Source organism: Panthera uncia, assembly GCF_023721935.1.
Source record: "Panthera uncia isolate 11264 chromosome B2 unlocalized genomic scaffold, Puncia_PCG_1.0 HiC_scaffold_24, whole genome shotgun sequence".
Classification (NCBI taxonomy): domain Eukaryota; kingdom Metazoa; phylum Chordata; class Mammalia; order Carnivora; family Felidae; genus Panthera; species Panthera uncia.
The window spans coordinates 10042191-10112358 of record NW_026057580.1 but is presented as its reverse complement, the minus strand read 5'-3'; the positions used below and the strand labels follow the sequence as shown (position 1 = coordinate 10112358).

The window sequence follows — 70168 nt, the reverse complement described above, 5'->3', positions numbered from 1 at the left end:
TACTGGGTCGAGGGGCCAGGCTGGGGCACTGAAGGGGCTATGGCAGTAGCCATTTACTAAGGGGTTTGAAAACACTTCAACGTTTTGACCATTGGTACAGCCATGCTGGTGAATGTGTCTCGGGTCAATGGTCAGCAAGAGGGCTTGTTGATTCTCACAGCCTCTGTCCTCAAAGGGGCTGGTTGTTTTGCAGACTCCAGTTCCATCTTTCCCACCCCACTTCCCAGTCCAGTGTTCCTGCTTGTCCTCTCCTCCCCACCACTGCAGTGCTCACCTGTCCATCCAGGCAGACAGGAACATCGTGGGCGGCCTGAGGCCTGGATATGGCAGCGGCCCATTTTGGAACAGAAGGAAGAACAGGGGTCCTTGAGTTGGGCCTGGCACCTCTGGCCAGTGAAGCCAGAGGGGCAGGTGCAGGAGAAGCTGGGGGCCAAGGGAGAGGGAAGGCTGGGGGAGCCTGGGAGGGCGGGAAGCAGAGCTTGGCAGCTGCCCCCATTCTGGCAGAGCTGGCCATCCTGGCAGGGGTCAGGAAACTGGCATGTCTCACCCAGGAAGCCAGGGGCACACCTGAGCAGGGGAGGAGAGTGGAAAACTGAAGTCACTGGGTCCTCTTTGCCTTCTCTCCCACCTCCCTTCCTTTGCCTTCATTTGTTTCCCTTTAGTGCCTTTACCTCCTCCCTTTCTCCTTCCTTCCCAGTCCCTCCTCCTCCCCAGCTCTCCCTCCCCATTTCTGGTCTCCCACTCCCAGGAGACACTCACTGGCAGCTCCCTTGTCCCTGAGATAGGCTCAGGCAGGTGCCTCCGTTGGCACAGGGTTCTGGGAAGTCCCCACACCGAAGCACTAGGGATGGAGATGAGGAAGGCATAGGAGTGGGGAGCGCTGTGCTCCCAGATTTCTCTGGGTGCTTTGCTGCCTGCAGCAGCCCCACACGTGCTCTCAGTCACCACCACTTCTGCACTTGCCTGATCCCTACCCGAGTGGTGCTCTTGCCCTAGCATCGCCCCGCCCCCATCCCAGGCCTGGGGATCCTCTCAGCTCCTAATCCCCACCCCCTTTCCTGTTTATTATCCAGCCTTCCAAGTCCAGCCTCAGGCTCCATCCCTTGGAATGGAGACAACAGGGCTCAGGAGGGGGGCCCAGGGGACTCCTGGAAGGTGAATGGCTGAGACATTGAAGGGATTTCCTCCCGGAAGGGCCCAGCATTGAGCCATCCGGGGGGGTGGGGACAGCTGGACCGGGAAAGGGACTTGGTCAGCCCTTGACCTTCCCATGTCTCCATCTCCTGCTTTTTTCTCATCGCCTTCCCTAGCAGGTGGCCAGTCTTTTTCCCTCTTTACCTCCTAAATGTGATTGCAAGAGCCTGCTGTCCCCCAGCACTAAGGCCAACTGGATTCTCCCTGAGGCGGGCACCCTCCCACCCATTCCCCAGACAGTCACCGCCCCTGGCACAGGCCCCAAAGCCTTGGTTTGTGCAGCTGCGGCAGCAGAGTCTTCTCTTCCTGCATTTGGGGGGTGATGGTGGTGAGATTCTCTTCCACCCGGTGTCCTCTCAAAGCATGGGGCTTGGCCCTCCGCCCCCAACCCATCAACACCCTCTTAAGGAAGATGGGTCCCCTCACCTCTCCTACCCCATGCCTCACCTCTGGTCTTGACGACTGAGTGACACAGCAGCAGCAGCAGCAGTGAAGGGGGCTGCATTCCAGAGCACCGCCCCACACCCAGATCCTCTGCCTCCTCAGGCAAGGACCCTCAGAGCCCTCACCGAGGCAGGAGCCACCTCCTCTGCTCCCACGGCCCCTTCCTCCTCCTCTGCCCACTGCAAGCCTCACGTCTGAGCTGTTTCCTGAGTCACACAATGTCCTGGACACCCTAGTGATGGGAGGGGGAGGAGTGGAACAACATTGAGGGGGATGAGGGAGGGGCCTTCTGTCCCTGACAACCCCTGGGGAGAGGGGGAGTGGGATGGTGTGGCAGGTGAACAGGATGGGAACACCGGGCTGGGGGGGGGGGTTCTGGGTTCAGTCCCAGCCCTTCTGTTGTTGTGTGGTCTCCCCTTTCTAGAGATGAGAATGACAAGGTGGCTTACCCTTGCCCTGGGAGGGTCAGGGCCTGGAACAGAGGTGTGGGGTGCTGAGGCATCTTCTATTCCAGGTTAGTATCCGTGCTTCTTGGACACTCTGCAACTTTCTATAAGTCGAAACCACTAACCTTGGCAGTGGGAATGCAGGGCACTCCTAGCCATTACTTTGGCCCTTGCTGGGGACTTAGTTTTCTCCTTTGGGGGAATGGGCAAGTTACTGGGCTGGTTCTGGGGGAAATCTTGGCCTTCCTTTGTTAGGAAACGTATAAAACCAATATCAATGATAAATGAATGTTGTCGGTACTGAAATGTGCAGTCTGGATTATCCAGCGCAAACTGTATATTTAGGTAGGTTCCCTTCCCTGTCTCTACCACAGAGATCTCTGAGATGTACGGAATGTCAGTTTCTGAGTTCAGAATTGGAGTAAATAAAACGACAAAAGAGAATTCATTTCCCTGACTCATCCTACCTTTTTTGAGTCAACCCAGGACAGCTCCAGGGTCAGTCACACACTGAGTTTCCTTAGTAGCACAGAGAGCTGAGAGTCTGGGGTGGCTGGAGGTGTTATCAATAGCCATGCACAGCCCCAGCACTGTGGTATCCAAAGCTGCAGCCTGGTGTGCCCGGAGTACCTTCCCTTTTTAAAACTCTTTTTTATTAGCATAAGAGACTCTTAAAAACTGAGAACAAACTGAGGGTTGATGGAAGGGTGGGAGGGAGGGAAGGGTAGGTGATGGGCATTGAAGAGGACATCTTTTGGGATGAGCACTGGGTGTTGTATGGAAACCAACTTGACAAGAAATTTCATATATTAAAAAAAATAAAACTCCTTTTTATTTGGAAATAATTTAAAGCTCACAGCAAAGGGGCAAGAATATAATTCCAGTATACTCTTCACTCAGATTCACCAACTGGCATCATGACCACATCTGCTTTATCACTATTTCTCTAAATACACAGTATTTTTTTCTGAACCACTTGAGAGTAAGTTGTACACAAGATATTCCTTTACTTATGAAAACACGGGTATGAATGTCTTAAGAACAAGAACATGTTTTATGTAACTACAGTACAACTATCAAAATTGGGAAACTTAAGTTGATACAATAGTATTACCTAATCTACTGTCCATGTTCCAAATCTGCCAATTGCCCCATGATGTCCTTCATACTGAATTTTTTTTCTTGGTCCCAGATCATGCCTTGCACTTAATCATCATGTCTTTTCAGTATCCTTTAATATGGATACAATTCCTTAGACGAACTTTGCCCTTTATTAACAGGTTTGAAGAATACAGGTCAGCTATTTTGTAGGTTGTTTCTAAATTTAGGTATGTCTGATGTTTCTTCAGTTTACTCATTTTGGGCCAGGAATACCACCAACGTGAGGCTATAGCCTTCTCAACGCAGCACACCAGAAGACACATGGGCTAACATCATTCTTAATGGTTGGCAAGTATCCCACTGCTTGATGAACCCTCGTTCATTGAAACCAGTTTCCCATTGTGGGGGCATTTAGTTGGATCTCAATCCTTAAAATTACGGTAAGGCATGCTGCAGTAAATATTTTTGAACATACATATTTGCATGGTTGCCTAAGTGATTCCATAGGCTGAGTTCCTAGAAGGGAAACCACTGAGTCAAAGAGTCAAAGGATAGGCTTATTTTGAAAGCTTTTGGTATCTAAGTGTTGCCGAGTCATTCTCCAGAAAGCAGCACAGGACGCACCTGTGCCGTAGTGTCTGTGCATGCCCTTATTCTCGCCGACCCTGCTGATCAGAATCGGAATACCTACCACTTTGACAGGTGAAATGGTGTTTCATTGTTTTCAGTTGTGCTTGCTGGAGAGCTGACATTATTTTCATCTATTTAGTGGCTATTCTTGTTTCTTCTTCGTGAGTTTCCTGTGTGTGTTTCTGTCCCATTGTCCTGTTTATGTCATTGCCACTTTCCCATCATCTTTGTTAGTTGGTGGCAGCTCTGAGGATGGAGTCTTGGGCAGAAGAAACCTAGTGTGAAAAGTCTCTCCTTTTGCTACCTTCTGGTTTGTTGACTGGTGGACAGGGTGAGATTTGATGTTTGTGAGAAGGGAAAGGAAAATAAGAAGGGACACTATGCTTCTCACGGAACTGTGAAGACCTGAGTAGAAAAAATGAAACTCTCCATTTCTTCCATATTCTTGACCCCACATTTTGTGTGTGACTGTGTGTGTGTGTGTGTGTGTGTGTGGAAAAGGAGACTAGTGCACTAGGCCGCAGCTTGAGAGAATGAAAGGATAACAGAGACAGAAAGGTAGTGGTTGGGTAGAAGGGGTCCTGGGGTGTGATAGGGCAGAAGCTGAGTTTAAAGACAGTGTCAGTGGGGTGTATGGGTGGCTCAGTTAGTTAAGTGTCCAAATCTTGATTTCAGCTCAGGTCATGATCTCGTTGTTCATGAGCCCAAGTACTGTGTCGGGCTCTGCACTGGTGGCTCGAAGCCTGCTTGGGATTCTCTGTCTCCTTCTCTCTCTGCCCCTCCCCTGCTCTCTCTCTCTCTCACAAAAATAAACAAACATAAAAAATAGACGGGGCACCTTGGTGGCTCAGTCAGTTGAGCACCCCACTTCGGCTTAGGTCGTGATCTTGTGGTTCCTGAGTTTGAGCCCTGAGTCGGGCTCTGTGCTTACAGCTCGGAGCCTGGAGCCTGCTTCGGGTGCTGTGTCTCCCGCTCTCTCTGCCTCTCCCCCACTTGCACTCTGTCTGTCTTTCTCTCTCAAAAATAAATAAACATTAAAAAAGAAGACATTGTCAAGAAAGTGCACAGCCCACTTCTTGCCTTATCCCTACCTAAGGAAGACAGCATGCACCTGTTCAGGTGTTATGAGCTGTGCTTGGGTCACAGATACTCTCCCTGGCCTCTAGGATCTTACTGTCCAAAAGAGTATTGATGCTTTCCTAAGAGCTTGTTTCTCTGTCCCAGGAGACACAGAAAGTTCTTTCTGGTGTAAAGTGACCTCATTCCTTACAACATCCCATCAAATAGAGGTTTGTTGTACTCAACTGACTCTTCTTATATTGTATATCCCCTGAGGAGAATAAACTTGTCAATCATTCACACTTTAGTCCTGGGGACTTTTGACTTTAAGATAGGATCCATCTCTGAGCTGGGCCTTGATAATGTGACCAAACACAGAGAAGATGCTCACGGTAGATGTAGAAATGCACAACAGTTGGCCCACCCTGAGAGATTACTTGTGATTATATATTTCGGGAGACTTGGAGCCTCTCGTGTTCCCTCAGACCTCCCTTCCCTGCTGGTGACTTCTGGTCTCCTCAACTTTGTACCACTGTGGTGTCCATGGTGCAATCTCTGGGCCTCTTCTATTTTTCGTCTGTCCCTGGGTGATCCCATCCAGTCTCATGTCTTTGCCAGATTTTTTAAAAAATTTTTTTCTTTTTTTTTTTTAATATATGAAATTTATTGTCAAATTGGTTTCCATACAACACCCAGTGCTCATCCCAAAAGGTGCCCTCCTCAATACCCATCACCCACCCTCCCCTCCCTCCCACCCCCCATCAACCCTCAGTTTGTTCTCAGTTTTTAACAGTCTCTTATGCTTTGGCTCTCTCCGACTCTAACCTTTTTTTTTTTTTCCTTCCCCTCCCCCATGGGTTTCTGTTAAGTTTCTCAGGATCCACATAAGAGTGAAACCATATCGTATCTGTCTTTCTCTGTATGGCTTATTTCACTTAGCATCACACTCTCCAGTTCCATCCACGTTGCTACAAAAGGCCATATTTCATTCTTTCTCATTGCCACGTAGTATTCCATTGTGTATATAAACCACAATTTCTTTATCCATTCATCAGTTGATGGACATTTAGGCTCTTTCCATAATTTGGCTATTGTTGAGAGTGCTGCTATAAACATTGGGGTACAAGTGCCCCTATGCATCAGTCCTCCTGTATCCCTTGGATAAATTCCTAGCAGTGCTATTGCTGGGTCATAGGGTAGGTCTATTTTTAATTTTCTGAGGAACCTCCACACTGCTTTCTAGAGCGGCTGCACCAATTTGCATTCCCACCAACAGTGCAAGAGGGTTCCCGTTCTCCACATCCTCTCCAGCATCTATAGTCTCCTGATTTGTTCATTTTGGCCACTCTGACTGGCATGAGGTGATATCTGAGTGTGGTTTTGATTTGTATTTCCCTGATAAGGAGCGACGTTGAACATCTTTTCATGTGCCTGTTGGCCATCTGGATGTCTTCTTTAGAGAAGTGTCTATTCATGTTTTCTGCCCATTTCTTCACTGGGTTATTTGTTTTTCGGGTGTGGAGTTTGGTGAGCTCTTTATAGATTTTGGATACTAGCCCTTTGTCCGATATGTCATTTGCAAATATCTTTTCCCATTCCGTTGGTTGCCTTTTAGTTTTGTTGGTTGTTTCCTTTGCCGTGCAGAAGCTTTTTATCTTCATAAGGTCCCAGTAATTCACTTTTGCTTTTAATTCCCTTGCCTTTGGGGATGTGTCGAGTAAGAGATTGCTACGGCTGAGCTCAGAGAGGTCTTTTCCTGCTTTCTCCTCTAGGGTTTTGATGGTTTCCTGTCTCACATTCAGGTCCTTTATCCATTTTGAGTTTATTTTTGTGAATGGTGTGAGAAAGTGGTCTAGTTTCAACCTTCTGCATGTTGCTGTCCAGTTCTCCCAGCACCATTTGTTAAAGAGACTCTTTTTTCCATTGGGTGTTCTTTCCTGCTTTGTCAAAGATGAGTTGGGCCTACGTTTGTGGGTCTAGTTCTGGGGTTTCTATTCTATTCCATTGGTCTATGTGTCTGTTTTTTGTGCCAATACCATGCTGTCTTGATGATGACAGCTTTGTAGTAGAGGCTAAAGTCTGAGATTGTGATGCCTCCTGCTTTGGTCTTCTTCTTCAAAATTACTTTGGCTATTCGGGGCCTTTTGTGGTTCCATATGAATTTTAGGATTGCTTGTTCTAGCTTCGAGAAGAATGCTGGTGCAATTTTGATTGGGATTGCATTGAATGTGTAGATAGCTTTGGGTAGTATTGACATTTTGACAATATTTATTCTTCCATTCCATGAGCAGGGAATGTCTTTCCATTTCTTTATATCTTCTTCAATTACCTTCATAAGCTTTCTATAGTTTTCAGCATACAGATCTTGTACATCTTTGGTTAGATTTATTCCTAGGTATTTTATGCTTCTTGGTGCAATTATGAATGGGATCAGTTTCTTTATTTGTCTTTCTGTTGCTTCATTGTTAGTGTATAAGAATGCAACTGATTTCTGTACATTGATTTTGTATCCTGCAACTTTGCTGAATTCATGTATCAGTTCTAGCAGACTTTTGGTGGAGTCTATCGGATTTTCCGTGTATAATATCATGTCATCTGCAAAAAGCGAAAGCTTGACTTCATCTTTGCCAATTTGGATGCCTTTGATTTCCTTTTGTTGTCTGATTGCTGATGCTAGTACTTCCAGCACTATGTTAAATAACAGCGGTGAGAGTGGGCATCCCTGTCGTGTTCCTGATCTCAGGGAAAAAGCTCTCAGTTTTTCCCCGTTGAGGATGATGTTAGCTGTGGGCTTTTCATAAATGGCTTTTATGATGTTTAAGTATGTTCCTTCTATCCAGACTTTCTCAAGGGTTTTTATTAAGAAAGGTGCTGGATTTTGTCAAAGGCCTTTTCTGCATCAATTGACAGGATCATATGGTTCTTCTCTTTTTTTTTTGTTAATGTGATGTATCACCTTGATTGATTTGCAAATGTTGAACCAGCCCTGCATCCCAGGGATGAATCCCACTTGATCATGGTGAATAATTCTTTTTATATGCTGTTGAATTCGATTTGCTAGTATCTTATTGAGAATTTTTGCATCCATATTCATCAGAGATATTGGCCTGTAGTTCTCTTTTTTTACTGGGTCTCTGTCTGGTTTAGGAATCAAAGTAATACTGGCTTCATAGAATGAGTCTGGAAGTTTTCCTTCCCTTTCTATTTCTTGGAATAGCTTGAGGAGGATAGGTATTATCTCTGCTTTAAACGTCTGGTAGAACTCCCCTGGGAAGCCATCTGGTCCTGGACTCTTATTTGTTGGGAGATTTTTGATAACCGATTCAATTTCTTCGCTGGTTATGGGTCTGTTCAAGCTTTCTATTTCCTCCTGATTGAGTTTTGGAAGAGTGTGGGTGTTTAGGAATTTGTCCATTTCTTCCAGGTTGTCCAATTTGTTGGCATATAATTTTTCATAGTATTCCCTGATAATTGTTTGTATCTCTGAGGGATTGGTTGTAATAATTCCATTTTCATTCATGATTTTATCTATTTGGGTCATCTCCCTTTTCTTTTTGAGAAGCCTGGCTAGAGGTTTGTCAATTTTGTTTATTTTTTCAAAAAACCAACTCTTGGTTTCGTTGATCTGCTCTACAGTTTTTTTAGATTCTATATTGTTTATTTCTGCTCTGATCTTTATTATTTCTCTTCTTCTACTGGGTTTAGGCTGCCTTTGCTGTTCTGCTTCTAGTTCCTTTAGGTGTGCTGTTAGATTTGGTATTTGGGATTTTTCTTGTTTCTTGAGATAGGCCTGGATTGCAACATATTCACTGTGGGGTGGCGTAGCCCGTCTGGGCTACTTGCACACTGCCAGGCTTGTGGTGCTGGGGATCTGGTGTATTAGCTGGGGTGGGTAGGCAAGGTGCACGGGGGGGCAGGAGGGGCAGGCTTAGCTCGCTTCTCCTTAGGTGATCCACTTCAGGAGGGGCCCTGTGGCAGCGGGAGGGAGTCAGATCCACTGCCGGAGGTTTGGCTCCGCAGAAGCACAGAGTTGGGTGTTTGCGTGGAGCAAGCAAGTTCCCTGGCAGGAACTGGTTCCCTTTGGGATTTTGGCTGGGGGATGGGCGGGGGAGATGGCGCTGGCGAGCGCCTTTGTTCCCCACCAAACTGAGCTCTGTCGTCTGGGGGCTCAGCAGCTCTCCCTCCCTTTGTCCTCCAGGCTTCCCGCTTTCCGAGCAGAGCTGTTAACTTATGACCTCCCAGACGCTAAGTCGCGCTTGCTGTGGGAACACAGTCCGTCAGGCCCCTCCGCTTTTGCCAGCCAGACTCGGGGCTCTGCTTGGCCGGTGAGCCGCCCCTCCACCCCGGCTCCCTCCTGCCAGTCCGTGGAGCGCGCACCGCCTCGCCGCCCTTCCTACCCTCTTCCATGGGCCTCTCGTCTGCGCTTGGCTCCGGATACTCCATTCTGCTAATCCTCTGGCGGTTTTCTGGGTTATTTAGGCAGGTGTAGGTGGAATCTAAGTGATCAGCCGGACGCGCAGTGAGCCCAGCATCCTCCTACGCCGCCATCTTCCCTCCGAGTGTCTTTGGCAGATTTAAATATCACCTAGGAAGACTACCTTTGTGTTGATGTGCTCCGATTTTTTATTTTTTAAAATTTACATCCAAATTAGTTGGCATATAGTGCCACAATGAATTCAGGAGTAGATTCCTTAGTGCCCCTTACCCATTTAGTCCATCTCCCCTCCCACCGCCCCTCCTGTAACCCTCAGTTGGTTCTCCATAGAGTCTCTTCTGTTTTGTCCCCCTCCCTGTTTTTATATTATTTTGTTTCCCTTCCCTTATGTTCATCTGTTTTGTCTCTTAAAGTCCTCATATGAGTGAAGTCATATGGTTTTGTCTTTCTCTGACTGACTAATTTCACTTAGCGTAATACCCTCCAGTTCCATCCACGTAGTTGCACATGGCAAGATTTCATTGTTTTTGATTGCCGAGTAATACTCCATTGTGTGTGTATATATATACACATATATACATATATATATATACACACACATATATATACATACACATATATACATATATATATACACACACATATATATATACACATATATACATATATATATACACACACATATATATATACACATATATACATATATATATATATATATATATATATATATATATATATATATATCACATCTTCTTTATCCATTCCTCCATTGATTGCTTCGGCTATTCAGGGTCTTTTCTGGTTCCATACAAATTTCAGGATTATTTGTTCTAGCTCTGTGAAGAATGCTGGTGTTACTTTGATTGCGTTGAATATGTAGATTGCTTTGGGTAGTACTGACATTTTAACAATATTTCTTCTTCCTATCCAGGAGTATGGAATCTTTTTCCATTTTTTTGTGTCTTCTTCAATTTCTTTCATCAGCTTTCTATAGTTTTCAGTGTATAGATTTTTCACCTCTGGCTCGATTTATTCATAGGTATTTTATGATTTTTTGTGCAACTGTAAATGGGATCAAGTCCTTGATTTCTCTTTCTGTCACTTCATTGTGGTTTAGAGGAATGCAACCGATTTCTGTGCATTGATTTTATATCCTGTAACTTTGCTGAATTCATGAATCAATTCTAGCAGTGTTTTGATGGGATCTTTTGGGTTTTCCATATAGAGTATCAAGTCATCTGCGAAGAGTGGAAGTTTGACCTCCTCCTGGCCAATTTGGATGCCTTTTACTTCTTTGTGTTTTCTGATTGCAGAGGCTAAGACTTCCAATACTGTGTTGAGTATCAGTGGTGAGAGTGGACATCTCTGTCTTGTTCCTGACCTTAGGGGGAAAGCTCTCAGTTTTTCCCCATTGAGGATGATATTAGCGTTGGGTTGTTCCTATATGGCCTGTATGATCTCAAGGTATGCTCCTTCTATCCCTACTTTCTTGAGGGTTTTTATCAAGAAAGGATGCTGTATCTTGTCAAATGCTTTCTCTGCATCTATTGAGAGCATCATATGATTCTTGTCCTTTCTTTTATTGATGTGATGAATCAATTGTTTGTGGTTATCGAACCAGCCCTGCATCCCAGGTATAAATCCCTCTTGGTCGTGGTGAATAATTTTTTTAATGTATTGTTGGATCTGGTTGGCTAATATCTTGTTGAGGATTTTTGCATCCATGTTCATCAGGGAAACTGGTCTATAGCTCTCCTTTTTAGTGGGGTCTCTTCTGGTTTTGGAATCAAGGTAATGCTGGCTTCATAGAAAGAGTTTGGAAGTTTTCATTCCATTTCTATTTTTTGGAACAGTTTTAAGAGAATAGGTGTTCACTCTGCCTTAAATGTTTGGTAGAAGTCCCCTGAAAAGCCATCTGGCCCTGGACTCTTGTTTTTTGACAGACTTTGATAACTAATTCGATTTCCTTACTGGTTATGGGTCTGTTCAAATTTTCTATTTCTTCCTGTTTCAGTTTTGGTAGTGTATATGTTTCTAGGAATATGTCCATTTCTTCCAGATTGCCCCTTTTATTGGCATATAATTTCTCATAATATTCTCTTATTATTGTTTTTATTTCTTCTGTGTTGGTTGTGATCTCTCCTCTTTCATTCTTGATTTTATTTATTTGGTTCCTTTCCTTTTTGTTTTTGATCAAACTGGCTAGTGGTTTATCGATTTTGTTAACTCTTTCAAAGAACCTGCTTCTGGTTTCATTGATCTGTTCTACTGGTTTTTTTGTTTTGATAGCATTAATTTCTGCTCTAATCTTTATTAGTTCCTGTCTTCTGCTGTTTTGGGGTTTTCTTTGCTGTTCTTTTTCCAGCTGTTTATGTTGTAAGGCTAGGTTGTGTATCTGAGATCTCTCTTCCTTCTTTAGGAAGGCTTGGATTGCTATATACTTTCCTCTTATAATTGCCTTTGCTGCATCCCAGAGGTTTTGGTTGTGGTGTTCTCATTTTCATTGGCTTCCATGTACTTTTTAATGTCCTCTTTAACTGTTTGGTTAGCCCATTCATTCTTTAGTAGGATGTTTTTCAGTCTCCAAGTATCTGTTACCTTTCCAAACGTTTTCTTGTGGTTGATTTTGAGTTTCATAGTGTTGTGGTCTGAAAATATGCACGGTATGATCTCGATCTTTTTGTACTTACTTAGGGCTGATTTGTGTTCCAGTATATGGTCTATTGTGGAGAACGTTCCATGTGCACTGGAGGAGAATGTATATTCTGCTGCTTTAGGATGAAATGTTCCGAAGTTATCTGTTAAGTCCATCTGGTCCAGTGTGTCCTTCAAAGCCATGGTTTCCTTGTTGATTTTCTGATTAGATGCTCTGCCCATTGCTGTAAGTAGGGTGTTGAAGTCCCCTACTATTATGGTATTGTTATTAATGAGTTTCTTTATGTTTGTGATTGGTTGATTTATATGTTTGGGTGCCGCCACATTTGGAGCATAATGGAGCATAAATGTTTATCATTGTTAGGTCTTCGTGGTGGATAGACCCCTTAATTATGATATAATGCCCTTCTTCATCTCTTGTTACAGTCTTTATTTTGAAGTCTAGATTGTCTGAGATAAGTATGGTTACTCCAGCTTTCTTCTGTCGACCATTAGCATGATAGATGGTTCTCCGTCCCCTCACTTTCAATCTGAAGGTGCCTTTTGGTCTAAAGTGGGTATCTTGTAAGCAGCATATAGATGGATCTTGTTTTCTTACCCATTCTGTTACCCAATGTCTTTTGATTGGAGCTTTGAGTCCATTGACGTTTAGAGTGAGTACAGAAAGATATGAAATTTATTGCCATTATGTTTCTTGTAGAGTGGAGTTTCTGGTGGTGTTCTCTGGTCTTTTCTAGTCTTTGTTGCTTTTTGTCTTTTTTTTTTTTTTTTGACTTTTCTCCCTTACCGAGTCCCCCTTAAAATTTCTTGCAGGACGGGTTTAGTGGCACGAACTCCTTTAATTTTTGTTTGTCTGAGGAACTTTTTATCTCTCCTTGTATTTTGAATGACAGCCTTGCTGGATAAAGAATTCTTGGCTGCATATTTTTCTGATTCAGCACACTGAATATATCCTGCCACTCCTTTCTGGCCTGCCAAGTTTCTGTGGATAGGTCTGCTGCACACCTGATCTGTCTTCCCTTGTAGGTTGAAGACTGTTTTTTCCCTTGCTGCTTTCATGATTCTCTCCTTGCCTGAGTATTTTGTGAGTTTGACTATGATATGCCTTGTTGATGGTTGGTTTCTGGTGAATCTAATGGGAGTCCTCTGTGCTTCCTGGATTTTGATGTCTGTGTCTCCCCCCAGGTTAGGAAAGTTTTCCGCTATGATTTGCTGACATAACCCTTCTACCCCTATTTCTCTCTCTTCCTCTTCTGGGACCCCTATGATTCTGATGTTGTTCCTTTTTAATGAGTCACTGATTTCTCTAGTTCTTAAATTGTGCTCTTTTGTCTCAGTCTCCCTCTTTTTTTCTGCTTCATTATTCTCTATAAGTTTGTCCTCTATATCACTGATTCTCTGCTCTGCCTCATCCATCCTTGCCGCTGAACATCCATTTGAGATTGCAGTTCAGTGATAGCATTTTTTATTTCATTCTGACTAGCTTTTACTTCTTTTATCTCTGCAGAAAAGGATTCTAATCTATTTTCGACCCTAGCTAGTATTCTTATTATCATGATTCTAAATTCTGGTTCTGACATCTTGTTTGTATCTGTGTTAGTTAAGTCCCTGGCTGTTTTTACTTCCTGTTCTTTCTTTTTGTGTGAATTCCTTCATTTCATCATCTTGAAGGGAGAAAAGGAATTAATGAGGGAAAAAATTTTTTTTAATTAAAATTAAAAAAACTTAAAATTAAGGAACTAAAAACAGCACGCACACACAAAAAGTCACATAAATGATGCTATATCTAAGCTGTGTTTTGGTCTGGGTGTTGAAAGGGGCATGATAGATTAGAGAAAAAAGGGAAAGAAAAAAAAAAAGAAATCATTTGAAAATTTGAAAACATGAATACACTGAAATAGAATAAAATGAAATGATGGAGGTAAAATAGAATTAGAAAAAATTTACACAAAGGAAAAAATATAGTAGAAAAAAATTAAAAATATTTTTAATAAAAATTGAAAATAAAAATAAATTTTTTCTCTTTGTGCATTGAAGAAAAAGAAAAGAAACGAAAAGAGTAAAAATAAAAAGGAAAAAGAAAGAAATTGAATAGATGGACCAGCGAACAGACTGAAATATGATTGAAATTAGTTCACTTTCCCCTCGAAGTCAAACTATGAAGTGCTTTATAGTCTGTAAACTAAGCAGGCAGAGAGACTTGTGTTCCTGAAGAGTGAAGTTGGCCCAGTTGGGTGGAGCTTAATGTAATGGCCTTGTTCTCCACTAGATGGCGCTGCTTCTCTTCCTGGGGTGGATTGTTGTGGCGCTTGTAGGGGTGTATGTGCATGCGCCACAGTGGTGAAAGTGGTGTCACCCAGCTACCCAGTCTCTAGTATCGGAACCCTGTTTTCCCCTATCAGCAATCACTCACCCATCCTTTGTCTTTGGCTTCTGTCCACTCCCCAGTTTTACACTGTCCATGATCAAGGCCCAGGCAGCACCTCCCTCCTGAGTTTCATCTCAGATGCAACTGTGTTTCCTGACCCCTTAATTCTGAGGGCCTGTTTCTTTGACCCATTCTGTCCCTCTGTGGGAGGGTCTCACAGAGCAAAGGACAGGTGCCGGCTGCACCCAGAAACGTTTGTGGGACTGTGCTGCTGCCAATGCCCAGAGACTATGGCTGGGTGCCAGCCTGCTCCAGAAAGAGTTCACACGATTGTGTAGTAGCACTGTGTCAGGGATTATGGCAACTCACAACATGCATCTGGCACCAGGCTTCACCCCCAACAACCTTGTTCCAGCACCAGTAAATATGATTGTTCTCCCTTATCCACTGGGGCCTTTGCCTTGGGGGGGGGGGCACACAGCTTCTACCAGATGTCCTCCTAGCAGGGGAACCTCCTCTCCCCATGTGGCCTGAAGATCCCTGGACTTCACTCTGCTCCTGGGGATTCACCCTGCCCACCAGAGCACCACCAGGTATCGGGCTGTGGAGTTTCAGACTCTGTGCTCCCCCTGTTTATAGAGTTTTAATGGAATTTAAACCCTCTCCTTTCTCCTTTCTCCCTTTTTAGTTTAATCCCTGTGACTGTTTCCACTTTTCCCCTTTCTCTCCACCTGGTTTGGGGGGGGGGTGCTTTTCCCATATTCTCCCCTGCCCCCCTGTCTCCATCCTTTCCCTGCACGCAAAAAGAGCTCCTTGCCCTCCATGGCTTCTGTCTCCCCCAGTTCACCTCTCCGTGCCATGTACCTGCTGAATTTTGTGGTTCAGGTTATGCAGATTGTTGTGTTAATCCTCAGATCAGTTTTCTAGGTATGCAGGATGGTTTAGTGTTGATCTGGATGTATTTCATGGACGCAAGACACAAAAAAACCTTCCATGCTGTTCTGCCATCTTGGCTCCCTGCCATTTGCTTTTTAAGATAGGAAGTATACCATGTTTGTTTTCTTGTGGGTGTGATTTTCAGAGGGAAAGGCAGCATTGCAGAAGAGGGAGTGTTGCAGGAGGAATGTCCTTGAATAGGTGGGAGGGGCTGGGGTTCAGTGACCAAGTGGAGGAGTTGGTTATCAGTTGAAAGTGGAGGGGAGGGAGGGTGTGTAATTAAGAAGAAAATGTGAAATAATTGCCTTGAAAGTTTGTGAGGGAGTAAACGGGAAAATTCTGTGTCCTTTTATCGACGAGCTTGAAGTTTGTGATTATAAATATTCCATAGGCATGTTTGAGTATTTTTATCCAATCACTTAGCTGCTTGGATTTAGACATGGAGTAGGTGGGAAGTTGGATTTAGGCGAAGCTGGATTTTTCCAGGGTGGTATGATGGAGAGAATGAGGAAAATGGGAGTTGAGTGTGCAAGGTAATTATAACAATGGGTCTGGAAATCTAAGTGGGATATTGTTAAAATCGGGCAGAAGCGGTTGGAAGTCTGGGAAGAGGACAAATTATGGGAGTGGGGGAGAAGAGTGACTTGCAAAAACAGGAGGTGTTGAGCACAGTGTGGGATACTTAAAATTTTTCAGTATTTCCTAAATGACCTCCTTCCAGCTTCAGAGAAGCTTTTCCATTTCCTGGATCCTGGGATCTTGTGAATCAGGCTAATTGCCTTTCTTATAGGGACTGCTCTCCCCACATGCATCTCTCAGCTGCCCTGGCCCTCTCCCCACGGATGACCATTATGCGGTTCTTGGTTCTTGGATATTCTGGAGAATTTATTACATCGAGAGACTGCTCTGTGCTCATGGAAGGTATAGATAGGGCCCTTGGGGCTTCTGGACAGTGGCTCTGAAGGTGACCCTGAAGGTGCTGACATCCTTTCATGATGTGAGAGCCCAGAGTAGTACCTTCTGGAAAGTCTGACCTGGGAGGAGGTGTGGGCTGGGGAAATGGTTGCCTCTCTAGGTCTGGGATCCAGAAGGGGCTGAAAGCGGCTCCTGACATAGCACAAAGTGTGTTCTTCCTAAGTCAGTGAACTGTGCCTGTCCCTTTTCCTCAGCACACTACTGGCCCTGGGCACTCAGACCTTGGCCGGGGAGGTTGGGGCTAGTGTGGGTCAGTCAGTAGGTGCTGGATTAGGAGCATGGGAGGTGCACAGGGAGGTACATGGGTACTTGACCAACTGGAGCTGCTGGGTGGTGCAACATTACGGGTTATCCCTTTGCCAGAAAGATTGGCAATTAAACCCGTAAAATAGACTAACATTTTTACTGGACACACATGATCATAGACTGATTCAGAAAATTCTCCATTTTAAAATTACAAACTATTGCATAAGCAGACAAAAGTTAAAGATAGCACAACGACTTATTTATTCTTTTCCTGAAGAGAAGCAGTCTTGTACTGGGGCCTAGTATGAGGAGCAAATTTATTTAAATATTAAGGAAATTTAAGTCCACAAGTTGGTAAGTATTAAAACAATTGGCAGGATAAGTAAGAGAAGCAAAACTACTACTTGACCTCTAGTAAATGTCTCTACGTCCTAAGCCCCAGGGACCCAAAGGGTTTGTGAATCTGTGTGTTTTCTCCTTTTTTTTCTACCTCTTTTGCCAAAATTTACTGAATTCTTGAAGAGAGAGGACTGTTGGATGTGTTTTCAGTGGAAGGGTAGTGCTTTCTCAGTGGTAGGAGGAAGAAGCCCTTAGGCAGTGGCTGGGAGTGGGGTGGTGGAGGGTCTGGAGTGGGCAGGGGACGTGGCTGGGGTGGGGAGGGTGGGAGAGTTGAGGTTAGGATGGGGAGAGGTGGAGTTGGGGAGATAATGGGGGTGGAGTGTGACTGGGGTGGGGGCAGCAGGCTGGGGCTTTAGGACTTGTCCTGTGGGGAACTGTTTAGAGGGCAGACTCAGTGAGGATGCAGAGGGTCCCAAGATGCGTGATGTGGGGGCAGAGAGGTCATCGTGCAGCGAAGGCAGCCAGAGGTGTTGAGATTGGCAGCTAGCTACCTGCGTGGGCTGCTCTGGTCTACTCACAACCCACCCTCCCTGGGTGTTTGGGACAAGAGGTAAAGTCTCTGGTCCATGGCCTATCTTGATGGAAAGGCTGGGAATGGCTCTCCTGGGTCCTGGGCGCCAGCCTGGCACAGTCACGGGGCAAGAGCTGCCCAGCATGGTACCTTCCTCATGGGTTCTCTGGGCCTGACCCAGCTTTAGGTGTTGGGAGGATCTGTCTGCACTAAAGGATCTTTGACCTTCCACTGCCCTCCAGAGGTTCCCAAACTGTGTGGGAGACCCGGACAGCTATAATAAGTAAAACTGTGGATGTGAAGGGAGGTGGTATGAACATCCCCTGTGGAAGCTCAGAGAGAAGCCAGCTGTTCTCCATCCCCACAGCTCTGACCACCATCAAATGGTCCTGTAGCCACACAAAGGATGTTTCCAGCCCAGAACTTTTCTTTTTTTAATAATGCTTATTTATTTTTTGAGAGAGAGAGAGAGAGAGAGAGAGAGAGAGAGAGAGAATGAGCAGGGGATAGGCAGAGAGAGAGAGGGAGACACAGAATCAAAACAGGCTCCAGGCTCTGAGCTGTCAGCACAGAGCCTGATGCAGGCTTTGAACTCACAAACTGCAAGACCATGACCTCAGTCCAAGTCGGATGCTCAACTGACTGAGCCACCCAGGCGCTCCAGAACTTTTCTTGGGCTTAAGACCTACATGTTCAACTGTGTCTTCCACTCCCCACCAAGATGTCTAACAAAAAGTCAACAGAAACACATCTAACCCCAAACTCTTGATTCCCTTTCCTGAAAGGGAGAGCTCTGGGCTGGATGTGGGCAGAGGCACTGTTGACTCTGCCCCTCTGGGCACAAGAGCTCCTTGGGTGCAGTTGAGGCCTGAAGACTCTCCCCTTCTGTGACCTCTGGGACTTGGGAAAAGGGGAGGCCCTTAGGAAGGTTCTGGAAGAGTTTTCACCCCCACACCCCCAAGCATATCCTTTGGTGAATGTGACCTGTCGCCTGCTCCCTGGGGGGAAAGCCTCCTTGAAGTGTGGGTGCTGGGCTTCTGCCCACTGAGGGTGTCCAACTCTTGGCTGTGGAAAGGGGGAGGCCAGGCTGATCTCTTGTCTCCCAGCAGGTGCAGGTGTGGCCTGTGCCCTGCAGACCTCTTCAGAAGCCAGTGGCCAGGCTTGGCACTCTGGAAGACGGGCAGTGTACATGTGCTGGGTGCAGGTCTAGGGCATGACAGGACTCTTATCCTGCAATGGGGGAAGGCCCATGGCCAGGGAAGGCCAGGTTGCCTCAGGGAGAGGCAGCCAGCTACAATCATTGGGAGGCACTCCCTCTGCCCATCTGCATTTTTAGCCAAGGAGAGGGTATCGCTTTAAAGGTAGAGAAGATAGAGTGGGAAATGGTGAGCAAGGTCAGTGGATAACTTGAACCCAAGGGTTTGAACTAGAAGTTTCCAGGGCTCCTTTGGGTCTCCTATCTGACACCTGATGGCAGTGAGTAATTTGAGGAGGGACTGAGAAGAACTGAGTGGCAGGGAAGACGTGGAGGGGCCGGTCAAAGGAAATTGAGGATGGTTGTTGCCCACAGAAGCTAGTCTGTGTGGGTGAGGGTGGTGCACGAGAATAGGGCTGGTGAGTGCAGGAAGGCAAGGTGGGAGAGGGGGAGCTGGGATCATGGGGTTAAGGCACTGGGCTTCCCAGAGCAGACAGGTGTGACAGGAGAGTCCTGAGGGGATGGAGAGACATCTGCAGAGTAAATCTGGGGCATGGGGAACAGCCTCAGAGCTCAATGGGGTGAGAGATTTGGGGAGAGGAGGTGGTTCTGGAATAGCCTGAGGCTGGTCCCACTCAGCTACCGTGCTTGGCCCCCTGGCCAGCTGTCATTGTATAGGCCTGTGAGAGCCTTGTATGTTGACAATCCTTCTTTTCTGGGTCCTTATGTTTCCTTTTGCATTTCCTATGCAAAGTTCTCTAAAAATGAATCTCTACCTTTTGAGTGTGAACTAAAAGGATGCAGGGGGTGATTCTTCCTGGCCTCTGTGGTGGTGATGGTGGCAGAAGTGGATGGGGGCTGTCCCTGGGGAAGGCTCCTGGGGGTAAACCTACATAGAACCTAGTCCTCAGGTCTTCTCAAACACCTGCTGGGAGGCTCCCCACCGTTCCTAGTCTGGGCTATGACTTTGGGCCTGGAGACATCAAAAATTGTGTTTTGTCCACTCCAGAGCTGCCTGGCAGGCCTCCCTACCTCTCCCACCTCTATATGCACCCAGATTCCCCACTCACTGGGCTTGTCACTGGTGTCCTTATCTTTGTTGGGGGGAGGGTTGTCATCTGGCAGAAGCAGTAGTTGGATCACTTGGGAAGGTGCTTGTGGCAGAGATGGATCAGGTGGGGGTTCTCATGTTAGCCTCTTCCCCTGGGTCCCTTTGTCCTTTGTTGTGTTACTCCCTGTCTGCCCCCTCTTCCTTGTCTTTTCTCACCTTTCCCTGCCTCACTCTGTAACTGGGGACACTGACTCCCTGGATTGATCACAGGGAGCAAGGGCTTAGGGACTTGCTGGTGGCTTCTCACCGGGTACAGCCAATGGGAGGCACTAGAGGGAGGCTCTGGTGAAGGGAGAGTAGGTGGGGTATTCTCCCTCCCTCCCTGCCAGTATCTGGGCTCCTCTTCCCTGTCCCTTTAAGGCTGGGAGGGGGAATAAAGGCTCTCAGGTGCCTCAGAAGCCCCTGCTGTTCCCTTGTCCCACCCATCCCCAGATAAATTACTTCTTTACAACTTTGTAATTGAACCATCTTAATGGAATTCTGCTTCCTTCTGGAGCCCTCCACCTCTCTTCTCTCACACTCTGGCCTCAGGTGGGCTGGCTAAGAACTGAGTTTCCATGTGGGGGGAGACACGCTCTCCTCACTCAGTGCTGTGCTTTTCTCACCACAAACTGTAAGGCAGAATCTTCAGCTTCCTTTCCATCGCTCACCCTCTTGGGATTCAGTCTTTAACTCCCTCCCTCTACCTTGAATCTCTGGTTCCAACTCTGAGTCAGTGTCTCCTCAGCAAGGAAGCTGTCTTCTCAGAGGTGTCACACTTGGACTAGCCACTTCCAGCTTTGTTCCAGGGAATTTGGAGTTTCTCAAGGGGAGTCAACATTGCAAACCTAGGGCACTTCTCCAGCAAGTCTGCCCAGGGCCTCCCTTAGGTGTATCGTATCTTTAGCCTATCTGAGGGTCCACGCTTCTTGCTCACATTGCCTTGCGGTTTCTCTGCTTTGCCATGTGTCATGTTAAGTGGCCAGGTTGTGAGAATGTCTGGGGCAAGAGACTTTCTTTGTCTCCCCCAGATGCTTGAAGCCAGCTGTCAATAGATGCCCGCTGAACAAGTGAGTGTAGAGATTGTGTCCTATGACCTTTCACTAGGGGCACAGTGAGGGGTGAAAGGGGATGGGGCAGGTGGAGAAGATAGCTTCTGGTTTGGGGAAATGGCAGAACCAAGGCCTGGCAGTGTGGACCTTTTGCAAAGACAGGATGCAGTGATGTGTGTGTGTGTGTGTGTGTGTGTGTGTGTGTGTGTGTATGTATGGGGGTGTCTGTGAAGGGGGATCCTCACCCTACCAGGCTTTAGAGGAACAGTGAGAATGGGGAGCCAAACCAATGTGTGGAGACTTGGTTGGACAGAGGTGCTGACATCTGTCCCAGCACTTTCCTGTGGGAACTCAGTTTTGTTCTTTAAAAATGAATATTATTTAATTACAATAAATACATAAAATAAAAATAATAAATAAAATGAATAAGCTAACTTCACTAAATCGATAAGTATGAATTAAGCCCCACCACCCCAGGATAGCTATGTGGTGTCCTTTCCTGTCCTAACTACCCCTCAGTGCCATGGAACTCCTCATAGGTCTTCTGCCACCGCGGATCCGTTTTACCTTCCGTTTTGCCTGTTCTCTAATTTCATCTATCAGGAGTCCTGTAGCTTGCGGTCTTTTGTGCCTGGTTTCCAGTGCTCCCATCTACATTTATAAGATTGTATCTGTCCCTCTGTCCTCCCGCAGGGAAGCGCTCCTTCGGTGCTGTGCATGCTGGCCACAAGGGGGCAGCAGAGCCTGATGGAATCTGGGAGACTTGGTAGGGTCTCCAGGGTTGCTCTCCCCTCACAGCACCCTCTGTCTGGTTGCCTCCCAGGCAGCTGCTGCAGCATAGTCCTCCTGCTTCCGTCTCTGAGACCTGCTACTTTAGAGAGGATTTCTGGGCCCAGGGCCTCCAATCTGGTGCCCTCTGTTTAGGGCTCACCTGAGTTTTGGGGTGGACCTGCCTCAAGTAGGGTTTGGCCCTGGGCAGGTCCCCGTGTCCCCGTGTATTCTTCAGCTTCTGTCTCTCAGCTTTAAAGTGAGGAAAGACTCTCCTCTGAGGATTAGAGTAAGTCATTTATTGAAACAAAGTACATAATGACCAGAGTGAAATAGCACTAGATAAATGGTGGGCCTGAGTATTTGGTGAAAGTCAGTAGTGAGCTGGGGCCTGGCCTCAGGGCTTCAGCCTACAGCTCAGCCTGTGGAGGCAAGTCTCCCTGACATGGAGGAACAGGGTGTTGGGCATGCTGGGGACTGTTAGAACCAGCCTCTCAAGCTTGGCCAGGGCCCCTCCTGACTTTTCTGCCTCGGGCCTCTCTCCTCTGATTCTTTCAAGGTCAGAGGCTAAAGTAGCAGATCTCCAGGCCCTTTTCCCATAACTTGGCGCTCACCCTCCTACAAGGACTTAACTGTTTCAGCCTTGACTGTGGATGGGCCTGGCCTACATGGGATTGGGAGAGTGAGTAAATGCTTCCCAGGTTATGACTGGGTCACCTATATGTGGGCGGTACTTGTATTCACTCACTGCAAAACATTCACTGACATCTCAGTGACTAGTGAATGTACTTGAGACACTGTGGGCATACCTGTGTCCCATTCAGGTGTCTTGTCCCCAGATATATCAGGGCTGAATGCAAGGTGGGGCTTGCACCTTCTCTTTTCCCTTTCCTTTCCTCCCTGCTTGCCCTTCCCTCCCTCCGTCATTCTGTTCTCCCTTTTCCTCTCCCTCCTTCCTTCTTTCTTCTTGCTCTTTCCATTCTTTTTTTTCCCTGTTCTTTCCATTCTTACACCATTTTTCTCTTGGCTTTCTTTTAACTTCTTATTTATCTTTTGCTAATTGATGGCGTAATAAAATTTATTAAAATTTCTATAAGAATGTCTTTCTCCCTGGTCTCAGTCCTTTGCCTTTATATAGCTCAGACGGGTGGGAGTGATGCCTCTTCATGTCCCCAGGAATCTCAGACTTTGGAAGCAAAGGGACTTGCCCATTCAGAGGGTGCCGGGACAGGTGCCTTGGCCAGTTGGGCTTTGCCATCGACCTCTGAGAGGCCTGGGCAGGCCCCACTCCTGGGAATGAGTAAGGGTCTAAGGAATTTTCTGAGGCATCTTTGGTTGGATAGTTCAGATATGGGAAGACAGCCTCCATTAGGAAGGGCTGTGCTCATCAGAGGGGCAGGTGTGCAGACTCAGGGGATACTGATCATCCCCACTGAGCCCTTGGTCTTGTCCTCAGCAGACTCCCAGGGCAGAGCTCAGCCCACCAGCAGGGTCATGCTGGTTAGAAAAGGAAGGAACATTTTGAAGTCTACACGGAAACTATCGCCTTATGTGTGTGTACGCGCATGTGTGTATGTGGTGTTTCCTGTTATTTTTCAGTTTTTCCAGATACCAAACAAGCAGGAAACACTTGTATAAACTTTTTTCCTGCAGTGGAAGATAACCCAGTGAACCTTCACCTTCACAGCGTCAAAATAAATTCAGATTCACCAGATTGCAGATTTTTAAAGATGAGGTTTAATCCTTTCCACCAAATGTCACATTTTAAAATTACACTTCTTTTTTTTTTTAACGTTTATTTATTTTTGAGATAGAGAGAGACAGAGCATGAATGGGGGAGGGTCAGAGAGAGGGAAACACAGAATCCGAAACAGGCTCCAGGCTCTGAGCGGTCAGCACAGAGCCCAATGCGGGGCTCGAACTCACAGACCGCGAGATCATGACCTGAGCCGAAGTCGGCCACCCAAATGAGTGAGCCACCCAGGCGCCCCTACACTTCTTTTTATATTAGCCATTGATTTATGGCTTCAGTATTTATCTGAAAAGTGTTTCAAAAGTACTTGAAACAACTAAAGATAAGAGGCATTACATGGCTGTTAAAGGAGAAAGTATAATATTAACACACTAGCATCGGGATCACTTATATTGAGCAAGAAAAATCATTCATGGCCAGTGGACAGTATTTGTTGATGAACAGCTGGAACATGAGTCTGAGAGCTGGGGGAGGACGGTGAAGTTTGCTGTGTGGTGTCCTTCCTGCAGTGTCCCCAGGTGTCCTTCCAGTGTCCTTCAGGAACATCTTCCCTGTGCTTTGTCATTCCTTCCTCTCCCCTTCCTCCCATCCTGGGATTGAAGGACTGGCCTTCAAGGGAGATAAGCTTTCTGGCCATATCATACTGGTCCGTTGCTGAGTTCAAGGTCCTCTTCCTGCTCCTCTTTCACCTAGAGCTGTGTGGAGCTAGGGGCTGGGCTGGGCTCGTGGACTGGCTCATGTGGGGCAGTAAGGAGGGGTGCATCTTGCAGGTCCAGCCTTCCCTCCTCTAGGAAGTTCCTGGATTAAAGGTTAATAGAGGGCAGGGCTCATGTCTTCCTTCATCTCTGTGTGCATGTGTGAAAATGAAGTGTCATAAATACAACTTGTGTAGCCCAGTTCCTGGCACTTAGAAGGAACTCAGTCAAATTCTTCCCACAGTCTCTTCATCAAATTCCCCTAATGTCTCTTAGGCCTTGAGGAGTCTCCCTGTTGGGCAGGGATTGGTGGTGGCATGGGTGGGGGGTGGACCTGGAAGCTGATATTTGTCCTTATCTCATTTGTTATTTTTCTTTCTTTTTTTAAAAAAATATTGACTTTTTAAAAAGTTCATTTATTTTTGAGAGAGAGTGAGTGTGTGCACCCACGTGAGTGGGCGAAGGACAAAAAGAGAGGGAGAGAAAGAATCCCAAGCAGGCTCCTCTCTCAGCACAGAGCCGACAAGGGACTTGATCCCACAAACTGTGAGATCGTGACCTGAGCCAAAATCAAGAGTCAAATGCTTAATGGACTGAGTCACCCAGCCTCCCCTCAGTTGTTATTTTTCAGTTAAGATACATTTTCCCAACAGTCCCAAGTCTAAGTGGATATTGGCAGAATAGACCTTTGCGGATGACAACCTGGGATGTGTTCAGATATATCCAGAGGTCTTGGATTTGTGCAGAGTTTTAATATCTCAGACCAGACATCTAGGCAGAAAACTATCAAGCCCATGCACCATGAGCCAGTCAGGCCTTGTTTCATGAAAACAAATCCAGTGAATTATTCAGAACAATCAAGAGTGAATGCAGGCTGGGTGAGGCTTTGCTGGGTGTGTGGTTGCAAAACTCTGAGAGATTTGGTTTCCTCCCCTGTAGAATGAAGATAAATGACAACAACCTGGCAGAAATGTGACCAGGGAAGGTGTAGCCCAAGCTAGTGTCTTAACATCAGTCACTTAACTCATGAACACCTGAGCACTGGGCAGGCTTGAGGGAGTAAGCAAAGGTGGTTGAATCTGAGTTTCTAGCCTGGGGATGTTTCGGTGAAGCATATATACTTGGGGCAGGAAGAAACAAGGAGCAGGAAAGATGGTTGGGTCCTACCACCGAGGGGCTGGATTGACTTGTTTAGGTCAGAGTTAACCGTCTTTGTGTTTCTCAGTGGAATGAAATGTTTTCCAAATTTGGACAAGGCTGAGTAGCCAATGGGCTGCTGCAGTGAGTCCTCTGCAAATGAGCTCAAGCAAAGTTTATTGTTTACTGTGTCCTGGGCACGTGAGGAGGGCACACAGTGCCTCCCTTTGTGGATGCCACAGACATTCCACAGAGGAACCAATGTCAGAGCTGTGCTGGAGGACAGGGTGCCAGTAAAACTCCAACAAGTACGTATATGGGGCACGTATAGGGATGAGCAGGTGGGCGAGGGTTCCTCTGAGGAAGGTCACATTAGGCAAGACTGAGACGTTAAGGAGTTTGGGGGATGAGAGAGAGAGAGAGAGAGAGAGAGAGAGAGAGAGAATGAGAGAGCAAGATGATACAATGACTTGTTAGAAGGCCCGAGGCTTCGGAACGGAGGAACTCACTGGAAGAACTCACTCAGGCCAGTGAGGGACAACTGGCAGAGTGATGGAAAGAGGTCAGAGAGGAAGCTGTGCCCTGGGAATCACAGACAAGAGGTTTATAGGGGGATCCCTTGAACAGATAAGGCAGATCTGACTTGAGAGGATCATGACCTTGGAAGGAAAATGAACTTGAGGAGGTCAGGCTGGAGGTGGGCAGGGGACACTCATGGGGAAGAAGGGACACCCTGCTTGGGCCAGGGGAGAAATAGGGGTTGCCAGGAACTAGGTACTGGCCACGGATATGGATTTGAGAAAAGTCTTGAATATCTCTGGTGCATTGGAGGTAGACTGGATGGGAACATGGACTGTGTAGTGGAATGACCCTCCAGTTTCTGGCAGATGTAACTGAGTGAACCAAGGTGTCCTGCTGAGATGGGAACATACAGGTAGGGAGGGGCTGGAGGAAGCCCCAGTGCTCCAGGGTTTTCCTTCAGAGACCATAACATCCATCTTTCCTAGAGCACACTGCAGCCTGGCAGGGAGGGGACTGAATGGTGTATCCAGGCCATGCATACTTGTAAAATACTAACAAGCCACAGGGTGCTGTCCATTCAGCTTGGGCAGGGCCAGAGTCCTGGAACTGGTCCTGGAAGCTCCTGATGCCCAGTAGTAACCTCTCTGTTGCCACACCTATGTGGTCTCCGGGTGAAGAAAAGCAAAGCAGCTACACCAGGGGCTTTTCAAAGACTCTTGCCTGATGGTATTCACCAACTGTCATGAGTAGTCTCAGTAGTGAACAGCCATGCATAGGGCTAGGTATTAGTCTTGGCTGTGCCATACACACTCTCTGCTTATGGTTTAGAAGTTAGCCAACCTGGAGAGTAGCAGTTGTTCATCAAACTATTGCTGAGTCTGTACCTCTGTGTGACTCCCTGCAGGGTGGGTCAGTGTACCTGTACTGCCCTGTTTCTGTGGCTCTGATCGCGTTGCTTCCTTACTGATAACTGGGGTGCACCATCCAGAGGGCAGGGCAGAGTCTGCTGGGATTGTTTTTTGTAAGCTTTCACTTTCAAATGGTGCAGGACAGAGAAGGGTGGATTTTCCTGTCTGGGAGTGCTTAGTGGGGGCCCAGGACCCTGTTTTGGCTCAGACCCCTCTAACCTGTTCAGGTTCTGCTTCCCCACTCATCTGGGAACCACCTGCCTCTCAGGCAAGAAGACCCTATGGCACCCAACGTTGGATTTGGAAGCAGGGTTTGGGGCTCAGAGCAGCTAACTGCAAGTGCAATCTCTGAGAGCAGATTTGGGGTCTGCTGAGATCTCACACTACTGAGTTAGAGACATTCCAGAAGTCTCAGCTTTCTAAGCAGGTAAGTTGGGTCTGAGGATGCTTTTGGCCAATAAAAGGAAAGGTGGGAGTAGCTGGCTTTGAGGAAGTGGCTGAGATTGTGGTGAGGGTGGTGGTGCTGGATAATAATGAGGCTCTGAGAAGACCCAGGACAAATACAGTGATGCCTGCACTTCATTCATTTATTGACATTTGTGTAGCACTACATCCTTGCATGTTGGGGTGAGATCCCGTTACTATCCACACTTGACATTGAGGAAACTGGGGCAGAACAGGTCAAGAAACTAGCCTAAGGTGGTTGCCTAGAGAGTGGCTGAATCTGGCCACTAGAGAAGTCAGCAGTCACCTCCAGAATCTGTTCTTCTCAGTACTATTTGCTGCCGGACCCCCACTCCACCCAGCAGTAGGTGGTTTGAAACCTTTTTTGTCTGACCAGGACGGATTTTATCGTTTCTGTGCTCTCTCTCTCCTGGGATCCTCTTATTTTTTTTTTTTTTAAGTAGGCTTCGCGCGCTGTGCCAACGTGGGGCTTGAACTCATGACTTGAGATCAAGACCTGAGCTGGAATTAAGGGTCAGCTATTTAACCGACTAAGCTACCCAGGCAGCCCCCTCCTGGATTCCTTTGTCCTGAGGCAGAAACTCCTCAGAGATATAGAGGATGAGGATCAACTTTTCATGGGGAATTGATGGAGCCCTCTGTTGGGAGTAAGGCCAGTTCCTTTGTCCTGAGCACCCTTTGTCCTGGGACCCCAGCCCCATCAGCATAATGACTAGTAGCAAAAATTCTTCTTATTCTGGGGATTATTATCAGCCCTGACCCCTTCTGTCTGTTCTGAGGCCCAGAGCTGTGGGCTGGCCCTCCTCGTTTCTGTAGGTGTTCTCCTGCCTCCTGCCCTGTGTCTCCCCAGCCCTGAGGAAATGGAGGATTGCCGCAGAGGCTCTTTGCTCTCCCGTCTCGCCTCCCTGCTTCTCTTCTTCCAGTTGCCTGCTGGGGGGTCTGCAGGTAAGTGTGTCCCCATCCCCCTTCCTGCATCTCCCTTGGGTGGGCGAGAGCCTCTGGGAGCCCTGCTGTGTCTCCATCAGGACAGATGGTTATTGGTGGAGGCCCTAGCTGTAGGAAAGGTCTGGTGATCCCCCAACAACTAGGTATAATTAAATATTTAAGAAGATTCCCAGCACCAAATGCAACATGGTGCATCCACTCTAGAAGACAGTATGGAGGTTCCTCAAAATATTAACAATAAAACCACCCTGCAACTCAGCAATTGCACTACTAGGTATTTATCCAAAGGAAACCAATGTACTGATTAAAAGTGGCGCATGCACCCCAATGTTTATAATAGCACTATCAACAATAGCCAAAGTATTGGAAAGAGCCCAAATGTCCATTGACTACTTAATAGATAAATATGAAACAGTATAGATGTACAATGGAATACTACTTGGTGAGCAAAAAGAATGAAATCTTACCATTTGCAACAATGTGGATGGAACTTGAGGGTGTTATGCTAAGCGAGATGAGTCAGAGAGAGACAAATACCATATGATTTCACTCATATGTAGAATTTAAGAAACAAAACAGCAGAGGGGAAGGAAAAGTAAGATAAAAACAGAGAGGGAGGCAAACCATTAGAGTCTCTTAAATACAGAGAACAAACTGAGGACTGCTAGAGGAGAGGTGGGTAGGGGATGGGCTAAATGTGTGATGGGCATTAAGGAGGGCACTTGTTGGGATGAGCACTGAGTGTCATATGCAAGTGATGAATCACTGGGTCCTACTCTTGAAACCAATACTACACTGTATGTTAACTAATTTGAATGTAAATAAATAAATTTAAAAAAAAGGAAGAGTCCCAGGACCATAAAATAAGGGAAGGGGACCAAGACAGTCGTCCAATGAGTTTATGTCTTACAAAGTAAAAAAATGTGAATTTCACTGTGAAAGTGTGAAAATAAATTTCCTTTTATTTTTTGTTTGCTGGCTCTATTGGTATCTGACTAGTTATTTGGTTATTAATTCATTACATTCCATACATATTTACAGGGTATGAAGTTTGTGTAAGGTGCTGATCTATGTCCAAACCAGAGTCCCTATCTCCACAGAGCTTACATTCTGGCAGGAGACAGCGAGTACTAACTACCTCAACTCCATGGTATCTATGTCTGTTAGAGGAGTGGACAGTATGGGAGAAGGAAGTAGAGCAGGGTGGGCAGTCAGCGGTGCAGGAGGGTGTGTGGGCGGGCAGCAGTGCTCCATAAGGTGGTCGGTGTAGGCAGTGAGATGGGAATGAAGATGTGGAGTACCATCCTGTCTGGATCCCCACGGAAAGAGGGTTTCCAGAGTGGGGAGCAGCCAGAGCAAAGCAGGCAGTGTGCCTGGGTGTTGAAGGAGCAGAAGAGGCACGTGTTGGGTGGAACAGATTGAGCAAGAAAGAGAAACAAGAGTTGGATGTCAGAGAGCACTGAGCGATCATCCTTATTGGGCTTGCAGGTCACTTCAGGAACCAGAGAGGCATTGGAGGGCTTGGATAGAGAGGGGACATGGTTTTACTTACAGGTTAAAAGGGTCACACAAATGGGGCTGGGAAGAGGATAGTCCCAGGGAGACTAGTCACTGTCATTCCTCAGGTGAGACAGATAGTGACTCAGCTAAAGTCGAGTAGCACAGGAGATGAGAAGTCACTCTTTGGAGATCTAACAGGGTTCTTTCTGCAGAAATGTCATGTCGTGACATGTCCACCACGTCTCAGAAGACCAAGGCCTGTGAAAAGTGGTGGTGATTTGGGTGCTTGTGTGATGGAGTGAGGGCAGGTTTTAATGGAGATAACTGTGGGCTCTAGTTTTTAATGCACATGTAATTCAGCAGAGGAGAAACACATGGGCAGAAATAATAAACTTCAGTCAGTTTTCAGTCCTGTTCTAAGAGGAGCCAAACTGGAGCTGTGATCTCAGAGTATGGCCCCTGGAACATCAGTCTCAGCATCCCTGGGAACCCCTTAGAAATGTGCATCGTTGGATCCACCCCAGATGTACTGAGCCAGAAGCTCTGGGGGTGGAGCCCAGCTGTCAGTGTTTTACAAGCCTTCCTGGTGATTGTAATGCTTGTGGAAGGTTAGAACCCCTGAGTTAGAGAGTCCTTCATGGAGGGCTGGAAACCAGGAACACAGGCTGCTGAGGGAGTCTCTTTGATATCATTTCCGGGTTTCAAAGGTGTGGTAAGATGATCTTGTCCCAATTCAGAGTGGTCACAGCTCAGTCTGTGAGGTCAGAGCCTCCCACCTGCTACTCACCCCTGCCTGCCTGGGCCTCCCACCTGACAGTATGTGTTCCATGCCTCCCTACCTGTGTCTCTCCACTTTCTCACTCCTGTGTCTGTGTCCACAGAGGAGTTTGTGGTGATTGCCCCCTCGGACCCCATTGTGGCAGTGCTGGGTGGGAACGTCACGCTGCCCTGTCATGTGTCCCCAGCCATGGATGTGGAAAACATGGAGCTGCGGTGGTTCCGCTCCAAGTTCTCAGAAGCAGTGTTCATCTATGAAAACCAGCAGGAACAGAAAGAAGAGCAGCTGGCTCAGTACACAGGGCGGACCTCGCTGGTGAAGGACTTCCTCAGCCAGGGGGAGGCCACTGTGCGTATCCACAAGGTCCAGGCTTCCGACAACGGGCTGTATACCTGCTTCTTCAGAAAGGGAAATTTCTATGAAGAGGCCAGTTTGGAGCTGAAGGTGGCAGGTGAGTGGTTGATCTATATTTAGTGTCCTGAGTGTTGGAGTTGGGAGCGACCTCAGGGGCCAAGTGAATCAGTCCCCTCATTTTAGAGATGAGGAAAGGAGTGATTTTCACTTATTGCTTAGTTCAATAGGAACCCTTATAATTCTTTTTAAAAAATTTTTAATGTTCATTTATTTATTTATTATATAATTTATTGTCTAATTGGTTTCCATACAACACCCAGTGCTCATCCCAACAGGTGCCCTCCTCAATGCCCATCATTCACTTAATTCTTTTTTTTTTGTTGTTAGAAAAATCATCAGTTTATTTCTTTTTTTAAAATGTTTACTGATTTTTGAGAGACACAGAGACAGAATGTGAGTGGGTTGGGGCAGAGAGAGAGGGAGACACAGAATCTGAAGCAGGCTTCAGGCTCTGAGCTGTCAGCAAAGAGCCCGACATGCGGCTCGAACTCATGAGCTGTGAGATCATGACGTGAGCTGAAGTCGGACGCTCAACCGTCTGAGCCACCCAGGTGCTCCAATCATCAGTTTATTTTTAAGTTTTCTTTCCTAAAAGAAAGTATTATGACTCGAGTGTAAAATCACATTTTTGTTAAATTGATAAAAAGTAAATCAGAAATATTTCTTTTGATTTACAACTCTGTCATCAATGCATGCAAGTTCATGAGTACATTCTTTTAAAATTTTTCCTCTAAGGACTGGCTAATTATCTGTTACTCAACACCCCTTGCCCCCATTTTTGCATTAATTTGTCTGTCCTAACAATATACCAGTATCTTTTTTTCCCCACACCTGAACTTTATTTATTTATTTATTTATTTATTTAATTTTTTATTTTTTTAAAATTTACATCCAAATTAGTTAGCATATAGTACAACAATGATTTCAGGAGTAGATTCTTTAGTGCCCCTTACCCATTTAGCCCATCCCCCTCCCTCAACCCTTCCAGTAACCCTCAGTTTGTTCTCCATATTTATAAGTCTCTTCTGTTTTGTCCCCCTCCCTGTTTTTATATTATTTTTGTTTCCCTTCCTTTATGTTCATCTGTTTTGTCTCTTAAAGTCCTCATATGAGTGAAGTGATATGATTTTTGTCTTTCTCTGACTGACTAATTTCACTTAGCGTAATACCCTCTAGTTCCATCCACGTACTTGCAGATGGCAAGATTTCATTCTTTTTGATTGCCGAGTAGTACTCCATTGTATATATATACCACCTCTTCTTTATCCATTCATCCATCGCTGGACAGTTGGGCTCTTTCCATACTTTGGCTATTGTTGATAGTGCTGCTATAAACATGGGGGTGCATGTGTCCCTTCAAAACAGCACAACTGTATCCCTTGGATAAATGCCTAGTAATTCAATTGCTGGGCCGTAGGGTAGTTCTATTTGTAGTTTTTTTGAGGAACCTTCATAGTATTTTCCAGAGTGGCTGCATTCCCAACCCATTTAATTCTTTATACCCTTTTAAGATATATAGAATCCCTACTAAGTGCCAGGTCCCCTCTGGGCACCTGAATACATCAATAGATCCCTGTCTTGCAGAGTTTATGTTAAAGACAGTAAATAGACAGATGGGTTATAGAGGATGTTAGATGGTGGTGAGTAGAGACTTAGCTAAGTGGGTATCTGGGGGTGAGAGTTCCAAGCAGAGGAATACTCATGTGAAACAACCAAGGTTGGAGTGTGGCTGGTGTGTCTGGGCAGACAAGGAAGCCATGTGGTTGGTGAGACAGGTGGATGGGAGGTTGGTGAGAAGTGACAATCCTGGTCCACGGGCAGAGAGAAGGGATTGATCTTGAACAGTGCATGAGGAGTACACACTTGAGCAGGTACTTGAGTGAATCCAGAAAGTGTTCCAAAGAGCCCTGGTGGTTGATGAAGGGCACAGAGAGCATGGTGATTGTGGTTATGAGCAGTTCAACAGTTAACCAAATAGTCCTGGGGCTGGAGTGGCCCGGGTGGGAGAACTTGGGAAGAAGTGGTGAGGGGTTTTGAGGTTAGGGGCGATGCCAGACCATAGAAGGCTTTGTGTGGTGTATTACGGAGTTGGGAGGAAGAGCTGAGGAAATTTTAAACAGAGCAGTGAAGGGAGGTGTTTTTGGGAGGAGGTTTGCTTTGACAGCTGTAAGAGAGGGTACATAGAAGGTGAGCAAGACTGGGGGCGCCTGGGTGGCGCAGTCGGTTAAGCGTCCGACTTCAGCCAGGTCACGATCTCGCGGTCCGTGAGTTCGAGCCCCGCGTCGGGCTCTGGGCTGATGGCTCGGAGCCTGGAGCCTGTTTCCGATTCTGTGTCTCCCTCTCTCTCTGCCCCTCCCCCGTTCATGCTCTGTCTCTCTCTGTCCCAAAAAAAAAAAAAAAAAAAAAAAAAAAAAAAACGTTGAAAAAAAAAAAAAAGAAGGTGAGCAAGACTGGAGAAAGACATGTAGTTACAGGGTGGGGAGGATGGTTCCCTGAATTGATGTCAGAGCAGTGGGGTGGGAGGAGAGAAGGGGTTCCAGTGTCAGAGATGTTTGGAAAACAGACCCAACTGAGTGGGTGGATTTGGGGACACAAAGAGTTTGGGGGTTGGAGAGAAGGGACTGGAGACTCCCAAGGTTTTTTTTTTGTTTTAATTGTTGTTTGTTCGCTTGTTTTTTGGCAATTTGTTGTTTAGTAGTAGTATTTAGAAGTATTGCTATTTTGTGTTAGTTGTTGATTGCTGTCATAATGCTGTGCAACATAGACAGAAATCTCAGCTGCGCATAGTAACAACCATTTATTTACTGTTGAGCATTAGGGGAGTTCAGCTCACCTGAGCTGTGTTTGACAAATCTTAATGGTGCTTTCTCATACATCTTAAGTGTAGGGGAAATATAATTAAAGACAAAGTCTCCGAATCCAGAAATCGTCTTCACAAAGGTAGTAGGGAAAGAAAACATTTTTATTATGGCATTAGCATTAACCAGTAAGTGATGTGCATCCCAGAGAATCTACCAAGGGGTTGCAGAGACAGAAGAAATCTCACCTTTTTACATAGCCATGCAGACGCAACTTGTTACACACATGTTCTCTGGATAGACAGTTACTAGCCCTCAAGTAAATGGACTCGACAGTATCATTTGTCATGGGCAGCGCACCCTAAATGTACTTGGTAATTGGGGTGACCATCTATGTTAGCTGATTGGCTTTATCCCAAGGAAAACAAATTCTCCAATCTTAAAAGTTAAAAAAAAAGGTTTTTTTTTTTAAATTTTTTTTTTTCAACGTTTTTTATTTATTTTTGGGACAGAGAGAGACAGAGCATGAACGGGGGAGGGGCAGAGAGAGAGGGAGACACAGAATCGGAAACAGGCTCCAGGCTCCGAGCCATCAGCCGAGAGCCTGACGCGGGGCTCGAACTCACGGACCGCGAGATCGTGACCTGGCTGAAGTCGGACGCCCAACCGACTGCGCCACCCAGGCGCCCCAAATAAAAGGTTTTTAAATTCCAGTGTAGTTAACATGTAGTTTTATATAGTGGTTCAATATAGTGCAATATAGTGGTTCAACACTTCCTCCTGTTACTCAGTAGAGATTTCAACAGAAACTTGTCAGGCCAGGAGGGAGTGGCACGATATATTCAGAGTACTGAAAGGAAAAAACCTGCAGCAAGGCTGTCATTCAGAATGGAAGGAAAGATGAAGAGTTTTCCAGACAAATAAAAGTTAAAATAGTTTGTTTTTACAACTTCTCCCATCTTTATGACAGGAAGTGGTTTTTCACTTGGGCCCTGGTCCCCAATGAGGTTAGGCTCCTACGCTCCCCCAGTAACTGGGAGAGAGGGATGCTGTCCACCTTGGTGTTAACAGTTCAGAAAGAGGGCTCCCATGGTCTTTAGAAACACATTCCTGGATCACAACCCCGACAAAAGGCCTATGTAGTTTTCACAAAGGACTTATATACATTTCAAAGAGGGGAGAAAGCCCCCACAATCACAAATTTCCTCAAGTAAATGGCATAAGAAAAAGGATGGGAAGGGACCTTACTTTCAACAGGGACAAGAAGCCTCTGCCTTTTAATACATTTTGTCCTGACAGTCGACCTTGACTAGGTTTACTCACATGGGTGAAGTTCAGTGGGCTGTTGGCTGATCTAGGACAGCTTTAGCTGGAAGGACTGCTCTAGCCCAAGCATGTCCTTCCTGTGGCAGAGGGCAAGGCAATGGCACAAGTACTTTCCAACTCTGCTGGAGTCACATTCCCTGAACTCTCAGTGGCCCACATAAGTCCCATGATGGAACCCGGAAGCAGAGTGTGAAGGCATTAAAAATATGTGGCAGAAGGTGAGCTGGATGTGAAACAGGCTTAAGGATTGGGAATATTTTCATCATCAGCCTATCACAGAGAAGCCAAATATGAATCAGTTCAGGGTTTGAGTCTGAAGCATCTGTGAGGAATCCTGGCAGAGCTAACGTGGATATTAGCGGGAGGAGCTCAGGAAGTAGGTAGGGTTGTCAAGGATGGAAATGATTTACCACAGGGCAGTGAGTGTGCTAGCGGATGCCCTGGAGAGTGTGTGAGCTGAGAAGAGCAGAGAAGGATAGAACTTGGGATGAAATTCCTTTGTGTTACTCTGGGTGATGGACTTCCCAGCTTCATGGATGGGAGAAGAGCCCTGTCCTCTGCATGTCTCCATGCTCCTTCCTTCTGTTCCCTGTGGCAGGACCCCTGCTCTAATTCTTGCAGGGACCACTCCCCAGGGAGCCCTATAATGCAATGCTACACCAGAGTTGTGCAGAGGAAGGCTCTGCTGGCATCCCTGGATTCTGGAAGGCCTCCTTGTGCTCTCCAGCTTCTCTCTCACAGGTATGGGCTCTGTCCCTCAAGTGCACATCACAGGGCCAGAGGAGGACGGGGTCCGAGTGGTGTGCACGGCCTCGGGATGGTTCCCAAAGCCCCAGATACAGTGGAGAGCTGCTAATGGGGAAAAGTTCCTGACATTCTCTGAGACCCATGCCCAAGACACTGAAGGGCTGTTCAGCGTGGAGTCTGCTCTGGTGGTGAGGGACAGCTCTTCAGGGAACATGACCTGCTCAGTCCTCAACCCCGTCCTGGACCAGAAGAAGGCGATGGCCATTTTCATCCCAGGTCAGCACTACTTCCCATTCCCAGCAGGGCCAGAGGGAGTGGCCTAGGGCTTCTGTGAGTGTTGGGCTTGGCTGCCCTGGTCTGTGCCACTGATGGGGTCTCTGGCTGGCCACAGAGCCCTTCTTCCCCCAGGCCTCTCCGTGGAAGCCAGCTTTCATAGTGAGCCTCGTGGTGCTGATGCTCTCACTCCTTGGGGCTGCCTATTACATCAAGACAGAACATACTGTAAAGAGGCAGGAGATGCAGGAATGGGAGAGACTGCACAGGGACAAGGAGGAGGCCCGGTGGACAAAGGAGGAGGCATTGAAGGCCAGAGGTAAGGCAGCTCAGGAGCCAAGGCAGGCAAGTGTGGAAGGTGGTGCAGAGGACAAGCTGACAGCAAGGGGCTTGGCTGGAAGCAGGTGGCTGAACAGGTCCAGAGAGGACAGCTGGAGCTGTGGAGGCGGGTCTGGAGTTAGATCTTCTAGGATACAGAGAAGTCCTTTTATGGGTTCTCTAGGTGCAGTCTTTCCTTTCTTAAGGATGGGAGTTCAGACTTATTTTTCACTCTCTTTCAGATGAACTCCAAGAAGATCTCGGTAAATTCTGTTCTTTCCCCAGAAGTTTCTGAGTCCCCTGTGTAGGAGACACTCTGGTTATTAGCTCACCAGTTTCCTGTGTTGTCTTTCAGGCAGGAGGAAATCCATTTACCTGGGTGGTGAGTGACTCTCCAGTTGTCTTTGGGTCTCCTGTCCTACCTAAGCTAAGGTGTCCCTTCTCCTTGTTTCAGGCACAGACATACGGACCCTTCCCTGGGGCAGAAGTGGAAGCTGGGGGGGGCAGGACCCTGCTCCATGGACTTTCCCTATCTGGGGTGCTGTTTCCCACCCAGTGCTTGGGAACCTGGGGTGATGGTGGTCCCTGGAGTCTGTCACGCATCTTGGGTTTATTCCAGTGCTAATCTGCCCACCATCTTCCTAACTTTTTAGCCTTCAGTGCAACTAGTTCTCATTCAAACTGGATGCTCTGAGATTTTGGTAAAGACGCTATGTAAATAAATGGGGTCATTAAGTTTAGGAGTGTGTCCCCTCCATGTAACACCATCCAGGGAGAGTCTTTTCTCTCCAGTTCCTGGAGGTGCTGGTCACAAAGTGATGGGTAGAGGACTGGGCAGACCACGGGTGGGAATGTGGTGGGGTCAGGTGTCAATGCTCCAGAACAGTGATGTGTTTTCTGAGAAAGTTTGGCCCTTTTTACCCCAGATCCCACCTAACGTCCCTGTCCTTAATTCATGTCCCCTTTTGTGTTCTTTCCCAAATATCTTTTTGCTGGAAAACATTGGATGTAATAATGATTTCTGTTTATAATTATGGAATAATTTATATTTTATTCCCTAAAATATTTTCATAGAAGCAAAACTGAATGGAGATAGAATAAGAATATTTGAGGTTTTTAAGGCACAGGATACTAAATGGCTTTGCAAAAGGTCACACAGCTGCAGCAGGCTGGGGTGGAACTCAGCCTGCAATTCAGGCTTTCTGACCTGTGATCCAGGGAATTTCCCCCAATACTCTGTTGTCTGCACATCGCAGGAAGATATCTCCTCTCCAGCCTCCCTACTCTGTTAGGAGTGTCACCTGTAGTACAGAGAGGAGGCAAGGCCAGTAGATCAATGCTAAGCATTCTTGTTCTGGCTCATATTTCACTAGAGTGTGTCCCTTTTCAGGCTGGAGGAAGGCGCAGTTGTATGCAGGTGAGTAACTCAGTTTTCTGTGCCCTTACCCCTTCAGCCTCAACTCTTCCCCCTTCTCTGTCAGTGGACCTCATACCAGGACAGGGTGGGTGTCCCTGTTCTCCTTGTCATGTTTGTCGTTTCCTTGTGAAGACTTCAGGGACTCTTCTGGGAAACACAGATCTGCCTCTATTCTGACCAGTCCTCTACTGTAGGTCACTATTAGGATTAGCAACTTCATCTGAACACACCTTGTTCAACTGATGCTTTTGCTGGAGCAGTGACGAAAGAGTGCTCATTTATAAGGACAGTTGAAACACAGTAATGGCTTTGTAGACCAGAAATTGCTGTCTCTAGAAGATTTCAGATATCATTCTTGCTTGCTTACGATTCAGGTATTCCTAAGGGGATCCTTGGTTCTGAATCCATTTTACCCTGAAATTCCTACATCTTGCGGATCTACTTTTGATTTTCCTGTTTTTGTCTTGGTCCCCTGGAATGGTGGTCATCATTTGTTTCCTCATGCTCCTTGTCCAAGTTGGGTTTCTTCCTCTAAACTTCCCTGCTTGCTGTGAAAGTAATTGCTTTAAATTGCCTGTTCTGAATCTGAGATCCAGAGCTTCCAGGATATTTATGGACTCCTGGTGGTGGGTCTGAGAGCTACCTGCAATTATATACAAAATCTTATTTGTATGTTTGTGTAACAGAGGAAGAACTTAAAAAAATTTTTTTTGAAAGAACTGTAACTTATAATTGTTCACAACCATTATCTCCGTTTTAGGAGAATTGCATGTTTACCTGATGGGCTTGTTACTGGTTTGATTTATCAGGGCAATGTGTGAAGATACGACAGGAGAAAGTTAGAGGAGTGACAATTGTTTACCAGAGAAAAGTTGGGAACAAATCAGGGAAAGAAAAGCAGTGAGGAAGAGAGGAGATGAGAAGGAAGTAGAAATCCTGTGATTCCTCTTGGAGAGATTTTGGGTAGCTCAGAGTGGTGGAAGAGAGACCACAAATCATAATCACGGTGGTTTGAGTGTAAAGTACACAGAGGGTGTGCAAAGTTTTTGGGTGCACAAGAAGTAATAAACTCCCTGATACCTCTTTGAGAGATTTCTGAAAAGACTTACGGTATTTTGAGCAGTTTTGAAGTACTTTTCTGACTGAGTTTGCTTCTGCTCATGAGACTATCTCAACCTTCCAGTAGCAGTTGGGGCAGAAGTGTGGTGCGGGGGATCCTAAAGCAGTGAAAGGTTATCCAGAACACCACTTAGCACCGGTGTGAGTTAAGAATCTGGGTCCTTTGAACCTGTGTGGGGTGTGTATGTGTGTGTGTGTGCACGCGCGGGTGTTTGTCCCAGGTGTTTTGTTCATGATCATGGACACGGACTATGAGAGCAGAGAAGGGGGAGCCAGGGATGCAGGAGACTTGGGGCTAGATGTGTGAGTAAACCCCCTTAGAGAGTCTCACTGATTCTTGGGATGTATTTATTAAAAATAAGGATCAAATAGTCTTCTTTTAGCATTCCTCCTTCTCTGATGGATTGAAGTGCATGTGTTTTAATGTATACTTTGTATACCTTTTTATTTTGTAAGGACAGATACCATTACAGTAGAATCAATATTTGCATATTGATCGGCTCATAGCATGAGGTGAACTAATGTCTGATCTCATCATATTTAAAAATTGAAAAATAATTTTTCAAAGTCATGAATAAGGGGGCCTAGGACATGGCCATATTTGGGTACCTACCACGTGGGGTTTTTCCTGGTGATTTCGATCTCTCTGAGCAGTTAAGGGGGGGAAGCAGATGACTAGACCCGATATTTTTGAGTTCCCCTTACATATAGGGATATTTTTCCTCCCAATAACCCACGAAAAGGGGAAACAAGTTCATAGTGTCTGTCCTTTCACTGGATGTATGTCTTTCCTGCTTGAACTTCTGTCTCTCCCTTCCTTGAAACCTCTCCATTGCCTTCTGACTAGGGACAATTTCTCTGATGCTGTGTCCTGAATTCTCCTCGCCCAGGGCTTGTAGTTGTCTTCCAAGTTCAGCTCTGCCAGGTTGTATGGTCTCTACCATGGCTTAGAGTCAACCTCCAAGTTCAGTTTAATCAATTCTTTAGAACTAAATGGAGGCCTCAGAATTTTTTATCTCCCCAATTCTTCTCAAGAAAACCTAGCTTTCAGGATAAATGTGTGGCTAAGGATTCTTGAGAAAGCATAATATGATGGTGAAATCTGGGTCTAGAGCTTTGTTTTCAGGTTGTTATCCAGCCTCTCAGTGGTATTAAGTTTTATAGCTTGGCTTTCATGGGAAGGCTGTAGCATGATGGCTCTGTGTGTGTGTGTGTGTGTGTGTGTGTGTGTGTGTAAAAGAAATAAATGCTCAGTTGAATGTTTCCAAATGATTTTTCCAAAAGATATCGACACTGATATGTACAGTCTCCTCAAATCTCTGATTTGTTGTTACATTTGTGAAATATGGTTCTCTTGTAGACTGGCGGAAGGAGAAGTTCCAGGCCTGTGAGTTACTTCTCATTCTTTCTGGGTACTCCTACTGCTACCCCATGGCCTCTGATGTCTCCTTTAGCTTGCTGTGGTGATACAAATGCTGGCACCATCAATGGTTGTGCAGTGGGATGGGCAATGAAAGTCACATAGCTGAGCTTAGTGGATGTGACTGATGTTGGATTCTAAATAGATATCTTTCAGTCCTTGAGTCCAGACTAGTCCTCAAGTTCCCTGTGACCCATCTAACCCTCAGATCAGTCTTATGCTTACTTCTCCTGCTTGGAGAGCTGTGTACTTGAGTCACAAGACTCTCATCTCAGGAGGCTTAGCCCTTCCCATATGCAACTAGGTGTCTGAGGGTGGTAGTGGTGGTTGTGTGCCCTTGTTATGGGGCAGGGGCAGGTCTTGCATGATTGGCAACTCTCTCTGCAGTGTCTGTCACTCTGGATCCAGCATCTGCACATCTGCACCTTGCTGTCTCTGGTGGACAGACTAGTGTGACCTTGGAGGACACAACTGAGGACCCAGGAGGACCCTGTAGCATCTTGGGCCAGGAGGCCATCACATCAGGGCGCTGTTACTGGGAGGTGGAGATCAGGAATGGAAACAGAAGCGAGTGGGGTCTGGGGGTTTGTAGGGGAGATGTGGAGAGGAAAGGCTGGTACACAGTATGCCCAGAAAAGGGGTTCTGGGTTCTGGGGTGGTACGGAGGTAAATTATATGCTCTCCTCCCTCAGAGTCAGGAAATCTGTGATGAAGTTCTCCACAGGGTGGGTGTTTTCTTAGACCTCAAAGAAGGGGATGTCTCCTTCTATAACATGACTGATGGATCTCACCTTTTTTCCTTCCCTCTAACTTCCTCCACTGGGACTCTGTTTCCATACTTCACGATTAAGTCAGGGGATGTGTCCCTGACCATCTGCTCTGTGGTGGGTGTGCCTACAGAGACCCCTATGCCCCTTAACAATCCTCCTTCTTCTTTGGAGGAAACTGTAAGCCTCTCAGGGAATGAGTTCAGCTCAGGTTGTGCTGTTGATGGTGCTCTCCCAGGGGCCGGCTCTCCATTACTCCCCTATGGCCCTGAGGCTATGTGACCATAGGACCCCAGACTCCTTATGGTGGCTCTTTCTGGAGCTTCACATCCCTTGAGACAAAAGCCTCTGAGGTTAGTCCTGGATGACTTGGTGTCTTGCACTCTTGCTTTGGATGCAGTCTCCTGGGGTATGGCTATGAGAACAGTCAGTTCATGCCTTATACTCAGGCAGCAGAAGATAATATTGACTGAGCTTGTTTGGGGTAGGCTGAATTTAGCTATTGGAAGTAATGCTTCTTTTGGTAATGAAAATTATTTCATACAGTCTTTATTCTGCTTGGATATGAAGGAGATGAGGGCTGAATGACTCTGCAGAATTAAATGGTGTATATTTTATCCAACTTGAGTTGTGCAGATGAACCCAGAGGCTATGGGTAGGTCACCAGTTCTATTTTGGGAAATGTGCACTCTGATTAGAGACATTGGCCATCCAAAAATTTCTGGAGAAATGAGTGGCTGATTGATGTTCAAGAGGAAAGCAGTCTAATATTCTACTGTATATACCTCCTATTCTGGGATGGTGGAAGCACACTTATCTTACCAACCTTAGTAAATGTCTGTTATTCATGAAATACCAGTGCTGTGTTAATTCAGGAATTAAGAAGAAGGATCTGATTCTTCGTGCGTGTCAACTCCAGTTGGAAAGAAGAGAACTTCTACCAGAATAAAGATACGAATGAGGAAGAGGATTTTCAGATGCTGGGTGAATTTCAGAAAGCTTTGACTATGAGCACGGTTTCCAGAATCTGTGTAGTGCCTCTCATTACTTCCAAGTCCAAAGGTGGAGTGCCCGAGTGGCTCAGTGGGTTAAGCGTCCAACTTCAGCTCGGGTCATGATCTCACAGTTCGTAGGTTCAAGCCACACATCAGGCTATGTGCTGACAGCTCAGAGCCTGGAGCCTGCTTCAGATTCTGTGTCTCCCTCTCTCTGCCCCTCCCTGCTCACGCTCTGTCTCTCTCTCTCAAATATAAATAAACATTAAAAAAATGGGGGAGGGGAAGAGGACCTAATAGATATTTTTCCAAAGAAGACATACAGATCACCAATAGACACAAGAAAAGATGCTCGACCTCACTCATCATCAGGGAAATGCAAATCAAAACCACGATGAGATATTACTTGACACCTGTCAGAATGGCTAAAATCAAAAAGACAAGAAATAAGAAGTTGGTGAGGATGTGGAGAAAGGGGAACCTTCTTGCACTGCTGGTGGGAATGCAACCTGTTGCAGCCACTGTGGAAAACAGTATAGAGTTTCCTCAAAAAATTAAAAAATAGTATTGCAAAATAGTAATAGTAATAAATGAATGATTGATTAATATCACTATTAGGTATTTACACAAAGAAAATGAAAACACTAATTTGAAGTGATGTATGCATCCCTATGTTTGTTGTAGCATTATTTACAAAAGCCAAGTATGGAAGCAACTTCAGAGTTCACAGATTGAGGAATGGATAAGGAAAAGTTGGTTTATATACATAATCGAACATTACCCAGACATAAAAAAGGATGAGATTGTGCTATTTGTGACAATATGAATGGACCTAGAGGGTATTATGCTAAGTGAAATAAGTCAGACTGAGAAAGACAATTGCCATATGAGTTAACTCCTATGTGGAATCAAAAAAAAAAAAAAGAAAGCAATGAATAAACAAATGAGCAAAAAAGCAGAATCAGACCTGTAAACACAGAGCACAACTAGCATAATGTTTAAACTTGTTGAGTCACTAGGTTGTACATCTGAAACTCATGTAACATAGTGTGTCTACTATACTCAAATAAAAAAAAAAATCGAAAATAACATAAGTTAAGCTTTCCTTTATTACGGGTTTTTAAAAAGCGTGTTTAATCGTTTCCACCAACTGGCACATTATAAAAACACAATTCATTTTACCTTAGCCCTTCTTTCATGGCTTAGGTATTTCTCTGAAACTGTTTGAAACACACATGAAGAAAGATAAGAGATATTATATGGCTGCTAAAGAAGAAAGTATAATATTAACCCCATTAGCATCAGAATAATTTATATTCTGAGCAAGAAAAATCATTAATGGCCAGTGAGCAGTAGTTGCTGATAAAGCAGCTGAGACATGAGCCTGATGAGCTTGGGGAGAGCAGGGAAGTTTGCTGTTTGGTGTCCTTCCTGCAGTACCTCCAGGTGTCCTTCCAGGATCCTTAGGGAACATCTTCCCTGTGCTTTGTCATTCCTTCGTGTTTCTCCCTCCCAACATGGGATCCAAGGACTGGAATTCAGAGGAGATAAGCTTTCTGGCCATGTCATTCTGAGCCATTGCTGAGTCCAAGGTCCTCTTCCTGCTCCTTTTTCACCTAGAACTGTGTAGAGCTGGGGGCTGGGCTGGGCTTGAGGACTGGGAGGAGGGTGTGGGGAGTGTCCTTGCAGGTCCAGCCTTCCCTCCTCTAGGAAGTTCCTGGATTAAAGGTTAATAGATGGCAGGGCTCATGTCTTCCTTCATCTCTGTGTGCATGTGTGAAAATGAAGTGTCATAAATACAACTTGTGTAGCCCCATTCCTGGCACTTAGTACGAGTGCAAATTTGTTTTCCTTCCCTCAGTCTTTTCATCAAACTCCCCTAATGTCTCTTAGGTCTTGAGGAGTCTCCTCAAGGAGACCTGAGGGCAGGGATTGGTGGGGGCCATGGTGGATGGATCTGGAGGCTAATATAGGTCCTTATCTCATTAGTTTACTTTGCATTAAGTTGCATTTTGCTAACATTCACAAGTCTAAGTGGATATTGGAAGAAATGGACGTTTGGGGATAAAAAAATCAGATGTTTCAGGTCTCTCCAGATGTCCTAGGTTTGCTTAGAGTTTAAGTATCTCAGACCAGACCTCTGAGCAGAAGCCAATCACTCTCATGTATCAGTGGATCAGGCACTCCTTGTTTCATGAAAACAAATATAGCAGATCATTCAGAACAATCAAGAGTGAACACAGGATGAGAGTCTTTGCCAAGTATGTGGTTGTCAAACTCAGACAGATTTGGTTTCCTCACATGCAGAATGAAGACAGTAATGACAACAACATGGCAGAAGTGTGACCAGGGAGGCTCTAGGCCAAGCTATTGTCTTAACACCAATCACTTAACATGTGAACACCTGAGAACTGGGCAGACTTAAGTGAGCAAACAAAGGTTTTTGGTTGTTGAATCTGACGATTCTATCCTGGGGACATTTCAGTGATGAACTAACTTATGTTTGGGGTAAGAAGAAAAGTGGGAAAGATGGTGGAGTTGTTGTATCCACCAAGGGGCTAACTTGTTTAGGTCAGAATTTTAACACTCTTCATGTTTCTCAATGGCCTGAAATGTTTGCCCAATTTAGATAAGGCTGAGTAGCCAATGGGCTGCTGCAGTGAGTCTTCTGCAAATGAGCTCAACAAAGTTTATTGAGTATTTACTATGTGCTGGACACTTGAGCAGGGCACACAGTGCCTCCCTTTGTGAATGTCACAGACATGCCCCAGAAGAATGCTTGTCAGGGCTATTGTGAAAAGCAGGGTGTCATTAAACTCCAACAAGCGTGTGTATGGGGCATGTATGGGGATGAATAGGTTGGCGAGGGCCCCTCTGAGGAAGGTCACTTTAGGTGAGACTGGAATATTGAGGGGTTTGGGGGACAAGAGAGCAAGCAGGATCAACCAGTGGCTTGTGAGAAGGCCTGAGGATGGCAAAGCTCCATGAACTGGAAGGAGTCACCCAAGCCAGTGAGGGAGCAACTGGGAGAGTGTGGAAAGAGGTCAGAGAGGAAGCCTGGGATTGGGGGTCACAGACAAGAGGTTGATAGGGGGATTCCTTGAACAGATGAGGCAGATCTGACACAAGCTGATTTGAAAGGATCATGACCTTGGAAGGAAAATGAACTTGAGGAGGTCAGGCTGGAGGTGAGCAGGGGACACTCATGGGAAAGCAGGAACACCCTTCTTGGGCCAGGGGGGAATGAGGGTAGTCAGGAGCCAGGTAATGGCCATGGATATGGATTTGAGAAAAGTCTTGAACATTCTGGTACATTGGAGGTAGACTGGGTGGGAAAATGGAGTGTGTAGTGGAATGTCCCTCCAGTTTCTGGCAGAGATAACTGGGTTCACCCAGTTATCCTTTACCGAGATGGGAACCTGCAGGTAGGGAGGGGCTGGTGAGGAAGCCCCAGGAAGGGGCTGGTGAGGAAGCTCCCTGGTTTTCTTTCGGAGACCATAGAATCTGCCTTTCTTTGTGCACACTGTGGTCTGGCAGGGAGAGGGCTGAATTATATCGTAGCCATGTGTGAGAACAAAATACTAACAAGCGATAGGTCAATGTCCATTCATTTGGTCAGAGCCAGGGTCCTGGAGTTGATTCTGGAAGCTCCTGTTGCTCAGTCTTAACCTCTCTGCTGCCAAGTTGTGGAGAGCACCTTGGTGGTCTCCTGGTGAAAAAAAACACATAGCAACTACACTGGGACTCCTCAATGGTTCTGGCCACATGTGATTCACAAATAGACATGTAATCAGCTGGGTAATGAAGAGCCAGTACAGAGAGCCCCATGCACAGGGATAGGTATTAATCTTGGCTCTGCCACACACACTCCCTGCTTTTGGTCTAGAAGTTAGCCAAAGTGGAGAGTAGCAGTGCTTCAACAAAGAATTGCTGAATCTGGACCTCTGTCCCCATGCAGGGTGGGTTTGTCCTGTATTTCTGGTTCTGGTCATGCTGTTTCATTCCTGATAATGGGGGTGCATATCCAGAAGATAGGGCAGAGTCTGCTGGGATTGTTTTTTGTAAGCTTTCACTTTCAAATGGTGCAGGAGTCAGAGAAGGGTGGGTTCTCCTGTCTGGGAGTGCTTAGTGGAGGCCCCGGACCCTGTTTTGGCTCAGACTCCTGTAATCTGTTCAGGTTCTGCTTCCCACTCATCTGGAAACCACCTGCCTCTCAGGCAAGAAGACCCTATGGCACCCAACGTTGGAATTGGAAGCAGGGTTTGGGGCTCAGAGCAGCTAACTGCAAGTGCAATCTCTGAGAGCAGATTTGGGGTCTGCTGAGATCTCACACTACTGAGTTAGAGACATTCCAGAAGTCTCAGCTTTCTAAGCAGGTAAGTTGGTTCTGAAGATCCTTTTGGCCAATAAAAGGAAAGGTGAGAGCAGCTGGCTTTGAGGAAGTGGCTGAAATTGTCGTGAGGCTGGTGGTGCTGGGTAATAATGAGGCTCTGAGAAGACCCAGGAGAAATACAGTGATGCCTGCACTTCATTCATTTATTGACATTTGTGTAGCACTACATCCTTGCATGTTGGGGTGAGATCCCGTTACTATCCCCACTTGACATTGAGGAAACTGAGGCAGAACAGGTCAAGAAACTAGCCTAAGGTGGTTGCCTAGAGAGTGGCTGAATCTGGAGAAGTCAGCAGTCACCTCCAGAATCTGTTCTTCTCAGTACTATTTGCTGCCGGACCCCCACTCCACCCAGCAGTAGGTGGTGTGAAACCTTTTTTGTCTGACCAGGACACATTTTATCGTTTCTGTGCTCTCTCTCTCCTGGGATCCGCTTTTTTTTTTTTTTTTTTTTTTTGTAGGCTTCACAAGCTGTGCCAACGTGGGGCTTGAATTCATGACTCGAGGTCAAGACCTGAGCTGGAATTAAGGGTCAGATATTTAAACGACTAAGCTACTTAGGCAGCCCCCTCATGGATTCCTTTGTCCTGAGGCAGAAACTCCTCAGAGATGTAGAGGATGAGGATCAACTTTTCATGGGGAATTGATGGAGCCCTCTGTTGGGAGTAAGGCCAGGTCCTTAGTCCTGAGTAGCAACAGCTGGGGGAGGTGGGAGCTGAAATTTGGGTGAACTCAATAAGCAAAGGGCCTCAAGACAGCATGTGTGTGGTGGGAACCACAATGTCCTTGAGGAGGATGTCGTCTGACTCTCATGCTTCTCAGTGGTTCCATGGTCATTATTAGGGGGCAGCAGAAGAACAGCACACAGGATCTGGCGGGTCCTTCATGGGCAGGGGCCTGAGTTTGGGCCTGTGTCCCTGGGCATCTCTGGTGGTCTGTGACTCATACAGACTTGGGGGAGGCCCTGTGCTAAGGCAGGAGGGTTCTGGTCCTATAGGCAGAGCAGTCTGCGAAAGCTTTCCAAGGGACTGGGAGGGCTTTCTCCGTACCAGGGTTGTGGGGGCCCCCAGCCCCATCAGCATAATGACTAGTAACAAAAAATCTTCTTGTTCTGGGGATTATTATCAGCCCTGAGCCCTTCTGTCTGTTCTGAGGCCCAGAACTGTGGGCTGGCCCTCCTCATCTCTGTAGGTGTTCTCTGCCTCCTGCCCTGTGTCTCCCCAGCCCTGAGGAAATGGAAGATTCCTGCAGGGGCTATTTGCTCTCCTGTCTCACCTCCCTGCTTCTCCCCTTCCAGCTGCCTGCTGGGGGTCTGCAGGTAAGTGTGTCCCCATCCCCCTTCCTGCAACTCCCTTGGGTGGGCGAGAGCCTCCGGGAGCCCTGCTGTGTCTCCATCAGGACAGATGGTTATTGGTGGAGGCCCTGGCTGTAGGAAAGGTCTGGTGATCTCCCAACTGCTAGTTGTAACTAAATATTAAAGAAGACGGTTTGAGAGGCCAATGCCAGACCTCCCAAGGCTTTGTGTTCTGTCTCATGGAGTTTGGATGCAGAGCTGAGGAAATTTTCAACAGAACAGTGGAAGGAGGTGTTTTGGGTAGGAGTTTTGCTTTGACTGCTCTAAGGGAGGGTATATGCAAAGTGAGAAAACTTGGAACAAACATGTAGTTACGGGGTGGGGAGGTGTCTGAATTCACGTAGGGGCAATGAGATAGAAGAGGGGTTTCCAGCATCAGAGAAGTTGGGAAAGTAGACCCAACTGAATGAGTAGCTTTGGAAACAGGAGTTTGGAGGGGGAAGAGGGGACTGCAGAGACTCCCAAGGTTTCTCTTTGGCAGTTTGTTGTTTAGCAGTAGAAATATTGATAACTATGTGTTAGTTGCCTATTGTGACAACAATGCTGTGGTGTCTCAGAAAGCTGACGCAGAAAGCTCAGGGGCATATAGCAACAACCATTTAATTAATCTGTGCATTAAAGCAGTTCACCTCATCTGGGCTGTGTTTGGCTGATCTTTTTTTGTTTTTATTTTTTTTTAACATTTATTTATTTTTGAGAGACAGAGAGAGACAGAGCATGAGCAGTGGAGGGGGAAGGGGAGAGAGAGAGATACAGAATCTGAAGCAGCCTCCAGGCTCTGAGCTGTTTGTTAGCACAGAGCCCAACGCGGGGCTTGAACTCACGAACTGCAAGACCATGACCTGAGCTGAAGTCAGACGCACAACTGAATGAGCCACCGTGGTGCCCCTGTGTTTGGCTAATCTTAACTGGGCTTACTCATACATCTTCGGTCATGTAGGGGAAATATGATTAAACACAAAATCTCTCAACCTGGAAATCCTTTTCAGAAAGATAGTAGGGAAAGGAAACATTTTTATCATTGCATTAGCATTAACCAGATTGTGTTGTGCATCACAGAGAATCTACTAAGGGATTGCAAAGACAGAAGAAATCTCACCCTTTTACATAGCCATGCAGACACAACTCATTACACACATGTTCTCTGGATAAACAGGTATTAACCCTCAAGTAAGTAGATGTGACAGCAATATTTGTCACAGTTCATTCCAAGTTTGCTTGGTAATTGGGGTGACCAACTCTTGGCTTCATCCAGAAACCCCCCCCCCCCCAAAGTTTCCTATCTTAATGACAGGAGATAGTGTTACACTGGAATCATGGTACCCACTGAGATTTGGGTCACATAATGGGGACACAGGGGTGCTGTCCTTCTTGATGTTAACAGTTCAGAGAGAGGGCTCCCTGGTTCTTAAGAAAGACATTCTTGGACCTCAAAGCTGGCAAAAGACCTATCTAGTTTTCACAAAGGACTTACATACATTTCAAAGAGGGGGAGAAAGCCTCTAAAATCACAAATTTCCTAAAGTAAATGCTGTAAGTAAAAGGATAGGAAGGGATTTCTTCCTCTATTTTCAACAGGGACAATAAACTTCTTACCTTTTTTTTTGTCCTTACAGTGGACTTTGGTTGTGTTTGCTCCCATGGGTGTTGTTCAGCTGGCTGCTGGCTGATTGATCTAGGAGAGTTTTAGCTGGAAAGGCTTTGCTAGACTGAGCATGTCCTTCCTGTGTCAGAGGCCAAGGCAAAGGCACAAGCAGTTTCTAGCCTCTGCTAGAGTCACATTCCCTGAACTCTCAGTGGCTGAGTCAAGGTGCATGATGGAACCCAGAGGCAGAGTGTGAAGGCACTAAAAATATGTGGCAGAAGCTTAGATGTAAAGGAGGCTGAAGGATTAGGGATATGTTCATCGTCAGACTATCACAGATGGGGCCAAATATGAATTAGTTCAGGATTTGAGTTTGAAACATCTGTGAGGAATTCTGGCAGAGCTAACCCCCAGGGACGTGGATATTAGGGAGATAGCTCAGGAAGGAAGTAGGTAGGGTTTTCGATGGTGGGAGCAGATGCCCCGGAGCGTGTGTGAGGTGAGAAGAGCAGAGAAGGATGTAACCTGGGACCAAATTCCTCTTTCTGTCACTGGGGGTAATGGACATGCCACTCTCATGGTTGGAGAGAAGAGCCCTGCCCTCTGTGCCCAATGCAGGACCCCATGCTCCTTCCTTCTGTTCCCTATGGCAGGGCCACTGCTTTGCTCCCCAGGGAGCCCCCAGAATGCATGCTGCCCCTGGAGTTATGCACAGGAAGACTCTGATGGCATCCCCGGGTTCGGGAAGGCCTCTCTGTGCTCTCCACCTTCTCTCTTGCAGGCATGGGCTCTGTCCCCAAAGTACACGTCACCGGGCCAGAGAGGGACAGGGTTTCAGTGCACAGCCTTGGAGTGGCTCCCAAAGCCCCACGTGCAGTGGAGGTCCCTCAGTAGGGAGAAGTTCCTGGCATTCTCAGAGACCCATGCCCAAGATGCTAAAGGGCTGTTCAGTGTGGAGGCTGCCTGGTGGTGAGTGACAGGTGTCCAGGCAAAATGACCTGCTCAGTGCTTAGCCTCATCTGACCTGCCCACCATATTGCCAGCTGTTTTGCCTTCAATGCAACTAGTTCTCAGTCAGCACCTGGAAGCCACAAACCAGGTATACTTATGTTGAAACCTTGCCGTTGTACTTCACCATTCTGCTCTTTGCAGCTTTATTCCCCCTTTCTGCTTTTTGTTTTAATTATTTTTAGTTATGCCATTTTCTCCTCTGTTGGCTTTAATAATATCTAGATCATGTTTCTTGATTTCTCTATTAATTATAGTATTTTTATTATTTGTTGACTACCCTTGAGATTCAGCTTTATTTCTTTCCTTTTTTTTTCTTTTTCTTTTCTTTCTTTCTTTTTTTTTTTTTTTTTTGTAAATTAAACTGGGTCTCGAGCTCCACCAGGTGAGGGTCCAATGAGGTTGTGCTGAGCTAACATTAATATTTTCGTCAGCAGGACAGGAAGGAGTCAGTCCTGCACAAATCTGAGCATATGCAGTCTGGCAAAGGGCACAGGAGTGCCTGCTGGGAGGCAGAAGTTGGTGTTGTCAGAGTGGAGGTTAGAAAGGGGGATAGGAAGGCTAGAGAGAGTTGGGGAGGAGAGCAGAGAGGGAGAAGGAGGAGGGCCAGGGCCTGGGGCAGGATGACATTTTCAGCACTCTGCTACTAGTGCTGTATGACTGTATTTCCCCACACTTAGTGGCTTGACCCACAAACACTTACTGTCTCACGGTCCCAGGGAACCGGGAATCCAGCAGCACTCAGCTGGGGCCTCCTACCAGAGTCTCACAGGAGTTTGGGGCTGTTGTCAGCACCGAGGCAGGACTTGCTTAACTCAGAACCTGAGCTCACTTAGGGGTGTTAGCAGGGTTCAGTCCACATCAAAGGCCTGAGTTCTTCTCTTCTGTTGTTGTCTCTCAGTGCTAGACCACATGCATGTGTCTGTGTCATGACTCAACATAGAGGCCTGTTCCCCAGTGTGAGGATCTGAGAGAGAACACAGGTCAGAGTGAGCACATGGCTGGGCACTGAGATTTTATAACCAAACCTTGGAAGGGGCTTTGGGTCCTGTTGCCATCTTCTGTAGAATAGAAGTGAATCACTAAGTCTAGGCCACACTCCAGAGGAGGGAGTTACACAAGGACAAGTATACAGGAGGTGGGGATCTCAAGGAGCCACTGAGGGGAAAAGATGAGGACTCTGACAGGGTCAGTGCCTTTTCCAGAATCACAGGGACAGGTCAAAAGGCAGAACCAAGCATGAATCTAGCTCCATGTCCTTAAAGTTGGGGTCCTGGCTGCACCCAGGCTTTCTGAGGGGGCTCTGGAAAATGTTGTGTTATTATACCTGTGCAGACATGGAGATGGTGTGGGGGTGAGGGTGAACAGGAGGGTGACAGGAGGCATTCCAGCACATTCTTGTCTGAGGAGGACCCCAGGTCAGGGCAACCCACTGAGTGCACCCCTGTCCACATTGCACCCAGTGGAGAGGGAGAGAATGGCAGAGTCTAGAGGTAAGGGTGGGTTCTGACCTTCTAGGCCAAGGCTCAAATCCATTCTGTCTGGTTTGCTTTGGAAATTAGCCTAAGATCTTGGGAAGCTTTTGCCCATCCTTCCCATCTTCTGGGCCTCTAGAATGTGAACACTGGTACACACACACACACACACACACACACACACACACACCAGTAAGGACGGGGGGGGGGGGGGATCTGAGGAGCTGCAGGTTCAGAGGTGGTGAAGAGACGACGAAAATACGGTTGGAAGCATTTCCTATGTGTGACACTACTCCTCCAATTTCATAGGTATCATCCCAAATATGCCTGAGGACATCCCGAGGAAGTACATGCTAGAATAATCTCCATTGCACAGGAAGGACACAGACCATCCCTGAGAGGCACAATGGCTTATCCAGGGTCAAAATCAGGTAAGAATGAAGACTTGTGTCTGAACCTAGATGTGTCTCAAAGGTGGGACCTGGATGCACCCAGACCTTCCCAGGGGACTGTAGAGAGTAGTGTATTGGTGTAACTGTGTACAGATGAGACATTTCATGGAGAAAGGGGGTGAGAAGCCAGCAGCCCAGGGCTCTATTTGCATAGGTGTTATCCCTGGAGGGGACTTGGGTAGGTGATCCTAGGCAGTGAAGTTACTGCCTTGACAACAGACCCCAAGAGAACTTGGAATCCCCATAACCAGGCACCCATATTCTAGTATAGTCCCACACCAGGCTCACTTGGCTGGAGACACTTGATAGTAAAAAATGTTTTCTTGCTGTTCTTTCTTTCTGGAGCTCTGGCTTCCAGAGACCCCAGTGGGGAAGATGTTTCAGATGCTGTGGATGTTGGCTCAACCCTCGCTCCCAATGCCTCAGGCTGTTTTTCTGAAGGCCCCGTAAAGTAACACAGAGCAGCCTAGGGAAGGCCAGTTCAGTTCAGGCCACCTCTTCGAGCCATCCCTGGGAAGCCCCATTCCCTCCTCTTCAGTTTCAGGGAAAGAGGGACATGTGAGGAGGTCCTGCCTGGGGCTAGAGAAGGTTGGAGGGCAGTGGATAACCTGGTGGCCCCATCATGTCCACACCAATGTCATGGTGGGTAGGGTGGAAAAGGGATTCCTGAGGTGCTTCTTTCCTGTGCAAGGGTTAATCCAAGGTCCTTGTGCATGTATCTTTTTCCTCCTTGGTGGAAGTCTGTGCACACTGTGGTGTAGTGTGTCTGGAATGGAGTCACATGGGTCTGAGGGCCAGTAAAGGCAGCCAGTCAGGACTCTGAGGCCTCCTGCCTATCTGCTGGACTGTCTTTACAGAACTGCACACCAGAGATGGGGCAGGAGTTGAGTGATGAGATCCTCTGCTCAACTTCCGTGAAAGACAGGAATATGCCCCACACCACCAACAGGATGCGGGACCGAAGCGGCTCAGGGTGAGTGCAGGTACCAGGGAGACCCACAGCCAGGGCCCAGATGTAGCAAAAAGATCCCAGGGCCCAGAAGCCACACTGCTACTCCCCTGAGCCCCCTTGTAGACTTCTGCTCCCAGATGAATCTGGATCCCCAAATCCTCCTCAAATTTGCCTTCACGGCCCAGCCCCTGCCATGGCCAGATGCAAAGTCACTGTCCACTTATTTATAGGAATATCAGAAAAGAGACCTGAAGTCATTTCACATCCCATCTGGTCTAGAGTATTTTTTCACTGTTGTAAGTATTTTCCTAACTCCTGTTCCCAGGTGTCCCTGTTGGCCTGACCATCCTGGCACACCTTCTCCAAATCTGGCACATGATCATCATGAGTAGGGAGATTTTTGCCAGAAGGGACATGGGGCTCATGGTATTTTGTCTGCTGCTCTGCAGTTTGGTTGCCAAGGAACATATCCCCGAGGCTCCTCCAGGTCAGGAGTAGGGGCCTCTCTGGGCTATACAACATTCCAGAAGGGAGATGGGTTACCACACCCATTTAGCTCTTCACTGATGTGGGACTTTGACATGATTCCCTTTTGTTGCCATGTTACAGTGCTCACTGGACATCCTACATGACCTATTACCCTAATCCCTCTAACCCCAGGAAATGCCTCTGCCTTCTCATCTCTAGAATGGGCTGTGTTGTCAGAAATCACACGGATGATGCTGTTAATGCAGGGAGGGGCTGTCAATACTCAGCTAACAATCTGACCTTAAATACTCACATGTTCAGTCACTATCCACCTCAAATTCTAGTTTTAACGCCAAAATCCTTTTTCCTACTGTTGGTACCTATGTTTCAGTCTTGCCACAAGCCACTGAAGGCTTGGGGACTTGTTCTGCATTCTGTCCCCTAACCCTCCTGGTGGCCAGTGTGCTGCCTGACTCTGTGTCCCTCCTCTGTTCCACCTCAGGGTAAAAATGCCTCAACCGTGAATAAGAATGAGACCAGCGTGGTGTGGACCATCTAGGCAGGCTTCCTGGATAAGCAAGTGTAGCATCCAGTGCCTGTCTTCCTGGGCAGAGACCGCTGCCCTCCGCCCCCATGTCTCCATGTTCCTGGACATGTACAGAACTTTTCCACTACTGAAAAGGTGCTGGATCTGTTGAGTCCAAGGTGAGCACCCTGCCTCTCCACAGCCCCACTGAATTTGGCCACTTACAGGCTTTGAGTCTTGGGAATGTCACCAAACCTCCCCAAGTCTCAGTCTGTTCCTCAGATGGGGGCAGAGTTATTACAGGGACCCAGTGGGGCCCTGCAGGGAAAGTGCACCTGGCATTGTGGAACGCTCTGCTGGCAGGGCTGTGGCTGTGCTGGATTATTACTGTCCTCTTCCCCATGATGAAGTTTCTGCCTCATCTCTCACTGTCACCAGGTCTTGAGCTGGGCCATTTTCCCATTTGAAAAGGAGATTTGAGGCTCCATCTGGGGGTCTGAATCCTGGCTGAGACCAGAGCAGGGATCCCTGGGGGTGAGCAGGTGGCCCCAGGCCCACTCAGATATCTGTGATGGTGCTAGTTGAGGCCCATTCATTCATCAAACATACAGGAAGCTCCACCAGATGCAGGCACTTCTTTAGGAGCTGACTGTCATCCAAGGCACAGAGCAGACAACACCCTGCCCTCTAGGGCTCCATTCTACACAGGGGTCAGTGACACTAGGTATGACAAGAGGTAGCATACACAGGACAGGTGATATGATGCCCTCCTGGCCTCCTCTAGGTATGGATGCATCCTTCCTGAAATGGGATGAAGATGACAGACCCCTGGAGCAGCAGAAAATGTGAGTGGGCTTTAGACAGTGCAGGAGGGTCTTCCCCCTCCAAGAGGGCAGCGGGGGTGGGGGGCGGTGAGTTGGAAGGGCTCTGGACCCTGCATCCCACACATCTGCGATTCCTTTGAGCGGGCAAAGGTCTGAGTGCTTCTCCTGGAAGAGGAGAAAGGGGTTCTAGAGAGCCGTAGATGAGGTGTGGGCACAGTGGGACAGCAGAGGGGGCCAGAGGACAGAGTCACCTCCTAAGAGAATCCAACCCCATCCCTTCCCACTCCCAGTCCTGCCTCCACCCCCATCCTGGGACCCAGAACAAAGGGTGTGGGGAGCATCACACTCACCAATCTGGTGGCACTTCAACGGTGGGTGCTCAGCAAGTGCTTCAGAGACCCAGTGAGGGCTCAGGGACCAGATGTCCCCCACCTTGTGGGAGATTAGGGTCAGTGGGGGGACACCCACATGGATGCGAAGTGAATAAAGCAACATGTAGGCGGAGGAGGTAAAGTTTGAGGTATTAGGAGGGTCCTGAGAAGCCCTGCTGAGAGACGGGTTCCTTTGTTTCCTATTTGTTCCGATATTCATGGAGCACTGGTGTATGCAGTGAGGACAATGAACCGACCAGACACCACCCCTCCCTGCCTACTTCCTGCTGGAATTCAACTCCATGTGGGCAGGGAGACAGAGCACAGAGTCATTCTCCAAGAAGGACAGAGATGGCCCCATCATTGGTTAAGGGCTCCCATTCAAAATGGCTTTTTGCCAGACTCTCCTCAGTGACCAGGACTATCTTAGCAGGAGTGCCAAATCAGAGGTGGACAAGGAGTAGGACCAGCCTCTGGACAGCTGGAGGCATAGGAGCCCAGGTTCCCACTGGGTGCCCTGAGACATCAGTCTTGATTCTTCTGCCCACTTCTGTATCTCCAGGGCCATCTTCTCCATTCTGGGCACCTGGATGGACCACTCCCCTGAGGATTTTTTCCAACCTGCAGAATTTCCCTGCCTGAAGATGCTGCTGGCATATGTGGGGCTTAACATGCTGGGCTCACACCTGGAGCACCATACCTCTGTTTTCCTCTCATAGCTGGGACACATGGAGCCCAATGAGCCAGAGGTTGAGGGTGAGGAGAACTCAGGGTGGGCGATGTGAGCATGTGGAGGGGACAGGGTAGGCCACACAGAACAAGTATCCTTAAGCTGTGTTTGGATCAGGAGCCGTGAGTAGTCTCAGATAACTGTCCCCATGGTCTGCCATCTGGGGAGACTTCCTGGGGGTGGGTTTGGACTCAGAAGACATTGACTGGTGGGAGAGGTTTCCTTTATTTGGAAGAGACATGGAAAGGCAATCGTGATGATGATACTTTCTCTTCTTGAAGTTATAGCACCCGTTCCGGAGCAGGATCCAGAACCAACTCAAGAGCTAGCCCCAGCTCCCACTGTGTTGCCTGCTGCAGCTTCAGAGCCCGAGGTGGCTGAAGCCATCACTCCTGCTGGAGCTCAGCAATTAGGAAAAGCAGTGACCCTCCCTACAGTTTCAGAGCCAGTGTAGGTGGTAGTTATAGCTCTGATTCACTGTCAGGAGCTGGATGAACCACCTGCACCTTTGGCAGCCCCGGAGCATGAGCAGGCTCCAGCCCCAGCTACGGGGTTACGGAAGGACTAGAACAACCACTTGCTACAGCTGAACAACCAGCCTCAGCTCCCAAGCAGTGGCTCATTTCGGCTCATCCCCAAAGGATGGCTTCCCCTCCCCTGTCGTTGCTTTTTTTTTGAAATTTTTGTGTTTTTTATTCGGATATGGAATGGCTTAGTGTATTTTGTTTTATAAGTAAAGTATAAATTGACTTCAAGTAAAGTTTGACTCTGATCCTTTTAAATTGGATGTTGAAGTGTCATTAGGTACTTTGACAATGTTATACAACCATGACCACTAGGTACTGCTAGAACACTTCCATCACAGAGACACCTGTGCTACTGATCGGTCACTGCTCATTCCCTCACCCCAATCCCTGGAACCACTGGTCTCTCTGTTTCTGTTGCTTTACCTCTTCTGGGATTTTCATGTGCGTGGAATCATTCAACATGGCCTTTTGTGTCTGGCTACATAACATGACGGTGATTAATAATTCTTGAAATTTTTAATGAAAATAACATTTTTGTTACAAAGGAACATCCCCCAAAGAACATAGATTATGTGAAGCCTCAAAATGAACTATCTTCATTATGTGGGATAGGGACACCTTTTGTAAGTAAGTTTGACTCGAGAGCCACAAACTACAAGAGAAATGTCTGGACCAGTAAAATACCTGTAAAATCTTTTATTTTCCCGGACAGGCCATGTTTAAATTAGGCTAATGGGCATAGTATAAAAATACCACAATAAAATATTAAATCTTCCCATTTATTACCAATATTTTAGGTAATAAATTATATTATTGAAGGTTTTAGATGAGTTGTTTATTTAGTAAAATAATAATTTAAGTAATGAAGATAGGTGCAGGGTGACTCAGTTGAGTGTCCAATTCTCGATTTCGGCTCAGGTCATGATCTCACAGTTTGTGGGACTGAGCCCCTAGTCAGGGTCTGTGCTGACAGTTTGGAGCCCTGCACAGGATTCTCTCTAACGCTTTCTGCCCTTTCCCCACCGGTGTTTACTCTTTTTCTTTCTCTCTTTCTCTCTCTCAAACATTAAAAAATAACAAATAAATGAATATGAAGAAAAAAGATACACTCCTAACAACAAATAATTGCCCATAACAAATGGTTTCCCTGTTTCCAGTCCTTTCTCTTTGTAGCATGTGTGTGTGTGTGTGTGTGTGTGTGTGTCTGTGAGTGTGTGTTGGGTTGGGGCATGGAGGGTTCCAGGACTATGCTCTTATACTACCTAATGTCTCCACAGTGGACGGGCACAGCCACTCCTGTCCCCTTGTGTATTCTCAGTTGCCACACATCATCATTTATTCAGTGTCTCCAGCTGTTGAATAATTGGGGCAATTCCAATTTTTTGACTCGCATAGTTGTAGTGAACGGTATATCTGTGCCATAAATCTCTCTTTCTTTAGGACTGATCCCTATAAGCACAATCCTGGAATATAAATTATATACTTTCTTGAGGTATTGGTTACAGTTTCCGATAGTTACAGTCTCTCTCTTTTTTTTGTTTTCAATACATGAAGTTTATTGTCAAATTGGTTTCCATACAACACCCAGTGCTCATTCCAAAAGGTGCCCTCCTCAATACCCATCGCCCACCCCCCCTCCCTCCCACCCACCCCCCATTAACCCTCAGTTTGTTCTCAGTTTTTTTAAATGTTTTATTTATTTTTGAGACAGAGACAGAGAGAGACAGAGCATGAACGGGGGAGGGGCAGAGAGAGAGGGAGACACAGAATTGGAAGCAGGCTCCAGGGTCTGAGCCATCAGCCCAGAACCTGATGCGGGGCTTGAACTCACGGACCGCGAGATCCTGACCTGAGCTGAAGTCGGCCGCTTAACCGACTGAGCCACCCAGGCGCCCCTGTTCTCAGTTTTTATGAGTCTCCTATGCTTTGGCTCTCTTCCACTCTAACCTCTTTTTTTTTTTCCTTCCCCTCCCCCATGGGTTTCTGTTAAGTTTCTCAGGATCCACATAAGAGTGAAACCATATGGTATCTGTCTTTCTCTGTATGGCTTATTTCACTTAGCATCACACTCTCCAGTTCCATCCACGTTGCTACAAAAGGCCATATTTCATTCTTTCTCATTGCCACGTAGTATTCCATTGTACAGTCTCTTTATTAAGTTGGGGCCTTATTTGGGAAAGGAGGGACCCCAGAGACTGAGTGGATACCTGAAGAATTAGGAGGACAAGCCAGGATTGAGCCCATGAGAGTACCTAGGAGTGACCCATAGAGCGGGGAAGAGCCCAAATCCCCCTCATATGACCACCCTGACAGCATCCCTATCCTATGTCCTGGAACACACCTCATCTAGGCCCCGTTCTGTGATGCACCCCAGCCACTTCTTCCCTCCTGTTCCATAACTCAGCTTCTAAGTAGAGCAGCTGGGCCCTGCTTTCAGGCTAGTGGAATATGCAGCCTGGGCCACTGCTGTCTGTTTGCTGGCCCTCCACCCTGGCTGGGCCTGTTCCTCTCAGGAAAGAACCTGTAAGTGCAGGTCAGGTCAATGAGTTATAGACCATCAGTAGGAAATGTATTTGAACGTATTCATCCAGATGTAGTTTTATTGGCAACTGCAAGAACCACTTGAACTTCTGTGAGCAAGGGAGACCTTTACAAATCACATTAAGTGCTCATGGAAGCTGCAGGATAGATAGAGCCTCAGCCAGGGGTTTTGGCACTGGGAATACCCCTCAACACCCCTCAGGTTCCTGCGGCAGTGACCCCCTGCACCTGCTAGCCCCAACCTTGGTATCCCTCAAGTTCAATTTTTGTGAGAGAAGGGGCTGTGCTTCCTGTTCAAGATACCATGTGAGGAGAAGGGGGGGTTCCTCTCCTCCCATAAAGTCAATTCAGGGAGAGTCCACTTGATCTGAAGCAGTAAGAGAGGCCATGGTCAGCAACCTATGTCTTCTCTGCCACAAGATGGGGCTCCCCAGACAGAGAAGATAGATCCTCAGAAGGAGGAAGCTTGGGGCTCTCCCTGCAGGAAGAGAGAGAAACACCATTGAATGGGGAGCAGGTAAGAGAGGAGAGTTGTGAGGACTAAGGGGGAAAGGCTGCCATGAGCTGGGTTACTGCCATATTGGTCAGGGGCACAGGCTCTGTGTTGGTTTGTTGGAAGTGGCCAGGCTTCATCCTACTGATGTTTCCATCAAAACCCAAATTCACCTCCAGAAAATATTTTCAATACTAAGCACCAAAAGGCACTGCGATTCTGGCATCCAATGAGGCCCAAGATGCTGTGCACCACTGATTGCACAGAAGGGGTGGGGAAGGCAGGTGCCATGGGGCTGAGGGCAGCTCGCTTTGGCTGCTTTGGAGGGAAAGAGCTCCTTCAGTGAGCACTACAACATTTGGCTCAAGGAAGAGCTGACAGTTTAGGGAACTCCAGAGCACAGATCTCAACACTTGGGACTGTCTATGTCCAGAGACACAAGCTGTGGGTGATGTCCAGTCCTAGGGCTGGCCTGGGTGTGATGGGTGAGCAACAGTGCTGTGGGAGCCCAACTGAGGGACACTCCACCCACACTGGAGGTGATAAAAGGCTTTCTGGAGGGACAGTTGAGTCAGAGGGAGCAGGGCGTGCCAGGCAGAGGGGACAGAGAATGCAGAGGCTGAGTCCATGGCAGCAGTGGGCTCACAGTGGAGTAACATGTACAGGTACAGCTAAGGATTACTGAGTGTCTTTTTGGGACATGAATCATGTCACTAAATCACCACAACAATTCCATGAGGAAGGTAGAAATGCTGTCCCTCTTTGACTGAGGGAACTCTTCCCTTCTATGCCCCACAGAGAGGCGGAGGCAGGGTTCAAAGTCGGTGCTTGTCACCCCTGTGGGGCCTACCTGACAAGAAGGTTGCAATCAGATGCTGCAGAAGAGACATCTCAGCCCTGAAGCTACATGAACCTTTGTTCCTGGTGCCCAGGGAGAAACCTCCTCTTTCTCAGATAAAGGCTGGCTGCCATTTCTGGCCAAGCCAAGCCTTAGTCATAAGGGCAGGCAACACTGCCCCCTCAGTTCAGTGAGGTCTTCAGGCCTAGAGATTCGATATGGAAGATTTGCAGTCTTCTGGGTTCCTGGGTGGAGCAGTGTGGATGGAGCACAAGGTCCAAAGGCAGAGAGACAGCAGTTCTAGCCCCTGCTCAGCCTCTTTGTAGTTGAGTGACCCCAGGGGTTCCTATGAGCTTCATGACCCCATCTCTGAAATGGAGAAAGAACTGATGTTGCTAAGTGGGTTGTCAGACGAATCACTTGAGAAATGATTTGTACGATTCCTGCCTGGTGCCTGGAGCACATGAAGAGTCAAGTGGAAAGGCAATCATGTTGGTGACCATTTATCCACATATGTGTTTTTCCTCTTGTTGATTTTGGTATCATCCTTAAGAAACAGATGCCAAAATAAGGTCAGGAAGACTTGTTCTTATGCTTTCTTCTCAGAGTTTTAGTTTTATCTCTTAAAATTAGGTCTTTGATCACTGTGGGTTCATTTTCTATATTATGTTAGGTGAACGTCCACCTTCATTCAGTCATTCATAATTTTATGTGTCTGTATGTGTAAGAAGGGACATCTTCTAGTCAGTGTATTACTTTAAGTTGTTACTTGCATAGCATTTTCAATAGATCCCAAGGAAACTAGAGCATAAAAGCGAATAAGTAGTCCTTAAAGCAACTGGCGAAGACTGTGAACTAAGTCCTGAAGGAGATTAATTTGGATCTTCTGTTGAAGTGGAGCAGTGTCCTTGTCAAGAGCAGCCAAACACCTCCCTCTGGTGGTCACAAGAGACATTGCAGGAATACTGCTGGGCTCTCTGATCTGTCTGCAAAGGAAGCCACATGCAAAATTAAGACATCCTCACAGGATTCCAGGTAGATCAGAAACACTTCTGTAAAATTCAGTGTTTTGGGGGGGGGGGTGCCTTGCAGGAAACCTATGAAAAAATAAGCCTCTTCCCAAGTGCATTATTTCGAGAAGTATTCATTGAAGAGTTGAGTCAGGCACTGGATTCCAGGACAGAAAAAAGAGACAGGGTGGCTATCTCTCAAGACGCACAGAGTGTGGGGTGGGAAAGTGTTGGGAAGAACCGGTCTATGTCACAGCTCTATATGTCTGGTTTAAAGAAAACAGTATATCAAAAACAAACCATATTTATGGACTCGTTTGATTATATTAACAAAAAAACATTTTAGAAAATTTGAAAACTATCACTCCATATGTCTGCATACTCTCATCCAAGTTAGATGACATCATCCTATATTCCCAGTTACCTTTTCACTTATTAGGAGTGCATGATATGCCACATAGAAACCTAAATAACCCCACAAAAATGCTCTTAGAACTAGTAAATGAATTCAGCAAAGTTTAAGAACAGATATTCAATACATAAAAATGTGTTGAATTTCTATACATGGATAACAAACTAGCAGAGAGAGAAATCAAGAAAATAATTTGCAGTCTCTCAAAAAGAATAAAATACTTAGGAATAAATCTAAACAAGAAGATGAAAGACCTGTATACCGAAAACCATAACTCATTGGTGAACGAATTACAAGCAGCAGAAATAAGTGGAAAGACGTTCCATGCTAATGGATCCCAAGAGTTAATATTGTCAAAATGCCTACAGTGATTAAATCAGTCTGTACATTCAGTGCAATCCCTATCAAAATTTAAGAACATGTCCAAAAATAGAATGTGAAAAGAATATTCCTTAAATGTGAATAGAACCACAAATGGCCCCGAATAGCCAAAGCCATCTTGAGAAGGAAGAACAAAGCTGGAGGCATCATGTTTTCTGCTTTCAAACTCTATCACAAAGCTATAGTAATCAAAACAGTATGGCATTGGTATAAAAGTAGACACATAGATCAATGGAACAGAAACAGAAAGCCCAAAAAGAAACCCACACATATGTAGCCAGTTAATTTACAACAAAAGAGCCAAGGATGTAACATGGGGAAAAAGCAGTCTCCTCAATAGGTGGTGTTGGAAACACTGGGCAGCCACAAGCAAAGGAATGCAACCGGACACCTAGCTAACACCATACACAAAAACTAAGTCAAGATGTATTCCAGACTTAAACATAAGAGCTAAAACCATAAAACTCCTGGGTGAAACTGGGGGCAGAACGTTTTTGATCTCAGTCTTGACACTGAGTTTTTGGATTTGACACCAGAAGTAAAAGCTACAAAGCAAAAACAAACAAGTGGGACTACATCAAACCAAAAACCTTCTGCACAACAAAGGAAATCATCAACAGAATGCAAAGGCAACATACTGAATGGGAGAAAACATCTGCAAGCTACATATCTGGTGAGGGGTTAATATCCAAAATATATAAAGAACTCATACAACTCAATAACACAAAAGCAAATAGCAATTACAAAATGCACAGAGTTCTGAATAGATATTTTTCCAAAGGAGATATACAGATGGCCAAGAAATACAGGAAGAGATGTTCAAGGTCACTCATCATTAGAGAAATGCAAATCAAAACCCAAAGAGATATCACTTATGACCTGTCAGAATGGCTGTAATAAAAAAGACAAGAAATAACAAGGGTTGGCAAAAATGGGGAGGAAAGGGCAACAATGTGCTCTGTTGGTGTGATTGTAAATTGGTGCAGTGACTATGGAAAACAATATAAAGGTTTCTCAAAAAATTCAAATAGAGCAACCATTATCACCCAGCAATTCCCCTCCTATTAATCAAAGAAAATGGAATTACTAAACTCGTAAAGATACTTGCACACCTGTATTATTGCCACATTATTTATAATAGCCAGGAGGGCATTATGCTAAGGGAAATAAATCAGAAAGAGAAAGACATATACCAAATTATCTCACGTATATGTGGAATCTGAAACAAAAAACAAGAAAACAAAATACCCCCCCCCCCAACATAATAACCCAAACTCATAAATACAGAGAAGATATAGATGATTGCCAAGGTGAGGGGCAAGAAGTAGGCAAAGTAGGTAAAAGGGGTCAAAAGATATAAACTAATAATAATACTATTTTTTGTTGTTTTAAATTTACATCCAATTTAGTTAGCATATAGTGCAACAGTGATTTCAGAAGTAGATTCCTTAATGCCCCTTACCCATTTAGCCCATCCCCCCTCCCACAGCCCCTCCAGCAACCCTCTGTTTGATCTCTATATTTAAGATTCTCTTATGTTTTGTCCCTCTCCCTGTTTTTCTATTATTTTTTGCTTCTCTTCCCTTATGTTCATCTGTTTTGTCTCTTAAAGTCCTCATATGAGTGAAGTCATATGATTTTTGTCTTTCTCTAATTTCACTTAGCATAATACCCTCCAGTTCCATCCACAGAGTTGCAAGTGGCAAGATTTCATTCGTTTTTGATTGCCAAGTAATACTCCATTGTATATATATACCACATCTTCTTTACCCATTCTTCCATTGATGGAAATTTGGGCTCTTCCATATTTTGGCTATTGTTCATAGAGCTGCTATAAACATTGGCATGCATGTGCCCCTTCAAAACAGCACACATTTATCCCTTGGATAAATGCCTAGTAGTGCAATTGCTGGGTCGTAGCATAGTTCTATTTTTAGTTTTTTGAGGAACCTCCAAGCTGGTGAGTGGCTGTACCAGCTTGCATTGCCACCAACAATGCAAAAGAGATCCTCTTTCTCTGCATCCTCGCCAACATCTGTTGTTGCCTGAGTTGTTAATGTGAGCCATTCTGACAGGTGTCAGGTGGTATCTTATGGTGGTTTTGATTTGTATTTCCCTGATGATGAGTGATGTTGAGCATTTTTTCATGCATCGGTTGGCCATCTGGATGTCTTCTTTGGAGAACTGTCTATTCGTATCTTTTGTCCATTTCTTCACTGGATGATTTGTTTTTTGGGTGTTGAGTTTGATAAGTTCTTTGTAGATTTTAAATGCTAACCCTTTATCTGATCAGTCATTTGCAAATATCTTTTCCCATTCTGTCAGTTGCCTTTTAGTTTTGCTGATTGTTTCCTTTGCTGTGCAGAAGCTTTTATTTTGAAGAGGTCCCAGTAGTTCATTTTTGCTTTTGTTTCCCTTGCCTCCGGAAACGTATTGGGTAAGAATTGGCTGTGGCCAAGATCAAAGAGGTTTTTGCCTGCTTTCTCCTCGAGGATTTTGATGGCTTCCTGTCTTACATTGAGGTCTTTCACCCATTTTGAGTTTATTTTTGTGTATGGTGTAAGAAAGTGGTCCAGGTTCATTCTTCTGCATGTCGCTGTCCAGTTTCCCCAGCACCACTTGGTGAAGAGACTGTCTTTATTCCATGGGATATTCTTTCCTGCTTTGTCAAAGATTAGTTGGCCATACGTTTGTGGGTGCATTTCTGGGTTCTCTATTCTGTTCCATTGATATGGGTGTCTGTTCTTGTGCCAGTACCATACTGTCTTAATGATTACAGCTTTGTAGTATAGCTTGAAGTCTGTGATTGTGATGCCTCCTGCTTTGGTTTTCTTTTTCAAGATTGCTTCGGCTCTTCGGGGTCTTTTCTGGTTCCATACAAATTTTAGGATTATTTGTTCTAGCTCTGTGAAGAATGCTGGTGTTACTTTGATAGGGATTGCATTGAATATGTAGATTGCTTTGGGTGGTATCAACATTTTTTTTTTTTATTTAAAAAAAAATTTTTTTTTTCAACGTTTTTTATTTATTTTTGGGACAGAGAGAGACAGAGCATGAACGGGGGAGGGGCAGAGAGAGAGGGAGACACAGAATCGGAAACAGGCTCCAGGCTCCGAGCCATCAGCCCAGAGCCTGACGCGGGGCTCGAACTCACAGACCGCGAGATCGTGACCTGGCTGAAGTCGGACGCTTAACCGACTGCGCCATCCAGGCGCCCCTCTGTTACCCTATATCTTTTGTTTGGAGCATTGAGTCCATTGACGTTTAGAGTGAGTACTGAAAGACATGAATTTATTGCCATTATGATGCTTGTAGAGTTGGACTTTCTGGTGGTGTTCTCTGGTCCTTTCTAATCTTTGTTGCTTTTGGTATTTGTATACACACACACACACACACGCATACACATATATGTGTATATATATATATATTTTTTTTTTTTTTTTTCAACTTTTCTCCCCTCAAAATTTCTTGCAGGGCTGGTTGAGTGGTCACAAACTCATCTAATATTTGTTTGTCTGAGAAACTTTTTATCTCTCCTTCTATTTTGAATGACAGCCTTGCTGGATAAAGAATTCTTGGCTGCATATTTTTCTGATTCAGCACACTGAATATATCCTGCCACTCCTTTCTGGCCTGCCAAGTTTCTGTGGATAGATCCACTGCAAACCTGATCTGTCTTCCCTTGTAGGCTCGGGACTTTTTTCCCTTGCCGCTTTCATGATTCTCTCCTTGCCTGAGTATTTTGTGAATTTGACTATGATATGCCTTGTTGATGGTCGGTTTTTGTTGAATCTAATGGGGGTCATCTGTGCTTCCTGGATTTTGATGTCTGCGTCTTTCCCCAAGTTAGGAAAGTTTTCCACTATGATTTGCTCACATAACACTTCTATCCCTATTTCTCTCTCTTCCTCTTCTGGGACCCCTTTGATTCTGATGTTGTTCCTTTTTAATGAGTCACTGATTTCTCTAAATCTTAAATTGTGCTCTTTTGCCTTCACCTCCCTTTTTTTTTCTGCTTCATTATTCTCTATAAGTTTGTCCTCTATATCGCTGATTCTCTGTTCTGTCTCATCCATCCTTGCCGCCACGGCATCCATCCATGATTGCAGCTCAGTTATAGCATTTTAAATTTCATTCTGGCTATTTTTTACTTCTTTTATCTCTGCAGAAAGGGATTTTAATCTATTTTTGACTCCCACTAGTATTCTTATTATCATGATTCTAAATTCTGGTTCAGACATCTTGCTTGTATCTGTGTTGGTTAAATCCCTGGCTGTCATTTCTTCGTGTTCTTTCTTTTGGGGTGAATTCCTTCATTTTGTCATTTTGAAGGGAGGAAAGGAATTAATGAGGTAGAAAAATTAATATTAAAAAAATTAAAACTAAAAAATTAAAGACACACACACACACAAAAATCGAATAAATGATGCTAGGTTAGGTGTGTTTTGGTCTGGGTGTTGAAAGTGGTTTGACAGATTAGAGAAAAAAAGGGGGGAAAAAAGGAAATCGTTTGAGAATTTGAAAAAATTCAGTGAATTCAGAAAATTCAGTGAATACACTGAAGTAGACTAAAATGACATGATGGGAGTAAAATAGAATTTGAAAAAATTTACACAAAAGTTAAGAATATAGTAGAAAAAAATTAAAGAAAAATGTTTTTAATAAAAATTAAAAATAAAAATGAACTTTTTCTCTTTCTGTATTCAAGAGAAAGAAAAGAAATGAAGAGAAAAAAGGAAAAAAAAGGGAAATATTTTGAAAATTTGAAAAAGTGAATACATTGTAGTAGACTAAAATAAAATGATGGAAGTAAAATAGAATTTGAAAAAATTTACACACAAGTAAAAAATACAGTAAAAAAATTAAAGACAAATATTTTTAATAGAAATTGAAAGTAAAAATGAATTTTTTCTCTTTCTGTATTCAAGAAAAAGAAAAGAAGTGAAAAAGAGAAAAAAAAATAAAATTGAATAGACAGACCTGCTAATAGATTGAAATAGGACTGAAATTACTTCAGTTTCCCCTAGAAGTCAGACTCTGAAGCACTTTATAGTCCATAAACTAAGTAGGCAGTGAGACTTGTGTTCTTGAAGAGGGAGGTTGTCTCAGTTGGGTGGGGCTCAGTGTAATGGCTCCCTTCTCCACTAGATGGCGCTGCTAGGCTACTGAGGTGGATTGTTGCCAAGCTTGTAGGTGCTATGCGCATGTGTGGGAGCAGTGACAATGGTGCCACTCAGCTACCCAGTCTGTTCTCCCAAATCAGCAATCACACACCCGTCCTCCGTCTTCAGTTTTTGTCCACTCCCCACTTTTTCACCCTCTGTGACCAGGCCCCAGGCAGTACCTCTCTCCCAAGTTTTGTCTCATATGTGGCTGTTTTCCCTGGCCCCTTACTTCTGAAGGACTGCAGCTTTGACCCGTTCCGCCCCTCTGTGGGACAGTCTCACCGAGCAATGGCTGAATAAGCAATGGCCGAATATTGGCTGCACCCAGGAATGCTTGCTGGATCCTGCTACTGCCAGTGCCCTGAGACTACAGCCAGATGCCAGCCCGACCCAGAAAGAGTTCATGAGATAGTGTAGCAGCAGCGTTTCAGGGATTATGGAAAATCACAACACACATCTGGCACCAGGCTTCACCCTTAACGACCTTGTTCCAGCACCAGCGAGTGTGGCCGTTTTCTGGGGTCTGCTGGGACCAGGTGGCTTCAACAGTCTCTACCAAATGTCCTTCCAGCAGTGGAAATGCTTTTTCCCGTGTGGTCTGAGACCCTCCCGGACCCCACTCTGTTCCTGGGGATTTGCCCTTCTCACCAGAGCACCTCCAGGTATTGAGCTGCGGAGTTGCAGACTTTGTGCTCCCTTTGTTTACAGGCTTAATGGAATTTAAACCCTCTCCTTTCTCCCTTTTTAGTTTAGTCCCTGTGTTTCCAATTTTCCATTTTCTCTCCAGCTGCTTTTGGGGAGGGGTGCTTTTCATGTATTCTCCCCCCACTCCTGCCCCATCTTCGTCCTCTCTGCCTGCAAAAGCACCTCCCTTCTTGCTCTCCAAGTTCACCTCTCCGCACTGCATACCTGCTGAATTCTGTGGTTCAGATTGTGCAGATTGTTGTGTTAATCCTCCAATCAGTTTTCTAGGTGTGCAGGATGGTTTAGTGTTGGTCTGGCTGTATTTCATGGACTCGAGACACACAAAAACTTCCATGCTATTCTGCCATCCTGGCTCCTCTCAGGAGATTTTTAATTACTGGTTCAATTTCTTTGCTGGCTATGGATCTGTTCAAATTTTTATATTTCTTCCTGTATCAGTTTTGGTAGTTTATATGTTTCTAGGAATTTATCCATTTCTTCCAGATTGCCCAATTTGTTGGCATATAATTTTTCATAATATTATCATATAATTGTTTGTATTTCTGTGGTGTTGGTTGTGATTTTTCCTCTTTCTTTCATGATTTTATTTACTTGGATCCTTTCTTTTCTTTTTGATAAGTCTGACTAGGGGTTTATTGCTAATTCTTTCAAAGAACCAGCTGTTAGTTTCGTTGATCTGTTCTACTGGTTTTTTTCCCCCTATATAATTTGTTTCTGCTCTAATATTTATTATTTCCCTTCTTCTGCTGTTTTGGGGCTTTATTTGTTGTTCCTTTCCAGGTCCTTTAGCTGTAAGATTAGGTGATGTATTTGAGAGCTTCTTGGTTCTTGAAGAAGGCCTGTATTTCTATATGCTACCTTCTTATGACCATGTTTGCTGCATTCCAAAGGTTTTGGGGTGTCATGTTTTCATTTTCATTGGCTTCCATGCATTTTTTAAATTTTGTCTTTAATAACTTGGTTAACCCATTCATTCTTTAGTAGGATATTCTTCAACCTCTGTATTTCTGATCTTTCCAAATTTTTCTTGGGATTGACTTCAAGTTTCATAGCATTGTGGTCTGAAAATATGCATGGTATAACGTCAATCTTTTTGTATTTGTTTCATGCTGATATGTGATCCAGTATGTGATCTATGCTGAAGAATGTTCTGTGTGCACTCAGAAAGAATATGTATTCTGTTGCTTAGGATGGAATGTTTTGAATATATCCGGTAAGTCCATCTGGTCCAATGAGTCATTCAAAGCCAGTTTCCTTGTTGATCTTTTGCTTAAATAATCTGTCCATTGTTGTGAGAAGTGTGTTAAGGTCTCCTACTATTATTGTATTATCATCAATGAGTTGTGTTAAGCTAGCTATTCATTGACATATATTTGGGTATTGCACGGGCATAAATATTTACAATTGTTAGATCTTCTTGTTGGATAGACCTCCTTATTATGATATAGTGCCCTTCTTCCTTTCTTATTACAGTCTTTGATTTAAAATCTAGTTTGTCTAATATAAATATGGCTAATCCAGCTTTCTTTTAATATCCATTAGCATTATAGATGAGTCTCCACCCCCTCACTTTCAATCTGGAAGTTTCTTTGGATATAAAATGAATCTCTTGTAAGCAGCATATGGATGGATCTTGTTGTTTTTTTACTCCATCTGATACCCTGTTGTCTTTTGACTGGAGCATTTAGTCCATTTTCATTCACAGTGATTATCAATAGATATGAATTTAGTGTCATTGTAATATCTGTACAGTCACTGTTTCTATAGATTGTCTCTGTTCCTTTGTAGTTCTTTGTTGCTTTTGGTTTCTTTTTCCTGCTAAAAGGGTCCCCTATAATAATTCTTGCAGAGCTGTTTTAGTGGTCATGAACTCCTATAGTTTTTGCTTGTATTGGAAGCTCTTTATCTCTCCTTCTGTTCTGAATGTCAGCCTTCCTGGGTAAAGTATTCTTGGCTGTATATTTTTCACATTTAGCACATTGAATATATCATGCTACTCCCTTCTTGCCTGTCATGTTTCTATGGACAGGTCTGCTGATATTTTTATGTATCTATCTTTACATACGTGTAGGTTAAGGACCTTTTGTCCCTAGTCACTTTTGCAATTTGCATTTTGCAAAATTTGCATTTTGCAAAATTTGCATTTTGCAAATT

The 70168-nt window shown here is 45.7% G+C and overlaps 2 protein-coding genes and 1 long non-coding RNA gene across 4 annotated transcripts in view; 2 read left to right on the top strand and 1 right to left on the bottom strand.

The window, feature by feature from the left end:
- The window catches only part of NOTCH4 (notch receptor 4), a 22616-nt gene extending 20907 nt beyond the window's left edge, over positions 1-1709 (bottom strand). Inside the window, exons 1-3 of the mRNA XM_049653201.1 lie at positions 1642-1709; positions 760-841; positions 275-567 (exon numbers count right to left, since the gene is read on the bottom strand). Of these exons, the coding sequence (XP_049509158.1) occupies positions 275-567; positions 760-841; positions 1642-1699 (433 nt within the window). The 5' untranslated portion in view covers positions 1700-1709. The remainder of the gene's footprint in view (positions 1-274; positions 568-759; positions 842-1641) is intronic.
- Positions 1710-17161: 15452 nt separating this feature from the next.
- LOC125938405 (butyrophilin-like protein 1) lies at positions 17162-42732 on the top strand. Its single transcript, XM_049653511.1, has 10 exons — positions 17162-26949; positions 27804-27932; positions 30314-30661; positions 35490-35771; positions 35887-36087; positions 36329-36349; positions 36442-36468; positions 37477-37503; positions 39983-40009; positions 40430-42732. The coding sequence occupies exons 2-10, from the start codon at positions 27848-27850 to the stop codon at positions 41089-41091; spliced, it is 1680 nt and encodes a 559-aa protein (XP_049509468.1). The 5' UTR covers positions 17162-26949; positions 27804-27847; the 3' UTR covers positions 41092-42732.
- Positions 42733-47254: 4522 nt separating this feature from the next.
- Positions 47255-56680, top strand: LOC125938406 (uncharacterized). Of its 2 annotated transcripts, XR_007462691.1 has the most exons (8): positions 47255-47515; positions 49918-50235; positions 51929-52050; positions 52929-53044; positions 53994-54196; positions 54802-54862; positions 55775-55968; positions 56224-56680. It is a non-coding gene; the product is annotated as an uncharacterized LOC125938406 (long non-coding RNA). The 2 variants fall into 2 exon arrangements; XR_007462692.1 differs by lacking the exon at positions 52929-53044.
- Positions 56681-70168: the final 13488 nt, after the last annotated feature.

Excerpts from the sequence above, each read along its gene's own strand:
- LOC125938405 (XM_049653511.1), top strand. The coding sequence starts at position 27,848 with ATGGAGGATTGCCGCAGAGGCTCTTTGCTCTCCCGTCTCGCCTCCCTG. Across the intron at positions 27,933-30,313 it reads GCCTGCTGGGGGGTCTGCAG|AGGAGTTTGTGGTGATTGCC; the intron begins GTAAGTGTGTCC and ends CTGTGTCCACAG. Across the intron at positions 36,350-36,441 it reads TGAACTCCAAGAAGATCTCG|GCAGGAGGAAATCCATTTAC; the intron begins GTAAATTCTGTT and ends GTTGTCTTTCAG.